Source organism: Echiichthys vipera (assembly GCF_963691815.1).
Source record: "Echiichthys vipera genome assembly, chromosome: 12".
Lineage (NCBI taxonomy): Eukaryota > Metazoa > Chordata > Actinopteri > Perciformes > Trachinidae > Echiichthys > Echiichthys vipera.
Genome location: NC_139837.1, coordinates 24,807,556 through 24,879,644, shown reverse-complemented (window position 1 = coordinate 24,879,644; position 72,089 = coordinate 24,807,556). Strand labels below are relative to the sequence as shown.

Below are 72,089 nucleotides of genomic sequence, written 5' to 3'. Positions count from 1 at the left end.
AAATGTGTTTGAATCAAAAACAAGAAAAGATGAAATATGTAGTGATATACCAGGGGCGGCAGAAGAGAAGGCATGTCCTCCCCGCTCTCCCCTACACTGCTCATGTTGTCCCCGCTCTCCCCTACCTCCCAGTCTGGGTTTAGCTCTGTCAAATCCCAGTCATCCACATCCTGCAAAGCCTCCTGGGTAGAGTCAGAGCCACCGGGCCTCTGCAGGACAAAGTTGTATATATGTACAAAAAATAACAAAATCATAGACATGCTTTTGATAGGGTTATGATCATATGCAGGAATAAGAAAGTTGATCTAAAGTGTCGACTAACCAGTGGGATTGACTGAGCCAGACTTTCCAGCTTCATAGCGAGCATCTCCGTCTTACGCAGCTGAGCGGGGAGAGCCAGGAACTCTTCTGACCCGTACCAGTGCTCCCTGTCTGGGCTGGCTCTCGATGGAACCTGGAAAAAAATCCACATTTCACAGTAAGTTTTCTAACAGAGTAAAATGCACTAAATGGAAACAAATGGAAAATAAAAATAACTAATAAGGCAACTGATATGTTTATATCAAAACGTTCGCTACTTCTCCGACCACTTTGTTTCATTTGGGGATGTGTTTGTTCAACTGCAGCTGCTGCAGCCATCAGGCTCTCACACTTTCTTTAGTTTCTCCACAGGAACAACATTAACATTAATATTCAGAAGTGATCTGAGTGACCATTTATGGATAATTGTGGGCAGAATATGAGGCTCCTCAACGTGCGCACATTTTCAGGTCGGTTGTGATTTCTAAAAGGGAAATTTGAGTGCAGGCCTGTGTGTTTTTTTACTGTAAATCTGATTATTTTTGTCTTCTGTGCACACGGATCCTATGCATAGTTGTATATATAAATGAAGATCCTGATGAGGTCACTTGAAAATGTTTAAATGCACAAGTTTACAGTTCAGTTTGTGAGTTAGCACTCCCCCTTGTTCCACTTTCCCCATCCTACGGACAGACGTCAGCGCCACATAACAAATCTTTTTCAAAACTATGGTAAAATAAAGCCTACAACTAAACACAGATTTAAACAGAGACTATGCAGACTATAACAGTGTTACATACATTTTCATTTAAGTTCCCCAATTGTGTGTCTTATTTGTTATTATTCTTAAATTGTTGTATTTTTTCAGATGCAAAAATCTGCCATTAAAAAATATCAGTCGATCGCTAACCTGGTTCACATTATTTCACACAAAAAAAACTGTTTTAACACAACCTCAACTCTCCAAACTTCCTCTACAAATCAACAAATGCTCACCTTCTGTGCCTGCCGCTTCACAATCCAGACCGCCGTCTTACCGGGATGCGGTCGGGGGTCTGACTCCTCTCCGGACGCCTCCAGATCTGAGGAAAGGAACTGCTCCCTCATGGGGGAAGGCAACGAGGAGTCGGAGTCCCCCTCACTGTGTGCATGTGTCTTCTTCTCCCTCCTCTCCATTTGTTTTGATATTTCATCCTGGGTCACCGAGTCCTGGAGAAGCAGGGGGGCGTCGGCGGTCGACCTGGCCCCAGATGAGCCCCTTGTGTCGGTTAGCGGTCTCTGTCTCCCCTGAGAAAACTGTTTGGAGCTCACATGGTTTCTCTGGAGGTTGCACCCGTTCATGACCTGTTTAGTTAAAGAGAAATTGAGTTGAGGGATGCAGTCAACAAAAAGTGGCTTCAAAGTGTGTTTCCTTTCTAGCTGCACCCAGTTTGTGAATGTCCCATCTATGTGAAAAGATAAAAGTAGAGTAAACAAACCTGTAGACTCTCATAGGACTGTGAAACCTTTTCTGGATAAACCGAGTCCAGCTCCAACCAGAACTTGGAGCGGTCTGGAGGATCCATGAGAGAAGGGGTGCTCCGACTGAGCTCTGCCTGAAACTGGAGCCCAGAGAGCCGGCTAACCTCCCCCTGACCTCCCCTCGATTCCCCCGCCCTGGTTCCTCCGTCTGAGAACAGAGCCGCTCTCTTGGGAAGTGACGGCTGTGTTGGTGACGCTTCGGTGCTGTGGCTCACACCCTGCAGAGGGCGCTTCGCACTTTCATTGAGACTAGGTGTGTTACATTGCATTGTGGGTAGTACAGACGGAGAATGGTTGTGGTTTGTTGAGTCAACGGGCGTAACAGGTTCAGGTAAACTGTTAGGGAGTCGAGAATCTTTGTCCTCGTCTGACCCCTGTTCTGGATCTGGGCCTTTAGCTCGATCGAACTCCTGAGACCTCAGGTCCTCGCTGCCCGGCTCAGTTCCCCGGGCCTCGAGCTCGTCGCTGGGGCTGTAGTCACTCAACTCGAAGGCGGTGATACCACAGTCTAAAGAGAAGTAGTCCTGGCTGCAGCGAATGGTCAGTTGACCGCAGTCGTCCACCTCTGTCAGCGCGTCCAGGCGAGTCTGCAGAGAGAGCATATAATATGTCAAAAATGTTAAAACTCCCCCACAGAGGAGAGTAAAAATACATATAACTTCATTGATATTACATTTTACTAAAGACAAAAAGAAGTGTGGTTGTATAGAAATCAATGAGAAAATGAGCCTAAAGTTATTTCCTCAGTAAACATTTTCCTAATGAGTTTATGTCTCAGTCTCTAGTTTCAAGTCTTCTTCAATTAGTAAATAATGGTCCCATTCAGAGTCAAACAGACCATAAAGCAGGGGACACTTTAGGGTGGGGCTACACAGCCACGTGTCAATCAGGATGGAGGTTTAGTAATGTGTATCCACGGTGCTGCTCTGCCGATTTTATACCGGGTGTCTGTCTCTGATACAATTATTGCATTTTATAAGAGGAACACATATTTTGGTGGGTTCAGTGTCGTGCCTTCATTCCTAAAATGTACCAGACAAAAGAGCAAGTAAGTTTTAGAAAGTTCATGTTGATTTCTGGTATCAACCAAAATTGAAAATAGAGAAGAACAAATAGTTTGAAATGGTTCCTGTGATGTTAAAGATCCAGCACAGACCACTCTGGATGTGTTAAGCAGTTCATGATAACTCTATGAGAAGCTGTTTTGTGTGTTGTTATTACCTGCTGCTGGTCCTGGCTGAAGGCCTGCAGGATGTCTGTCTGGCCAGTGTAGTTTCCGTTGGAGTCCTGCAGGCCCTGCAGTAGACGCTCCTTTAGCACCAGAACTGAGACTCTGAGCTGGTGCCACAGCAGCTGCACTGTCCTGAAACACATCAGCAGCAGCTTTAAACCACCGCTCAGTCCATGTGGATCTTTAAAATCAACTTATCCATTAAATATCTAACCTGTCTTCATCTTCAGCCTCAGAAGCATTCAAAGTTTCACTTTATAATTTGCTGGTCCATAACTATTTTATGGTAGCAGAAAGATTATTGTTTGTTCACCCATTTCTTAACTTTATTAAAAATATTACTGGCATGCAGTGCTTGTTTGTTCCTTCATGCTGTGATAAACCGTTTCAGAGTTTAGTTAAAGCTTTGGAAAGTCTGACTTCTGGACTGATAGACATGTGACTGTAAAATTTTATTAATATAAAAACAATAATTTTTGGAGGAAATAAACAGTAAACTCATGAGAAACTATTTTAACAGAAAAAAACCTTAAAGTATCACAGAAGACTGGAATACAAATATATGATAGCGTGATGAACTACGTTCAAACTTGAAAGTATGTCTCGTCTCTTATTATCTTGTGAGGACTCACCGGATGTCGACGATGATGTTGACGGAGTAGGACAGCAGTTTCAGGGAGAACTCTGTCTCCAACAGCGCGTGAATCTGCTCCACATGGTCCGAGATGTCCTCACAGATGTCCTAAAGTCACACACACACACACACACACGAAGGATTAGCAAATAAAATACAAAATAATGTCTGTGGACAAACACACATATAAAGGCCGGTGTGTATGACAAAGTGAGACAGCAGGAAAAACAAAAGCAGAACTGATGATGTCATGTCTCCAGTTTAAAACGTGAGTCAGTTTCATGAGGGATCAGTTCCAGGTTTATGTGTGAAAACTTGTCAGTCAGGGATCAACACGACTGGTATGACTGAACTAAATTAAGATGTTTAAAACCACACAGACAGAGAGAAGGACTCCAGCAGGGCAGCACTGAGCAAAAATACCAGCAACTACCCACAGACTGTTAAATGAAGGAGGTGAAAAAAGCTGCTTACTCTCAAATGTCCAGCAGGGGGAGACTCCACTTAAAGCTGCTTACTCTCAAATGTCCAGCAGGGGGAGACTCCACTTAAAGCTGCTTACTCTCAAATGTCCAGCAGGGGGAGACTCCACTTAAAGCTGCATTCTCTCTAATGTCCATCAGGGGGAGACTCCACTTAAAGCTGCATTCTCTCTAATGTCCAGCAGGAGGAGACTCCACTTAAAGCTGCATCCTCTCTAATGTCCAGCAGGGAGAGACTCCACTTAAAGCTGCATCCTCTCTAATGTCCAGCAGGGGGAGACTCCACTTAAAGCTGCATTCTCTCTAATGTCCAGCAGGGGGAGACTCCACTTAAAGCTGCATTCTCTCTAATGTCCAGCAGGAGGAGACTCCACTTAAAGCTACTTTCTCTCTAATGTCCAGCAGGGGGAGACTCCATTTAAAACTGCATTCTCTCTAATGTCCAGCAGGAGGAGACTCCACTTAAAGCTACATTCTCTCTAATGTCCAGCAGGGGGAGACTCAACTTAAAGCTGCATTATCTCTAATGTCCAGCTGGGGGAGACTCCACTTAAAGCTGCATTCTCTCTAATATCCAGCAGGAGGAGACTCCACTTAAAGCTGCATTCTCTCTAATGTCCAGCAGGAGGAGACTCCACTTAAAGCTACATTCTCTCTAATGTCCAGCAGGGGGAGACTCCACTTAAAGCTGCATTATCTCTAATATCCAGCAGGAGGAGACTCCACTTAAAGCGGCATTCTCTCTAATGTCCAGCAGGAGGAGACTCCACTTAAAGCTACATTCTCTCTAATGTCCAGCAGGAGGAGACTCCACTTAAAGCTACATTCTCTCTAATGTCCAGCAGGAGGAGACTCCACTTAAAGCTACATTCTCTCTAATGTCCAGTAGGGGGAGACTCCACTTAAAGCTGCATTATCTCTAATGTCCAGCAGTTTTAAAATGTGCTTGCCAAGGGCGCCTCATGGAAGGGCAAGTGCTGCTTATTCACTTTCACCAACCAGAATTATCCTGCTGGCCCTGAGGACTGAACCACCAACCCTCTGGTCATGAGCTTACTTCTCTAACCTTTGTTATGTCATTGGCACTAATTAACTGCACCATATTTAGTATTTAACCCTCCACATGCGGTAAGGCTATAAGTCGGTGTTGCACCACTTCATACTAAATCTGATTCAGGTTTTTCTTTTATTAGGAAAAAGTGAAAAAGTGACATTAATAAGTAAATAGAACAAAATGAAGCATCAGAGCCAGTGAGAATAAGTGCAGTTTGAGCACTGTTACGTTACAAGTAGATATGAAATGAACAGAACTAATCCAGACTAAAATTAGACGACCTTTGAAAAAGCAGGTGACCTGGCTTCGAACCCGCAGAAACTTTACACCCACCTCCAGCCCCTGAGTCACCATAGTCCTCCATGGTGACCTGGCCCCCCAGACAACACAACACCTCCCTCTCTGCTGCGGCCTTGATTAAAACACCACCTGGTATGTGAGAATGTAGGTCACACACGCTGCCAGCTTGGTTCACGCTAGCTTGGCTAACAGCGTGAACCTGCTGAGCACTGTTCCAAAATATCTGTCGCTACTGTACGTGGGGCTGCAGCCTGCATGGAGTCAGATTCACGGATGACTGCAGAGCACACAGGCCGTCTAATGTCACCTGTAAAAATGCAGTGTACAGTATACAAGGGCGGCTGTGTTGGTTCTGTTTGAACACATGAGTGCGACTCTGGTGCGTATTTGTCTGACAGATTTGGCCAGGAGTTTGGGCTGAGAGTGAGCTCTGCTCAGCAGCACACGGGCCAGTTTACAGAATTTATCATAAGTCTGGTGTGAGGCTGTAAACCAGGTGAGCTTTAATTAGGACTCTGCTACCTTTTGTTTTGACATTTGTCTTCCATTTTCTCCCCATGCCGTAATGTAAAGGAACAAAAACACTTTAGACGTCAGATGCATAGAATCAAAGGCTTATCATTACATATTAAAATGTATCGTTCCCTGAATTATAGTCCATGTATCTATAGACGCATCTGATCGTCTTATAAGGAAGAGATGCACATCCCTATAAATAAAGCCAAAATGCTTTTTATTTTCATCTGGCCACTGCATCAGCACATCAGAGTCTACTGATCCTGCCTCCATTTCATTTCAGTGAATAGGTGTGAAAAGAGCACACTTTAAAACGTCAAACAAGCAGGATTGTTATCAGCGGAGCAAACGAGAAGATACGATTCATTCTTAATCTCAGGTTTATCTTTTTCCAAAGCAAAAAACAAACGTTCACAAAAGTTTGTTGGGAGAAAAGAATCGCTCTTAATTGATGGATGTGGTGACTGTGTTTCTGCGTCCCTGAAGCCTACGTTGAGAGTTCGTTCTCGATTATGAAAATCTGGAGTAAATTGTGTGTTTAATACAAGGCTTTCATCTTACAACTGAAACCCACCGCCTCATCAGAAACTTCCCCGCCGGGAGATCCGAGAATGGCCTCAAGAGGAAGAAAAGTTAGATGGAGGAAACACAAACGCACTCAAACACACACACACACACATACACACAAAACCTGTCATTAACTGACACACAAAGTTGTGCACAAATTATTACATATAAACCCCAAAAACACACAGTTAGACACACGCACAATGAGCTTGAGCTCGTAGTCATAACACACTCAGTTTCGTCATCAAAGCGCTGTCATGTCGATCTAAAACAGCGGTGAAAATGTCACCGGTGTCTTTCAGATGCTTCAATAATTCACAAACAGCTTTAATATGCTAATACACACACACGCGCACACACACACACACACACACACACACACCCACACACACACACACACAGAACAGAGGGCTCATCTGATTTAATTAACAGTCTGTCGTTTCCATCTGAAGTCATTTGTTAGAAGATCTTCAGTCCAGTCAGACTACTGGGAGCTAATGAGACCTTGCTGTGTGTGTTTATGTGTGTGTGTGTGTGTGTGTGTGTGTGTGTGTGTGTGTGTGTGTGTGTGTGTGTGTGTGTGTGTGTGTGTGTGTGTGTGTGTGTGTGTGTGTGTGTGTGTGTGTGTGTGTGTGTGTGTGTGTGTGTGTGTGTGTGTGTGTGTTCCTGCATCAGTAGTAGAGGTTGTTAAAGAATATTGTTGCTTCTTTTCAGTTTACCATTTTTAGTTCACCACAAAATGGCAGCAGATGAACAGATTATCATTATAATGAAGTTAGGCCACATTAACCAGCTCTAACTCGGGGAACTCGAGGCGTTCCCAGGCAAGTGTGGAGATATAATCTCTCCACCTGGTCCTGGGTCTTCCCCGAGGCCTCCTCCCAGCTGGACGTGCCTGGAACACCTCCCTAGGGAGGCGCCCAGGGGGCATCCTTACTAGATGCCCGAACCACCTCAACTGGCTCCTTTCAATGCAAAGGAGCAGCGGCTCTACTCCGAGTTCCTCACAGATGGCTGAACTTCTCACCCTATCTCTAAGGGAGACTTCAGCCACCCTTCTGAGAAAACCCATTTTGGGCCGCTTGTACCCGTGACCTCGTTCTTTCGTCATGACCCAGCTTTCATGACCACAGGTGATTGTAGGAACGTAGATCGAGAGCTTTGCCTTCCGGCTCAGCTCTCTTTTCGTCACAACGGTGCGGTAAAGCGACTGCAACACCGCCCCCGCTGCTCCGATTCTCAAGCCAACCTCGCGCTCCATCGTCCCCTCACTCGTTAACAAGATCCCGAGGTACTTGAACTCCTTCACTTGGGTCAAGGACTCATTTCCTACCTTTCTTGATTACTCAAAAAATAAGGTGACTAAAAAATGGCAAACACATTTTCAATTTCGGCAACCAAAAGCTGCAGCAGGTAACACACTGACTGTGGAGAAGTACAAAAAGATGGATAGTTTTGTGTATGACGACTGAGACTACAGTCATGTCTTCTGTGTCTGCAGACACACAGAGAGTAGGAAGAGATGATGAAATATGGTGCAGACCTTTTCTGCAGTGTGTGTCCAGTCCCAGCCTGGTCAGATGCGTACATGAACTGATGAAGCCTCTTGGATGAGAGGTGAAATGTCTTCCTAGACAAATAACCAAGTCCAGTTGCTTTTGACTGAAATTTCTTTCAGTGTGCGTGTGTGTGTGTGTGTGTGTGCGCACGTGTGTGTGTGCGCTTGCGTGCTGTCAATGGTTATTAAAGTGGACGCACAAGCTGTGCTTGGTTGAAACATCTGGTTCTAACAGTTCACACCTGAGTGGCATAAGCTGCTGTTTTTGAATATGCATTTGACAGCCTTGCAGGTGGTTAACAAGGCGACAAACAACCAAAACTGATGTGACAGCTTCAACGCACCGCCACCCCAAAAAAAACAACCTTGAGGGACATTTTAACTTTGAATTTGACAGACAGTTGATTAACTTTGAAGGGCCTTGTTTGCCCAGAGCATGGTTTACAAGAATCTCATATTTAGAATAACACACATCTATAAAACACAGACTACATCTTTCAATCTCACACACATTTCCTCGCACCCCAGTCACGTAGCGAGTCAAGACATGAGCTGTCACTCACAGAGTCCATCCATCCAGCAGGAGTTTCTAATTGCCTAAAACCAATCTGAAGCGAGTCGACTCAGGCTTCAGCTCCAATCCCAGCTCACCCTCATCACCACCGACATCAAGGGGCTTCAGAGGGCCGCGTTCAAACCGCCTGCGACAGCTTCGCCTCATCCGCACCCATTCGATCTAATAACCTTCAACTCCTCCACCGCGGCCCATCAGCGCAGCCTGTTTTTACCTTGGAGATCAAATGCTCTGTGCCCCCCCCCGAGTATTCAAATTAAGCGGCATCAAAGATGACAGAGACCCGCTGCTGCGATACAAAGACTTGTTACAGTAATTTTTTTCAAAGTGGTAGCTTCTGCAGAAAGAACTCCGACTCGGCCTCTTTTTTTGGCTGAGGTTTTACGTTCTGAACTCTGCAGTGGTTTCTCTAAGCAACTTGAACTCCGGAGGGACCAAAGAGCGCCTCACGCTGTGTTCAGACACTCAGATGCAAACGTAGCAGATAATGAAGCTGTAGCTCTGTGTGTGCTGCACTCAGTACGGTGTTTACTCCGCTCCCACTGGGAAGGTTTGGCCTCTTTGCACGCAAGGAAGTTTCAAGAGTAGAGGTTGTTTGTGGTCTTTTTTAAAACCTGGTACATGTTGTTAATAATATTATAATAATAATATATAAATATGTATACAACATTAATGTTAATACAACAATGGCGCCCACCCTGGCAAGACAGATCAGCGTTGCTCATCTTGTTTTTCAAGCTGGAAGAGTTATAACTTAAACGTTGTTTTGTTGAGCACGAAAGGATGCTCAACACCTTTCAGCAAGACCAAACTTTCTATTTTTAGGGTTTAAAACAGATCGTTATGTCTGCAGATTACAATTACTGTCAGAGGAAATATCACGGTTCTCACTATGGAGAGAACTATGGAAGAGAAAACACACACATACATTTAAGGAGCTTTTTAGGTGGATATAGGGCTGAATGTGAGTTCCCTCTGACATTTTTACAGCTCTTCTTCTCAACGCTTCGGGTGAGTGGAGACGAATCTCTCACACAAAACAAAGCAGCGCGCGCACACACACACACACACACACACACACACACAGGTTATGTGACTTACAAGATTGGATTTCACAGGGTGACAATTCATAATCTGCTTAAGAGTCATACACTTTTTTGAGCACTTCCAAGATCTGATAATTATTAAAGTGAACAAGAAAACAAATAGTTTATCATTTTGACATTTAAGGTGGTTTGGTGGATGTGCACTAAGTAGCATAAAAGAAAACAATCCACCTTAAAATTTCCGGTCACTGTCAAAAAGCAGTAAAAGACTGAGTAATAGCAGCACTCGACTACGTTCATGAAGATGAAAATCTCTTTTGATAACAGTGAAAAAAGGTGAAAGTTTACGATGATGTGTAAAACTGAAAACCTCCCACCCACCTCAGGCTACGATTGGGTAGCCTTCTATGCTAAGCTTAGCTAGCTGACTGGCGTCGAGGACAAAAAAATAATAACCATATCATTAAACAAGGGCCTCATAAAAACCACCCTGACAATTTGTTTTCTGCAGCAGCGTTCCCCCAAAATGCTGCTGCCGTTATGGTCACTTTGCCGCAAGCTAGCAGCTGCTCTCTCCCCGAAATCCATCACGGACTCGCCGCTTCCCAGCTCCTGCCCGCTCTTACTTATTTACACTGTTGCAAGATAACTACTGTATTATGTGATGACTTGGTCAACAGCTTTCACATTGGCTATCAAAGTCATAAAGCGTTTGATCCTATGTTTTACAGTTCGCTAATATTAGGCCGATGTTAACTTGTCACAGTTGGAGCCGTGGTTACGTAACCTTCGAAAGGTGGGACAATTTAACAATGTGCGTGCACATGTGTGCATGTGTCATTGGTGCAAAAAATAGCACTACCCCACTGGAGGAGAATTTAAATCAAGTGAACTGTTAAAGTGTCATAAGCAATACTGAGCAGGTTAGAGGTCTCTTACCTTTTCACACTGTTTTCAGATCGACAATTAACATAAAAACATTCACAATTCTGAATCCTCAGGGTCCGAAAATGTTCTTAAAGGATTTTTTATTCTAAAAGTCAAAAAGTTTATAGTTCGCCTGGACTCAAAGTGGTTAGTGGTCTTTCTGCTCAAAGCTGCATACACACACTGCTGCTTCCATGTGGGAAATGGTGACAGACTGACGCGCCAGCAGTGTGTGTGTGTTGGTGTGTGTGTGTGTATGTGGTGACCTGCTTCTTGCGTGGGGGGTGGTTGGTGTTGGGGAGAGGAGGTGTGACAACAGTTGGGAAGGTTATTTTAGGACCAACCTCACCCACCCCACTTAATACAAACACACACTGGAAGCTAAGGACACACAGACAGACACACACACACACACACACACACTTTCCATCTTGCTGTATGAAGCACCGCTTGACATCGCTCTCATGAAGATTTAACGGTCGTCTGATGTCTAAATAAGAGTCAGAATCCCGTTTGCGTAAAAAGGTCAGACCCGAAACATTTCTGTGTCACTTTCAACAGTCAGATGAAAGTGAAGACAGCAGCAGCACGGTTAAAGCTGCACTAATCAAAACACTGCAAAATAAGTGGGTTTCCTCCACAAGGTTCTCGTGAATATGAACACGTGAAGTACGGATGTGCAGATGAACCGTATTTTAAAATAAATAGCAATAAAAAACTCAACCAGAGGGAGAAACTTCCACAACCTTTTTACATAAAAAATACCTGTTTACTGCTATATTAATGTTCAGCTCATGTTTAAACATGCAGACAGAGAGAGTAAATCCTTCCAACACCACTGTTAATCATCTCAATGGTCATGTCTTATGCACAGAAAATGAAAACTTTGGAATAAACTATGACACTATTTTCCCTCCGCGGTGCAAACCATGACCTCTCCTCTTCTTTCTACCCCCTAGTTCGGATCAAACCCACTTTTGAATTCGCCGTTCATTTTGATCTCGACTACACCCCTGTAAAGTTTGGAGACTGTTTGTTGGCACTATCGCAGAGAAAACAACACTGCCGTTGCTGTTATCTCTGGTGATGAACAAGCGTCCTGGTATTCGATGCTGGTCTGGTCTTTTCCGTTAACGCTTGTCTTGTTTGAAGGAACCCGTGACAAACATCGATGCAAAATAAATTCCAGAGATTAAACATTAGGGATCTGATGCTGTTTTATTCTGGTGCAATCATCACAAAAACCTAATTGTCCACCTGAGACGAGAAAGGAGGTTTCAGTGTGGGCGAAGAAACCTGTGAGTAAATGTACCGCCCAGGTGTCAACACATTATTTATTCATTTAAAAACAATAAAGGTTGTGAACATACAAACACAGACACGTTTGTACTTTTACTGTATACTCCTGAGAAAAGCTCATAGACACCAAACATCCCCCGGCTTTTCTCCTAACCTGAACCAAAACAGCAAACAACATCCTTGCACAAAGGGTAAACACAAACTTTCTCTGTCTCTCTCTCTCTCATACACACACAGATGCACGCACGCACACACACACACACACACACACACACACACACACACACACACACACACACACACACACACACACACACACACACACACACACACACACGTCACTGCAATGCAACAGCTGCCAATCGTGACAGTTGTTGGGATGGGGGAAGGACAGAGAGACAGAGAGAGAGACATGAAGGTTATTTCCTGGCCAGAAAGCAGGTTTCACCAATTTTAAAGTGTCAAAGCCTGAAAACAGAGAAATTTAAAATATGACATTGGACAATAAGACAGAACGTCCTAATGCTACACGTAGCTTCTAAAGGGGCCGTCCTAACTCGGTCTCAAAGTCATTCAAATCACATTTTAGCTTCTAACTGGAGGAAGAGTGAAGTTGTTTTTGAGTCTCAGGTCCCAAGTCTTTACATAATTAAATATTCACAAAGTGAATGCCCTGTTATAGTTATTCTGCACTCGGAAACAAAACAAGTCTCATCTACGAGAGAAAAAGCATATAAGTCTTCAGGAATTTGGTTTAGTTGTTCTTTCATTTGAGAAGACATCGACAGGAAAAAGCAACAGGAAACAGAACTAATTTGGTGTAAAACGGTGTTTCCATCCTCAAGAACAAACAAAAATCAGCTGCATTTTATGCAATGAAATGTGCTTATTGAGAGCATAAAATATGTTTTTGTACTTGAGGACGTTTTGTAAAATGTTGCCATTTTCTCTCAGGTTTTCTCATGCAATACTTCAAAGTGCGTGCATAAAAACAAGACTACTTCTCTGAAATAGTATCAGATACAAACGTGAGATAAAAGAGGGAAGTTTTGCGTTCATGCCCAAGTTTCAAGTGTCACGTTTAGAGCTTGATGTCTCACTTTTCCACAGCACTGATCTTAAAGATTCCACACTTCACAGGTTTGGTGTCTAAGCTGATGGCGATGATATTCGACTGAGTTGAAAAGGTCGTCTGAACTTAGTGAACCAGCGACTCTCTTCCTTCTTTCCTTCCCTCCTTCCTTCCCTTCCCTTACATGAATACTTACCCCTCCATATCGAGAGCAGTTCCCAGAATTCCTGGCGGGGCAACGACAGTGACATCAGGGGACAGAAATATCCCCACAGCCGGGAGACAGCAGGCTGCTTCTGCACTGTGCTTAAATAAAGCTCTGTGGGTTTTTAATCAGGGAAACACAGATGCATGTCCACTTAAACTAATGATGTTCTCTCTAGAAAGAGTTTTTTTATTTGAAAATGTATTTTTCTGGAGGCGGACTTTAAGTAAAAGTAGCAAAGGGGCTGTTAAGTCTGTAGTAACACCCTTTCAAAATACCACTTTACCAGTCGAAGCACTCAGTCAAACAAAACCAGACGACAAATATAATCAGACACATTTTTATCAATAGGAAAGCAGTAAAATGATAAATATATTGTTTTTCAAAGTAGAAATACTACTTTTCTATCTAGTGTTTAGTTTTTTTGTGTCCAGAATTGTTTTGATCAGAGACTTTTTCTTTGTTTTTGTTTTTTTTCATAAATCAGGGTTTTTGGATACCCTGGAAAGCTCATTAACTATGCCAGAAAATCCAAAAACACCAATCTCGTTATAGCTCAGTTGGTAGGACGGAGGACTGTAGAGAAAAAAGTAAACAACAAAGATGGCGGATGATGAACAGTGCTTGTTCAAAACAGCTTTGGCCTTGACTCTAAACGACTTGGACTTAGCTTTTTTTAAAGCCTTTCCTTTTCTAGAAAGATGTATTCGCTGTTTTGCTGACCAGAAACAGTGTTGATACGTCACCTTGTTCATTGCACTGATTGGTCGTAGTCGGTCATAGTGCTAACCAGTTGCGTGCAGTGGTATTTTGAACTGCATGCTTTGGTGCCGCCCCCTGAGTTGGGAAGGTCTATTAATCGATCCCAGAACCTACGTCTGGAAAGAGGTGGGTCTGTTCCCAGACTAGTTTTTTCGAGGGAATATCAGTCAAAGTGTTATTTTCTGTGGTTTTGGCTTTTATCTGTTTTTACAAATCAACTTTTGGATTAAGTTGGTGACTGAATAAATAAAAAATACTGCTGCATCCGTGCTGATTGATCAAACGTTTGTGTATGCAGCCTCTCCCTCTCAGAGCAGCACAGGACATTCTCCATGCAGCTGTTACACACCGCCTGCAGCCGGTTGCCAAGAATGGCTGAGAGGCTGGCATACCAACACACACACACACACACACACACACACACACACACACACACACACACACACACACACACACACACACACACACACACAGAAACAGTGGTTGCATCACTATAATCATGTCCAACAGTCGCTCCATAGCAAGGTCAGGTTATAGAAAAATGCCCTGCAGGCAAACGCATTATAAATATGACGGCGAGAGGAAGAGAAGAAGGAGAGGATAAAAGATAAAGGAAAGGGCAAGGAGAGAATATAATTTCAAAACAGGAGTCTGGTGATCTGTCCGCTTCCATCTCCAGCTCTGTCGCCAAGTCTGACGCCCCCGCCGACCCCTAACGCTCGCAATTTAGTGAAATAAAGCTCGGGCCCACATCAACCTGGATTTTACCTGTCGAGGCAGCGACCAATCAGACGCTCAAGTGTGCAGCTATACAAGCCATGACAGGGTGAATCCAGGTCTGAAAGTTTGAAGGAGCTCATTATCTAAACACAGCTGATACTAAAGAGCTTCATGACCAAACACAATCACTTCACAGGTTTTCAAACAAACCGCAGAAACAACTGGAACTATGTTTTAACCTCAGCCGTCTACGGCCCTTTAACAATATCAATCTGCATTTCCAAAAATTTCAGATGGAGATAAGAGGATGGATAGTGATCTCATCTGTGTGTTCAGTACAGAGCTGGAATCAGGATGTGGTTGACCTAGCTTAGCATACAGACTGGAAACAGGGGGAAACAGCTAGCCCAGCTCTGTCCACAGTTTAGCAATACACGTACACAGTCCCAACACCTCTAAAGCTCACTGATTAACGAGCAGTATCGTGCATGATTTGATTGGTCCTGCTGAGCATAGTGACTTACCAGAGTCTTGTTGCCAGGTTTGGTAAAGAAAAACAGACCAAAACACACTAACCCAGGGAATATGCAGGAATCCTGAAGTTAATTTCTCAAAGTATTTTTCCACATCCTCGCCACTTTTGTTATCAGCAACACATCTTAACCTCGCTAAACAGTTGTAGTTTGCAATTAAATCCATACATAATCTTAAATTTCCCCATTTCGGAATCTGTTCCGCACCAGCAGGAGGGCGTTTTCTGTGGCAGATAGTTGTTGTTTGTAATAGTCGTGGGGGGGGGGAATAAATACTTTCATTGATACTTTCCGCAGTCAAACTCTTTGGACCAAGCTTGAATACTAACAAAATGTAATACTTTTAAAGGGCTTTTATTTTCCCAAAATTGATTTATCAACTTTTAATACTTTTTAAGACCCTGAGGACACCCTGTCTGATGTGGCAGCTTGTGCTGCAGCCTGAGACGGTGTTAGATACACTGTTGGAACTTAAACATTTTCATTTCATTATTTGACTGTTGACGGTAGAACATTCCACTATACACCAAAGATGGTCACTTTTCGCAAGTCCAAGTCAATTCTTTGAGGGAAGCAGCCAGTCCTAATCAAGTCTCTTGTGGTTTTAATAAATAATAATATAGATTTGGAGTACAACCGTATTGTATAATTACACAAAGTCCCAAATAATGATAGTTAGTAATCTACTGTAAATGAACGCAGTTTTACCTGGAACTAATTCCAGACACACCTGAAACTTCAGAATCAAAATTAAAGCAGACTGACTTGATAACTTCAGAATCACACTTAAAGCAGACTGACTTGATAACTTCAGAATCAAAATTAAAGCAGACTGACTTGATAACTTCAGAATCAAAATTAAAGCAGACTGACTTGATAACTTCAGAATCAAACTTAAAGCAGACTGACTTGATAACTTCAGAATCAAACTTAAAGCAGACTGACTTGATAACTTCAGAAGCAAACTTAAAGCAGACTGACTTGATAACTTCAGAATCAAACTTAAAGCAGACTGACTTGATAACTTCAGAATCAAACTTAAAGCAGACTGACTTGATAACAGAATCAAACTTAAAGCAGACTGACTTGATAACTTCAGAATCAAACTTAAAGCAGACTGACTTGATAACTTCAGAATCAAACTTAAAGCAGACTGACTTGATAACTTAAAGCAGACTGACTTGATAACTTCAGAATCAAACTTAAAGCAGACTGACTTGATAACTTCAGAATCAAACTTAAAGCAGACTGACTTGATAACTTAAAGCAGACTGACTTGATAACTTCAGAATCAAACTTAAAGCAGACTGACTTGATAACTTAAAGCAGACTGACTTGATAACTTCAGAATCAAACTTAAAGCAGACTGACTTGATAACTTCAGAATCAAACTCAAGCAGACTGAGTGACGGTGTTTCGGTTTAACACTGACCCTGTTAACTGGAGACTTTCGGCTGAGGCCCTCAGCCGAAAGATGATGGAAAAACAGGATTATGTTTTTAGGAGAGATACTCATAGACTGTATAAAGGCTAGGACACCAAAAAGAAACGGCCCAAGCGGAAATCATCACTTTAATTCTAACGCAACCTGCTGGAACCCTCCAACCCTCCTCTTTTGATGTCCTAGCCTCCTTCCATAGCCTCTGCAGAGTCCAGGAAGTGCTGACCAATCAGAGCAGAGGGTGAATGCCGCTGCAGCAGCCATGAGCAGGAGGAGACAACATGTTTTTGAACATGAGATAAAGTAAATATGTTCAAGTAGAAACACAAAATACATGTATGAACCTGAAAAGAGCAGAACAGGTCCCTTTTAATCAAATGAAATGTTTGATCATAGTACTTTAAAAGCCATAAGGGGAAAAAGAAAATAAATACAAGAGAAAAGAAAGATTTTTTTTAAAAGAACATTTTGGGCGTTTGTTGCATAAAAAAAACTAAGTAAATGAAACAAATAGCAAAAGGAGTAGTATTAAGTTTATACTTATTAAATATGATAACTAATAATTAACAATCATGTATTGACTTCCATTTTGAATCAGTTACATAATGTAATGTTTACACCTATTGCCCATTTGATGCATATTCATTTAAATGTTAACATATACATAATAAGTATGCACATATACAGTAATTCCACTTGTGTTTTTCCTACTGTGACGTGCAAAAGGTCCACAGACGTGAACGTTCAGTATTTCTGACAATGAAAAAGTTCCTCCTCTTTGTTGTAATACAGACGTTTCACCACAAGATGGAGCCGTCGACCAGAGAACGAAGTCCTTCAGTGATCATCATCATGGTCATCAGCACCAAGTCAGAGTAAGTCATGCAACTAAAAAACACAGGAGCTAAATGATGAAGATCTGATTTTCCATTCATGGGTTTACCAGACACCAAAAGTACTTTGATCAAACATTTAATTGACTAAAGGAGATTTCAATTCAATTGTATGTACAGTGCCATATCATAACAGAAGTTATCTCAGGACACTTTAGGGTAGGTAAAGACCACAATATGACTTATTTATGATTTATCTAAACCCAACAATGAGCAGCAACAAGTCACACTATCTTTAATAAAAGTAGTAATAATTATTATAGTTCACAGCTCTGTGGAGGACGGCCATCTGTCCTGACCGGTTGGGGAGGAAGAAAAGGAGAGAGAAAGAGAGAAAAGACGGACAGATGGACAAAGAGAGTAAAGACAGACAGACAGTATAATACAGACATAGTATGACAATGATAATAATTATGGTGGTAAATTCGATCAATGATATGAGTATCTGTTCTAGTCTTTTTAGGTTCATCCATGTATTATCTGTTTCTACTAGAACATATTTACTTGCTTTAATGTTCACTTGTTTGTCTCCTCCTGCTCATGGCTGCTGCAGCTGTATTCACCCTCTGTCTGAGACGCAGCATACTGTCTCTTTAAAGTCCAGTTCAGACCAAAGATTCACAACGAGACAAAACCATTTTAAAAAGTTGCGGGTGGAAGTTGCAGAGGTGTGAACTGACCCGTCTGGTCTGGACTCAAACCGGCTGACGTCGTCTCCAGACTGAGCTGGTCAAACCTCCAGCAGCTGGTTTTAGAACTGAACACACGTCACCTGTTTCAACAGCCAATCGAGTCAAGTCACTTACAGACTGTCAGCTGATGAAAAGGCCCTGATGGACGGAGGGAGAGAAAGAGAGAGAGAAGGAGGGAGAGTGTAGAGCGAGAAATACAATAAATAAGGAGAGGGAGCGTGGTAATCCAGAACAAAGCAGTGACTCAGGGAAATAAAAGGCTATTTTCTCTGTTTCATCTCTATAGAAATGCAGCTGTAGCAAGTATCTCACTGTCTCTGTCTTCATTTGTATTTAGTAATGCTACAAATGATATCCAGCTACGAAAAAAATAAGTTAGAACAGAAGTACAGAGTTGTTGCTATTTAGAGGATACATCGTCTCACCTCGTCCCTCTGGTTTGAACTGGCAGGTTCAGAATGTTGCAGCCCTGCATGTCACAAGCAGCAGCAAGTTTTTTAATGAATACATTTAGAAGAAAACCTAAATGGATTAGCTCTTCTCATTGTTCTCGATGAAAATGTCAGAAGGTGGTGAATCTGTTTGTAAAGATTATTGTATTAAAATAACTGATGCAGGCTACACGGTGGTGTAGTGGTTAGCACTGTCGCCTCACAGCAAGAAGGTTCCAGGTTCGCATTTCTCCGGGTTCTCCGGTTTCCTTCCACAATCCAAAGACATGCACATGTTAGGTTAATTGATGAGTCTGAAATTGCCCGTAGGTGTGAATGGTTGTCTGTCTCTGTTCGTCTTTATGTGCCCTGCGATACACTGGCGTCCTGTCCTGGGTGGACCCCGCCTCACGCCCGATGTCAGCTGGGATCGGCTCCAGCACCCCCCGCGACCCCGACCCGGGATAAGCGGTTGAAGATGAATGAATGAATGATAACTGATGCATTCAATGTTCATCACTGTAAAAGTGGAGCTCCTTTTAATGACTTTATAGATTTCAATTAGGGCTGGGTGATCAAAATAAAATAAAATCCCTGATTGTATTATACCAGATCTGATTTCCAAATTGAATTGATTTTTTTTTTCAATCTACTAAAGAAAAAACATTTTTTTCAGACAGAACAAAAAACAAACAACAATTTCTCTACAAGGAATAAAGTGCAAAACCTTCACAGTTTCACCAGACTTAATTTGTAAAAATGTAATTCATAAAGCGTTGCTCTATTCTCTTAAGAAACACAAAGAAATGAATAAACCCAAGTTCAATTTTTCATTCTTTAACATTGTCCATTAAAATGGATTCATCTCAGCCCTACTTTATATACAACTGTTTAACCTATAACATTACACCCTAATCTATTAGTTGATTATATTTGGGGTTATTAATCCGACAAAATACTAAAGGTGTCAAAATAAATGTAGTAGAGTAAATAGTACAATATTTTTTCACCCCTTGTCTGTATTCAAAATGGACTGAAATGACGGTTTGTTTGTATTTCCTGTTGCTGCTCCCTGATTGATCCAAACTGAAGTGTTAGAGCTGCGACGCCGACACGGAATGACAGAGGCGTCAGAACACAGGCGGCGGCGGCAGCGTGGACACAGACAGGAGGCGTTCACATCTGCTTGTGTCTCTGCCTTCCAGCTCCATTTGCGCCTGTCCCGTCTCTGTTGTCGTCTTACTGTCGTCTTACTGTCCTCTTTTGTATCTGCGGACGCTGCTCTGACCACATCTCAAAAAAGGGATGACAAGCAAAAGGTCTGATTGTTGTCATGACAACACTGGCATTAAAAGACTGAGTGATTGAAGTCTCATGCCTTTTAAATGATCCAATTTAATATCAGGGTTGAAAAGATAAAGAAGACTTAATGCAACTTTTACACCAGAATTTGTTCTAATTAAACTGAGAATGTATCCTTAAAGAAGCGAGAACCCGGGTGAAAACTGGGTCATAAAAATACTTATTTCAGGATAAAGAAGAATTAATTTCATTATTTGTATGTTTGTGTGACTTTCCTCTCCGTTTTCTTGTCTTTTTCTAGAAGTTGCAGCTGATTCTGTCGTGTTCTCGCCACCAGAGGGTGCAGCCAGGTGATCTGCTACTTAAAGCAGGGGTGTCCGGTCCTGGAGAGCCTCTGTCCTGTATGTTTTATGTTTCTCTCTGCTCCAACACACCTGATTCTAATGATGTGCTCATTATTAAGCAGCTGAAGCTCATCACAGGTTTGAAAATCTTTAGATTCAGGTGTGTTGGAGCAGGGAGAAACTCAAAACATGGAGGACAGTGGCCCTCCAAGAGCAGGGTTGGGCATCCCTGACTTAAAGAGTGACTTGAAAATGGTTTTTTTGCTGAGCAAGTGGACTCCAGGACTGCAGCAGAACACTGCAGCTCAAAGACACCAGAGAATATTCTCTGTTAAATACATTTCAAACAACGTGGAACTGGATCAGACACACAAAGACACTCACACAGTTCGACAACAAAGCACACTACAAAGATGTAATCTCTCTCTCTCTCTCTGTCTCTCTCTCTCTCACACACACACACACACACACACACACGCACACAGTGTGACTGTGAGTGCCTGCTACTGGAAGCATGACTGCTGTGGCCATGATTTATTCACACAGGGAAGAAAGCTAAAAACAGAAGGGGAAGAAGGGCAAATGAGGAGAGGAGAGGAAAGAAGCGGAAAGGAGAGGAGAGGAAACAAGAGGAGAGGAGAGGAGAAAAAACAAGAGGAGAGGAGAGGAGAGGAAACAAGAAGAGAAGACAGGAGAGGAAACAAGAGGAGAGGAGAGGAAACAAGATCAGAGGAGACCCATGACTGGGAAAGGGGTCTAAATTCTAAATCTAAAAGACAAATGAAGTGAAATGATGTCTTGTGCAAACCGAAGTTTTGAATAATGATAAATGCATTTATGAATTTGCTGCAGCATAAAGAAGATAAACATCTGTATCTTTACATTATTCTGCCCCGTCCATCAACCATGAACCTTTGTGTTCTTCTCTTATATAAAATCCTCAAAAAAGTGAAGTCTGATGATGAAGAAGAATCAAACGTCGACTGCTCACTTGACTCGAGTTACATAAATAAACCAACGGTCAACTGCGTGACTTGTGGAAGCCAGTCGTTACATAACAACACCAGAGAGAGAGCGAGAGAGAGAGAGAGAGAGAGTGGGGGGGGGGTGTTCATCGACTGATGTTGAGATGCATCAGTACATGTCTGCATGCACGTTAGCTCTACTGACCCTGGACACAAAGAGTCGAGAAGGGGCCTTTCCTTTGGCTCAGAACTCTCCTCCAGACCATATTAAGTCCACAAAAGTCTTACAGAGAGTTGAGTTGTGTCTGCTGACGCTGCTGACCAAATGTTTAGCCGCATCTTTTTGTGTTTTTTGCATCTGTTTTTCGTCGTTTCATCATCTCTTTGTGGTGTTTTTATCGGTTTTTAGTCGTTTCATCATCTTTTTGTGGTGTTTTCATCTGTATTCAGTTGATTCATCATCTCTTTGTGGTGTTTTTATCTGTTTTTAGTCGTTTCGTCATCTTTTTGTGGTGTTTTCATCTGTTTTTAGTCGTTTCGTCATCCTTTTGTGGTGTTTTCATCTGTTTTTCGTTGTTTCATCATCCTTTGTGGTGTTTTTATCTGTTTTTAGTCGTTTCGTCATCTTTTTGTGGTGTTTTCATCTGTTTTTCGTTGTTTCATCATCCTTTGTGGTGTTTTTATCTGTTTTTAGTCGTTTCGTCATCTTTTTGTGGTGTTTTTATCTGTAGTCAGTCGTTTCATCAGCTTCTGGTGGTGTTTTCATCTGTTTTTCATTGTATCATCATCCTTTGTGGTGTTTTTATCTGTTTTTAGTCGTTTCGTCATCTTTTTGTGGTGTTTTCATCTGTTTTTCGTCGTTTCGTCATCCTTTTGTGGAGTTTTCATCTGTTTTTCGTTGTTTCATCATCCTTTGTGGTGTTTTTATCTGTTTTAGTCATTTCGTCATCTTTTTGTGGTGTTTTTATCTGTAGTCAGTCGTTTCATCAGCTTTTGGTGGTGTTTTCCTCTGTATTCAGTCGTTTCATCATCCTTTTGTGGTGTTTTCATCTGTTTTTAGTCGTTTCAACATCTTTTTGTGGTGTTTTATCGTTTTTTAGTCGTTTCATCATCCTTTTGTGGTGTTTTTATCTGTTTTTAGTCGTTTCAACATCTTTTGGTGGTGTTTTATCGTTTTTTAGTTGTTTCATCATCCTTTTGTGATGGTTTCATCTGTTTTTAGTCGTTTCAACATCTATTGGTGGTGTTTTCATCTGTTTTCAGTCATTTTGTCATCTTTTGGTGGTGTTTTCATCTGTTTTTAGTTGTTTTGTCATCTTTTGGTGGTGTTTTCATCTGTTTAGTCGTTTCGTCATATTTTTGTGATTTTTGCCTTCATTTTGTAGTCATTTTGTCATCTTTTTGTGGTGTTTTGCATCTTATTATAGTCATTTCGTCATATTTTTGGGATGTTTTGCATTTATTTTAAGTCATTTCGTCATCTTTTTGTGGTGGTGTCATCTGTTTTTAGTTGTTTCGTCATCTTTTTATGGTGTTTTGCACATCCTTGTTGTTTGTTTTGTAAAGTTGTTTTCTATCTCTGCGATTGCTTTGCATCTGTTTTTAGTCATCTTCTGGTTGTTTGTAGTCATTATGTTTATGTTTTGGAATTTGTGTCAATCACGTAGCATCTGTTCGTGCTCATTTTTCTTCTCTGTAGTAATTTTGGGTTGTTTTTTGTTGTTTTGTGTGTGTGTGTGTGTTCGTGGCCATTTAGCATCTATTTGTGATTGATTTGTGTTTTTTCAGTGTGTGCCCAGTAGGCCCGTTCAGTAATGCATCTATGACTATCAAGGCAACAAAAGCACAAAGGATACACGGCATTACACACAGGCGTTGTTATGCTTAACGTGCTTTACCAGCATCACAGGAAGATGCTCATTTACAGTTTTGCATCAAAAGAAACAAAAGTTGAAACAAAAGAAAGTGTTCCCAATAGAAGAAGAAGTGTCTACCTTGAGCTGCACCAGGTGGACGTCCACGTGTCTGTTGTCGCTGTCTTGTCCCACAGAATGTGTGAGCTGTGTGACTCTGTCGCTGGTCGCTCTCAGCCACGTCTCTATTTCCGGCAAGTGGAGGACGACCTTCCAGTCGGCTCCGGTGTGGAGGGGCGGAGGTTTCTTTGACCTGAAACATGAGATTGACCACTATTTTATATTCATAACAGGACAAACGGCTACACGTGAGACCAAGAGGGAAGTGACAAACTGACAGAAACCTGAATGCAGCTACAGTACAGACAAGTTTAGCCTCTTTAAGCTAACTGTTTCAGTTTTCTGCAGCTGTTTTCATCAAAAAATTATCGAGAAGTTCCGGAAAAATAAAAAATGAAGACAAAAGATAATGTGTCAACATTAACACATCATGGCTCAATTGTTTACCTTTGGGAGGGGTCTCGCCCCAGGTGAGGATCTCCCCTAGCGAGAGTGCCTTGGCTTGGGCCCGGGCTAGGCGACGAGGCCCCGTCCTGGGACTTACGCTCCAGGTCCAGGAAGTGAGAAGTGGCGGTGACAGCAGCAGGGGAGGAGGGGGTGTCAGGGTCCAGGGTCGGGGTGACTGTGGTGACCATCGGGGACAGGGGCTCAGGGGCCACAGGTGAAGGAGCTGATATGCTCATGGTGTGTGTGTGTGTGTGTGAGAGAGAGAGACAGAGGGAGAGAGACAGAGAAAGAGAGGGGTACAGGATTCCTAATGTGGGTGGACGAGCCTCATTGGAGTAAACTGGAGAGAGAGAGAGAGAGAGAGAGAAAGAGAGAGAGAGAGACAGAGAGAGTAAAGACAAGAAGTTAGTGTGTTTCATTGACATTTTAGTTTGGCACATGGCGGGTAAATGTACCAGAACAGACATGTCATTAAAAGCTGCTTCGCTAATGCCCCTGTGCCGCGAGGTGGCTGTCGTTCGCGCGTGCGTGTGTGTGTGTGTGTGTGTGTGTGTGTGTGTGTGTGTGTGAGTGTGTGTGTGTGTGTGTGTGTGTGTGTGTGTGAGTGAAGCTGTGTCTCACGCACAAACAACAGGTCTACTGCTAGGGAGCGTTAGCAAACAGGTCTCTATACCGTATATATATACAGTATATGCATATATATACATATATTTCTACAAGGAGTCAGTCAACCCTCCAAACGAAAGCATGCCACCGAAGAAAAGAAGAATGAAGAAGCAGAAGGACATGGAAAAGGAACATTCTTTGAGACTTGGATTTTTAGAGATAAGTGTTTTAAGAGACTGGCTGCAGTAGGGTTTTGCGATGAGCTGTTCCGTGTGTCGCCGGTATGCTAAAGGCATCAACGGCATCACTCTGCCGGTAAGTGAACAGGTTAATTTCGGACCCTGGGTTAGGAAGTAACAAAACTAACAAATAGACGCAGTGGTAGACCAGAAACTCCTGTGTTTCCGTAGAGGTAGAATGACTGTTTTTGTCAAAGGAGTCTGTTGGCTTTGATAAGAGCTTCAGTATATTGTATATCTTCACATTTTTCTAACTGAACCACGTGTCAAACCAACCTCCATAGTTCTTTCAGTGGATGATGTTAATTGAAGCAGAACCTTTGTATGTAATGTAACTATATCACCAGTCAGACACTGTTCGCTGGTATTAACCATATCAGGATGGATCCGGTCTGCCACAGTTTCAGGTCTTTTCGTGGTGCTTTTACTGGGGTGATCACCACCAAATTGCAAGTAGAAAAAAATTTACACACTTGTAAGAATCTACAAGTGAAATTTCATATTTGTTCATAGGCTTTTACATGTCAAATTAGTAAACAAAAGTGACTTTGACGAGCGAAAGCATTAGGAATGTTACCTGAGCGGCTCCGGTGGTGGTTTACATTAAAGATGGAAATGAAGAAGTCTTTACGGAATATTTTGGAGCTGTTAAAGCACGTCATTTTATTTTAAAGGACTGAAGTTTGGTCCTGGACAACATTGATGTTAATGTTGACAACCAGCAGCTCCCAGTGTTTACAGCGAGGAGATCAGGGTGTCCGACTAGGGCCGAGAGGAGCCCACGGCTAATTCAACAGTGTTAGCGTCCTTTTGACAACTCGTGTAATGACAAAGATAAGTCAGGCCGTTAAAATAATATATGGTTTGAAAGATAAGACATTAGACTTTAGTTTAACACCATTAAACTCTAAACATTAAACCATCATTTATATTTGGAGATTAAACAGAAGGTTTGATAGAATTTAACCAAAAACTGTCCGACTGGTGACACAGGTAGGAAGGAATAATAACGAATAATTGTTGGGAACCAATCATGCCAAGCCCCCTCTGGGTTTCCTTTGCAAGTCATTTTTTACTTAATGTCTCTTTAATGTATTCCTCTTGTTGTTGTTTTTTTTAACATGTTCTAAAAATGAATCAAATACCCAATGAAGGTCGAAAAGAACAAATTGTTGTATTATGAAAGATTTCTAACTGTAAGCTAACAAAAACAACAGTGTGACAGTATAGTCCTTAAAGTGACGCTGGAAATATCGGAATCAAGACCTCATACGAACAAGTCAATAAACAACTAATGTAAAACCTCTGTGCAGCATTTCTGTTCATAAACCCTCCTGGCCAGTGAGAAGCCAGCAGGAGTGAGTGATGAGCCAATTACAGAGCGAGATTACTGTCTGACCTTTTCAGTCCAACATGTGACTTCCAACTGTGGAAAAAACACAAACACACACATATAAATGTCTCTGCAACCTTCATATGCAGCAGCTGTTCAGTGTCGCGCCCACACAGATAAGGAGAGGGGATGAGTCACACAAACAGAAAAGAGAAACAGGAAGTAAACTAAGTAGAAAAAACAGTTGAGTGTGCACTTTCATTGGATTCAGCTTCAACGATCTTCTACTTTGCCCTCAGCAATGATTTAATCAGAGACAAAAATTAATGAGTAATCAGTCTTTGACGTCTCATTCTGCCTCTGATTCAGCCATGTATGTGTTCTTCACACTGACACCTGCCTCTCCTTCACCCAGTCATCGATTTGTATTTCATTTGAAGGGTCCCTAAATCCGCGGATGCAAAAATGCTGGCACAAGCAGATCTCCAACCGTTACTGACTACTGCTATTTTAGTTTATTCAAATCAGGCAGCACAAAGCAAGATGTTGGTATTTTGGTGGAAATTGTGCTGCCATGTTTTGGGGTTTCCGGTGCAGCGTCCATTTGCTGCCATTCTGATGATTTTGTCAGCAAGAGAAAACAAAATACTTGGAGCAAATGCACGGAATTAACCCAATGAAACTTACTTCATACTACTCCATGATCAGAATCACCTTTAAATCAGCAAAATAACATAAATGTCATGTGTAATGTGCAGTAACCAACAGCTCAACCGCTGACTAACTTCAACAGAAACTTTGTGTCCTTCAGAAAACTCCTTTTTTTCTTTTTTTTCATCTGGTCAGTCTAGGCCAGGGATCGGAAACCCACGGCTCCGGAGCCGCATGCGGCTCTTTGATCCCTCTGATGCAGCTCAGCTTTTGAAAATAATTAATGAGTATTTAATTAAAATGTATTTTATTTTAGTTTGTTAATTTTCAAAATCTAATTCTATGAAGATTATGGCGATCTTGTAACATCTAAAATATTTTAATATTTTAATATTTTATATATTTTTTAAATTTGTCGCTCTTAATACTTGTCACAGCGGTTTCTTGAACTTTTTAACCCCAGGTTACTCCAACTATGAAGAATTCAAAGAAAAGGTCAATGCTACGTGGGCAGATTCATTTCCTTTCACTGCTGACGAGACTGGTTTACCACTGTGCTTAATTTGTAATGAGAAACTAGCTAACAACAAAAAGTCAAATGTCGCAAGACATTTCCAGAATAAACACGCAGCCTTTGCTCAAAAATATCCGGATGGAGTTGGGAGAAAAAAAGCTGTTTCTGAGCTGACACAGAATGTCTGATCTGAGCAAAAATCACTTTAAGAAGTGGATGAAGTCAGCAAATTCAAGTGCATTTGCTAGTTTTGTTGCCGCTTATGAAATAGTGAGGTACGGGAAGCCGTTCACAGATGAAGAATATATAAAATAATCTTTCATTAAGATTTCAGAACATCTATTTACTTTAAAAACAAGAGTGAAATTGTTCAGAAAATCAGGGATATGGGATTCATTTCCCAGCAGTACTAAACCAATCCATTTTTTTCATGCCTAACCCTAACTGTCACCTTTTGCAGGCTAAAAACGTTGTTTTGTGGCAAAAATATATTTTAATAATAATAATTTTTAAAAATAATTTCTATTTTGTGCGTTGTTGCCTGTTCGACCCTGCGGTCAGTCTACGTGTTTGTTGGTACGAATTTCTGTGCATAACTTTACATAAGAGTTGCTACGAACGTGCTCATGAGAACTCGTTGTCTCAGTTTTGCCAACATGAGCGGATTTACAATCATGCCATTTTCAGTCTAAACACACAGGACAAGAAGACGAAAAAGAAGAACAGAAAAACTGGGACCGGGACGGCAAAGGCCGACCTTTATCAAGTTTGCAGAGTGATAAAGGAGGAAATCCTTCGTCTTCAAGGGAACACGAAGAGCACGACACAAACTGCCACCATCTGGAAAGATCGGGAAACGCTCTTACGCTATGAACACCAGACTGGGTGATAGAAAGAAAGTACAGAGTACAATTGCAGTTTAAGTTCGGCCATCTTGCAGGGAGCGTGATGCTGAATGTAGAAGAACTCGTGAAACTCAATATAGTAAGCTGATGCGTATAAATAAATCTCCAATGTCCCAATACTTCAGGAAAAATGTATGTAGAATGGTAACATGGCATAAATGTTAAACTACTTGATTTGAATTTATGGCTTGGACATAAAGTTGAGTTAGCAGTTTATGCAACTCATGCCTTTGGCTCATTATGGTGACACTAAAAACAGATAAGTAATCATAATCATAACTGAGCAGTAGAGCAACAAACACAGTGGTGACATGGATGGAAAACAAAATGATTGTTAAAAATTTACGGCAAGTTAAGATGACAGAATTATGGGTGCAGGTGGAACATATGAAAGATTGTAGAGTGTAGTGTATGTTATTAGTCTGCAGTTGTAAACTCTTGCAATGAAACACACCCCAGCTCTATAACAGTTCATGGTTCAGCATTTATGACTCGGCAATGAAGTGTTACCAGAATTGCACGAGACAGATAAGGAAACACAATCCTTCCTCCTTTTAAAAAGGACGCCCAAACATACAAAAACAGGGAGAAAGAGGAGCTACAGAAGGGAAAGGTGGAGGTACTGGGAACACCGGGACTCCTCAATGCATTTCTGACTTTCCCATGTAGAGAGAAAATGGCTTCTCGGCCAGAAGAGAATCTCCGCTGTCCGGTCTGCCATGACATCTTTAAAGATCCTGTTCTCCTGTCATGCAGCCACACTTTCTGTAAAGCCTGTTGGCAGCGGTGGTGGAAAGAGAAATCAACTCACCAGTGCCCAGTCTGTAAGACTACATGTTCATTATACGATCCGCCACGAAACTTGGTAGCGAAGAACCTGGGTGACATCTTTTCAGTGGGCAGGGATCGGAGGCGGTTTGAAGCTCTCTGCAGTCTGCATTTGGAGGACCTTAAACTCTTCTGTCTGGACCATCAGCAGCCAGTTTGTGTCATCTGTCTGTACTCAGGTTCACACACCAACCACAGCTTCAGGCCCATTGATGAAGCTGCGCTGGATTACAAAGAGGGACTTCGGGTAGTCCTGAAGCCCTTGCAGGAGAAACTGGAGCTCTTCAAAGACATTAAAGAAAACTTCGATCAGACCGCTAAAGACATTGAAGTTCAGGCTCAAGACACAGAGAGGCAGATTAAGGACGAGTTCTTGATGCTTCAGAGGTTTCTCCAAAAGGAACAGCAGGCGAGACTTGTTGCAGTGAGTGAGGAAAAAAAGCAGAAGAGTCAGATGATGAAGAGGAAGATCGACGCTCTGAGCAGAGAGATCGCGGCTCTTTCCGAAACAGTCGAAGCCACAGAGAAGCTGCTGCGAGCTCAAGATCTCCCATTCCTGCAGAACTACAAGACGGCGGCTGAAAATGTCAACAGCTTCCAGTTAAATGATCCACAGCCGATCCCAGGAGGAGGTCTGATTGACACGGCCAAACACCTTAACAATCTGCCCATTGTCGTCTTGGACAGTATCAAGAAAATGATCCCGACTTCAGAGGACCCAAAAACAAATTCTGAACTGAAGCAGTACTGTCCTACAATTCCAGAGAGATCTGCAGAGAGATCTGGAGCTGTGCACACGGGGCCGTTTAGGGTCGCAGCAGCAGTGAGGAGTGAGACTCGAGGACTCAACCTTTCAGGTTACAAGCCAATCTTCCCATCAAGCACCCACATATGATTACGACGACGACAACTATCTGTACCGTTAGATGTACTCTTCCTTGAGTGTCCATTCTTTGTTTCTCTAAAATAATTCACTCTGGACTCTGATGTTAAACATCAGCTCTGCTTAAAAGTTCAGAGCTTTTGTTTGTACAATCACTTGTCAGTTTATTAGGCATATCCTGTATATCTTTTATTGAGTGTTTCTTCCCAGAGGAATATCATATTCATTCTGCTCTGGTTTTGTGGCCAGTTTTGAGATTCAGACTTTAGATATTTTTGGTGGTGAGGAAACTAAACATTTCTGTTTTTTTATGACCAAATTCGTTCATTCATTCTTTATTTATACTCAAGAGATCGTTGAAGGGCAGCCCTCGTTTACAACAACATTGAGTTACAAAGACAAAGAAAACAACACAGAAAAGAAGCAACACCATCTTAAGAACATAGAAAGGCACTAAAACTTTTCAAAACAGTAAGACAACTTGATAAACAGAACCGGACAACCAGGATGCAAAAGTAATACAACTATGTAAAGCAATTACAAGTAGAAGTTTGGCAGTCCAAAATCAGATTTCTAAAATGTCCAAAAGGCACAAGTGGGCGGATTTTTTAACAAATACCTGCAGAATTACTAACGTTCCCATCAGCCTCCTTTACTTTGTATTTTTTGCAAAGAAGAAGATGTTAGCATGCTAACAGGGTAAAACATCAATATGGCAGCATTGTCATTGTGAGCATGTAGGCGTGTCGATAAAGCCCTGATGTGCAGCCTCACGCAGCCTCGAGCATGGCTGCAGACAAACAACATGTCTTCATCTGGCAAAATACAAACACAAAGAAAAGGACAAAATATAAGAGTACCTCTGCATCTGTCTGGGCGTTCAAAGACATAATAATCCCACGTTTTAAAAGCAGAAGGTTTAAACGTGTGGTCGGATGACAAAAAACTCTTTTTTTTTCTCTCTGCGTGGACACAAAACCTCTCTCTTCTTCAATTGTCTCCCAGTCAATAGTTTTCTCACACTTTCTCTCCCTCTCTCCACTTATTTCCCCTCTGTCTGTCTCTCTTTTCTCAGACATGGCAGACACAGCATGGCGCACACACACACACACACACACACACACACACACACATACACACTGCCCATGTGTGTGCTGCCCTTCATCTCAGCTGTAGCTTTAAATCCTTTTAAAAATACCACCCGACGCAGCGAACAAATAAAATGTTTTATTCATATCCTCTTTTCTCTGAATAAAATATGCCTCCACTTCAGTCTGTCAGTAGCTTTCAGCAACAAAACATAACAGAGAGAAATAATAATAATAATGATGTAAAAAAAACAAATTGTTAAAATAAATGCTGCAGCCTCAAATCAGTAATGTTTATTAAATATATATTTGGCACAGGAACCTGTTTTTTTTATCTAAGTCATAAAATGTGCTGCAAATATACAAGATGAACAGACACTAGATAGAAAAATAAGTACTTATAAATGTCTTTAATTCTCTAGTTTTAGTCATTACAAAAAAATCACTAAACAAGTAAAGAAGTAATAATTATTTACTTTTAGTAAAAAAAAACATAACTTTTACTGAAAAGTAAGAAATTAATTGTTGTTATTGTTTTTCAGTAATGATAACCATAAAGAGTTTATTGTTTACATATTTGTTCACACACTTAATCAAAATTATTATTCATTTTCTAACAAAATGAACTAATTTTTAACTAATAATTAACTATAATAAATAATTACCACACAAGTAATACATTCTTTATTTTAAAGGATTTTTAAGAATTTCATACGTAACTTTTACTGTAAATAATGAATTCATTGTTTTTCAATTTTTTTTTAAAATGAATTACGGATGTAAAGTCATGATGCCAACATAAAGGCCTGTAACTACTTTTGATGGACCATTTATCGTCACATAAATATTAGCTATAAACAATATTATTATTCATTTTTTAACTAAATTCACTAATTGTTAAAATATTACCTGGAATGTGATAAATTCTTTAAAATAAATCTGTTTGTTTGTATGTATGTATGACTGAACGGTTCATCTAATTGATAAAGTGTCATTTTTGAAGGGTTCTGCTCTCGTGAATCAAATGAAAAACTTTAATAAAGTCAGAATCTGGTTTTGTTTCCAATGTGTTGTTTTTGTGCATAGAAACATAACATAAATATAGAATATAAAATACAGTTAAATATTGTATGTAGCTGTTTAAAAGCAGGAATGTGTAACAAAATATATTCAAGAATATGCAATGTACAGGGAATCCATATTTTATTCTGTACGTGTTTGCAGTCCACTGTTATTGTTCTCCAGAAGAAAAAAAAGATTTAGCATGCATAAAAAAAAAAATAAACTGATTCAACAAGCTTCAACTTTCAGAGTGTTCTCACACACAACAGCAGCAGCAGCATGTTTGCATGAATGTCTCTCTTCCTCTGATTGACTATGAAGTTCAATGACAACAGCAACAAAACTGGCTGAAATAAAACACAATACACGCACACACACACACACACACACAATGACCCAGTAACCAGCAGCAGTCAGTGTTGCAGTGCGGGCTGACTCAGGCTCTTTATTGATCAGCATCAGCAGTGAAGCACATAAACGATGTCAGTTGAGCTACAGAACCAAAGAGCAGTCGGCGATAAACTCAAAACTGCCTGAGAGCATGGACGACGGTGACCCGGATCACAGGAGTGAGAATGAGGCTGGAACTTCAGGAGTGAAGTGTGTGAACACGATGTCGACAAGTAAGACGATAAAAATTTAGGAAATCAAGAGACTTTCCACACCGACTTCACATCACCACACTTGAACGTTGTGGACAAAATCTTCAATCCATTTCATATCTGAATATACTGTATATACATATATATCATGACAGGGATCCAAGGCAAGTTAAATTCAAGACTTTTTAAGACTTTTTTTAATGCCACCTGGAAGCATTTTCACAAGATGACTATTATTATTTGTAGATGAATGAAATCAATGCCTTTTAAGCCTTACTCAAGAACCCTGCATGTTATAGCATGTTTTCTGCTTATTCCATACATAAAAAAGTCCATATGAAAAATTTGATACACTCTTGTGTGAATTAAATACCTGATGAAAATTTACTTTTATCAAAATAACTTCAGTGCAAAATGAACATAATGTGCAAGGATCAGACTGTAAAGCGAAAATACTGCCGTTAGAAACAATAAAGAAACATAGTAGAAACAACAGTAAGGTTGTCCAAAGTACCGATACTTCACCACCACGTTTCCAATGCTCTAAAGCGTGGTGGTATAATAATATTTTCTCCACACGGGCAGGTTTAGCAGATTTTTCTCTTTGTTAAACCTGGAAAACTAAATAGGAAGGAAAGCTGTACAAATATCAAATTTTCTCTTATTTCATCGACTGTACACTGTGTTCAGACTCAGATGATAAAACCGCTGCGTTGATGCTGAAAACGACTTTTTATTCCACTGAGAAAATTGATCCATTAGGGGAATTGATAATGGTGTTGGTATCAATCAAATCGTATCAATTCCCTTACCTAATAGCTACATTTGAAGGTATGGAAGTGTCAAGTTTTATTTACTTTCTCACTTTATTCACTATTTTCAGATTATTGTTTTTTTGCTCACCATCTCACAGAAATAAACTAGAAACGTTGCTCCTTTTTCTTTCCCTGAACAGTATACTGTATGTACGGCGTGTCAGGATGAGGTCACCGGGTGGAAACAAACAGTGGCATTGTCAGCATCACCGTGACTTCATCGGTCACATGACCACAGAGATGGAGAGGGGAGGGGGTGATGGAAGGGGTGCAGGGAGGAGGAGGAGAACAGGACCAGAGATGATGATGCCGATGATCATCGTGGTTACTGAGAACTATGACAGCGGCTACGATGATCTCAATAACTGTTATCGATCGTGAGTCCTAATGCTCCAGAGTCATTACTGTAATGTAGTTTTACGTCACTGTGAGTCACGCATTATTGAATAAACCATGTCTTCATTCCCATTTATATAAAAACATTCTCATTGGTTTCATATTTCCTTATGTCACGGCTACTTTTCAATTTATTACTGTTCAAACTAAAAGTGCTCTATCAGAAAAAAAAGCTACCATATTTTTCGGATTATTAGTCGCAGTTTTTTTCATAGTTTGCCCGGGGGTGCGACTTATACTCTGGAGCGACTTATGTGTGAAATTATTAACACATTACCGTAAAATATCAAACAATAGCACGGGCCATTATTTATCTCAGTCACGTAAGAGACTAGGCGTATATCAGCAATCGTCACACACACACGTCAACCAATCAAAATTCGGCGAGGGCGGGTCATGGCAGAAGTGCATTGTGAAAAAAAAGATGCTACCTCCTACTTGGAGTTGGCTGAGTTGTTCAGAAGTGACACCGAGGAAGAAGAGTTCATTGGATTTAGTGATTAGGAGTGACAGATTGTTTGGTAAACGTAAAGCATATTCTATATGTTATAGTTATTTGAATGACTCTTACCGTAATATGTTACGTTAACATACCAGGCACGTTCTCAGTTCGTTGTTTATGCGTCATATAATGTACACTTAATCAGCCTGTTGTCCTCTATTCTATTTTTAGTTTAAATTGCCTTTCAAGATGAAATGTTGTTTCTTGGTGTTGGATTTTATCAAATAAATTTCCCCAAAAAATGCGACTTATACTCAAGTGCGACTTATATATGTTTTTTTCCTTCTTTATTTCGCATTTTCGGCTGGTGAGACTTATACTCCGGAGCGACTTTTAATCCGAAAAATACGGTACTTATTTCCAACTCAACTAAGAATGGAAGAGAGAGTACCAACTGAACACAATGTCCAGCTTTTTTTAGAGTAAAATTCTTTTTCTTCTGTTTTTTTACGTTTTTATCTCATTTTCATGGATCTTTGCAACTTAAATGAAAGAACGAATAAGAAAACATGGAGCTTTCTATTATTATTATTATTTGTTTGTTTTTTACTGTATATACATGTTGTGTGTATTTGGATTATGTATACGTCACAGCACTTTGAAAACTGCTGTTATTAAAGGTCCTATGCAAATAAAGATATTATTATTATTATTATTATTATAAATATTCAATCTAGGGATACAGATGTATCATCAAAACAATATATAATGTCTTTCGTAAATATTGATGTAGTTTAGACGAAGTGTCACATTCTGATCCTTAAGTTAAAATACTTTTCACTTGCCAAGAATTTTATTCAAACACCAAAAAAGGCTTTACCATATTGTTATTTCATATAGATTATTTATTTATTGAATAACCAGAGAGAAATGCTAGATCATGATATATATCATTATCGAGATATGCACCTTCATGGTACCTAAACTTGACTCTTGAAGCCTTTATCATCACATTTGGGGAATGTTTCACTTCAAATATTAAAAGATTTTTGCTTCACATGAGTCATTGTGTGGATGAAATACCAGATTACATTGAAAATGAAGAATTTGAAGTATGTTCAAATTCAAGCAATAGCAAAATACAACGGTTGAAATTCAGCATTTCCCTAATTTTCAAGACTTTGTAGGAAGCTTGTAATGAGTATGAAATTCCACAGTACTATTTATAGTTACATATCGCTCCTTTCTAGGAAATTCTAGGACCATATGGAAAATACAATAGTTAGACAGATCTGTTGTATTATTGCGAAGGGAAGGACAAGCTTTGGGGGAATGTTGCTCAATAAATCTACTTTAACTAAAAAAGTTCCCCTCATTTTTCAAATTCTGTTTTTTCCTTGAACTGATTAGTACCAAAAATTATAAAACTAAACAGCTTTCAAAGTTGTGGACTGGATTGATCATTATTAAACATATCTGTATCACTGTCAGTGGCAATAGGAGTTGAAAAGGCATTGGTTTGACACTGACTCCTGTCCTCCCCTTCACAATAATACAACAGATCTGTGTGTTCACGGCTTAATTAGACAGTAAATGGGTCATTTTCCTGCAGAGATGCCAACAGGGACGCATGCTGGACACGTGACACACACATTTACAGTGTATACACGCTTGTGTGTCTCACAGTGAGCAGAGACTAAGACAGAGTGAATCTGGAGTGAATTCCGGTGGATGCGGTCGCCCGTTGTCCAGCATCAGTCATAGCAATCATGGCTGCACATGATTGGACGCTTTCACCCGTGAGCTTCCTGCCCCCAGATTTCAAAATAAAACAACATGGTGACTGGTTTGGAAACTTTCTCGGATATTAAAAAAACTGCTTTTCCATTTATTCATGTATTTCTTTAGAGCATGTTGAATTCATCAACAAAAACAGAGAAGTGTTGAAGAAACAACATCATTATTTTGATTAGTGAACTGCCTCAATATACACATGCAAAAAGGAGTAGGGAGAAGTGTAAACTTATTTAATTTTATAAATAATATATTAAGAATATCATTTAAAAAATTGTTTTATTTACTCCTTTATATAATTATAGAGTTTGAAATACTAGTCACTTATCACACCCATAGTTAATTTACAGTAAAATACAGTATTATTTACACACCTACTGTATATACATAAAACCTTAAATGCAGTTGCTGACTCTGTCTCTGTCACTTTTATAAAAATGATAGTCAGTTTAAAAGGTTCTCGTAAGGGTAAACCCCTGGTTTACATAAAGTGGTCTGGGGCTTCATTACAAAAACTTCCCGAGTCTGAAAGCTAGACTCTCTCTATTTTATCTCGGTTTAAGATGATATTGATCCCGGAATATGAATTTAGTCATTAGAGAAGTTTCCTAAGTTAGGACCCTGTTCTCAATTAAAAAATAGCTGCCGTAAATCGCAGCACCACTGTTGTTAAGTCTGTATAACAATGACAAGCTTGGTACCAAGGAGAACCTCGGTCGACTTCCCCTGTTCCTCTTAGTTATTGTTCACAAAACGGTAGCCAACGAGAATCCTGAGTTAGGACTCTCTAAACTTCTGTCTTCACGGTTCAGTCTACCACAAACACACACAAACATACAGGACTTTAATCTGGTGTGAGCTCATCTGAGCGTTTCTTTTTAACAATGCTCAGCTTCAGAGCATGCACGCGTTACAAAAATCATCTTGTCTAACATCCTCTGACGTCTAATCCTCTGATCTCATGATTCCAAGCTCGCCGGCTGTTTGTGAATCAGCAGTCTGCAGTCTGACAAGAGACGGTTTAACACGGGCTCTGATTCATCCGTCTTTTGTGAGATTAAAGCCCAGATTAAAGTCACACTGGCAGAGTTTTTTTTTATGCAACACAGCAGCTGTTTCATCAGCTGAAATCACAGTAGTGAGGCTGAGAAAGTCGAGATGCTGCAGATTGGTTTTTTCGAGTGTATCCCGTCCTCCTGTGATGATGCCCCCAGCCACACCCACAGCACATGGCTCACCCGCAGACAGGGTTCAGAGACAACTGAGCTCTCAGCCGACACAACGTTATGAATCATTTACAGCAAACCGAACGATGTGAGATTACTGTTAAAGTCAGAGGGTGAGTGAGTCGCCGCTGTGGCGCTGGGGCTTAAAATAAAAAAGGGGACAGGTCGATGAGGAGAAAGAAAATACAGCCATGAGACACACTGCAGTCACAGAGGAATAACAGGGCGTATGTGAGTGTGAATGTGTGTGTGTGTCCCAGGGGTTCTCCGGCCCAGCCCCAGTATGAATAATGTATCACAGGGGAGGAAGATGTGTTGGAGGATCCTCTGTTCCCTGTCGTTAATCTTTCCCTCTCTGTCTCTCTCTGTGTTACGTTTCTGATGCAGAAGATGTGGCGAGAGCAGCAGTGGTAAAAAAATAAATAAATAATGCGAGCAAAACTTGATTCAAACCAGCCAGGACATCGAATACCGACACCCCAACCCCCCCTATACTTCCGGCACCCTTGCTCGAACAACACACATCTTTAAACTGGGCTTTTGATCTCAACTACACACCTGTAATGTTTCATGAGTCAGTGCGTTTACCGATTAACCCGATTATATTCGGGTTAAGGAAACACAGTGGTTTCTCAAACGGCATGTAAAAACCGGAGTTCTCATATCCCGGTTAACAGACCTATATTACTCCTTTAGTAACAAGAGTATTTGTGCATGATAAACACCTTAACCGGGGTAAGATTCCCCTTCTTCACACTCATGTATAAAGGGAGAACTGCAATAACCCAGTTATTCACTTGACCAGGGTAAGACCATACCCCTGTTACTGCTGTGCATGTAAACGCACTGAATCACAGTGACAAACATACAGATTATAAACCTGGCAAAATACTGAAAACATCCCCTGTTGTAGGTGTCCAATCTGACTCATTAGTAACTGATTGGGAAGGGCAGGCTCTTTCGAAACATACCTGGCAGATGATTGGATGAACCATCTGTCTCGAGAGAAAAGCTTTCAGAGTTGTTCTCTTCCTCCGGTGAATAATCAAACCAATGCTATCGCAGCATCTAAGCTAACCTCTTTAGGAGCCACCATTTGTTGTTTTGAACGAGCGGTCGAAACTCAACTGCCAGTAGCTCCTCACAGGATGCTGACTGGCTGTCGGACAAACACATTAATGCTAGTAAAAAGATTGGCCTGAGAGAGGAACACCTGTAGACACAACTGCAACTCCTCTGCATGTTTTCAGGGTTCAAGGAAATCATTTTTATTTCAATGCAGTTCATATTCTCAGAAAAGACGCTAGCTGTGCTTGTTTGCCATTGTTTTTGAAAGCACGATAAGTAATTTCATCATATGTTCTTTGCTAAATTCATATAAATGTAAACATGCTTCAGAGGGATTTTAGTTTAAATATGAAGCATTGGGAATATCACACAATAACATCACTTATTCATTTATAATATTTCATTGGGGGAAAGGAAGCCTATTTTTAACTATTTGCTAATGTGTTTTACCATTTATTTTTTCCTCTCTCTATTTACACTTTGAGACTTGGATATTTAAATAGCCCTGCTTATATCACGTATAACATTTTTAATTTAGAAGAAAAATAACAGACATGAGAATTCAGGTTTAGATTACTGTCTGACGTAATAGCTTCCTACAAGGCTTTTACATGTACTGATTAATTCATCAATAATGATTTATTATAACAAAATGTGTGGATATCATAGCTGACACAAAGAGGCTCCAAATAGTTTATGTATAATTACCAACATTATATCCATTTCTCTGCAGTGGTTTGCATGCACATAACACTACATTATATTACATTACCGCACTTCACTTTCCCGTCTGGATTCCCACTGGGAGCTGACAAAACCATTAGTGTGTGGAGGCCCCCACAGTAATTATAGGTAATATTGCGGCACAGTATTTCCTTACAGAGTTCTCATTCTCATACACGTTTTGTATAGTGACAGTTGGTTTGACGCCCTTTGATTCTGCTTGACCGTGAAGCTGCAGGGCGACTTTATTTACAACCTGAAGTTCACAGCATTCTCATCAATTGGGTTTGTACCAAAGACGAAATATGACTTTCTATTTAACATTGACGGAAAAAGCAGCGGTTAAGTTTAGACGACGAAAGGTAACGGTTAAGTTAAGATGACAATTAAGTTTAGACAACAAAAGGTGACGGTAGGTGGAGCAGTGGTTAGAGCAGTCGCCCCATGTGCTGAGGGTTTGACTCTGACCTGCTGCCCTTTGCTGCATGTCTCCCTATCTCTCTGTCGCCCAATTTCCATATGAATAAAGGCTTGAAAACTTCCAAAAAAAGAATCTTAAAAAAAAGAAAAGGTGACGCTTAAGTTTAGGCGACTAACATGAACACCGGTCCTCCAGGTCAAAGTCCTGTATTTTTGGTCCCATCCACCTCCCCGACCCCCTCCCTATGTGGATTTAAGTGCTCTGATACTACGTCACCTGATTTCCTTTTTTGCTCCAGATATTATTGGAGAAACAAACATGCAGCTGCAGGTTTAACTTTTTTATTTCTGACAGAGAATTCCCTGTGATCTTCGTGCAATCTTTTCAAACAACAAGGTTTCTTTTATTTCCCAGAATGCCTATTCACTTGCAATCACCAGCTGACACAGGGTGAGTGATAGTGAGTATTTCCTTACTGGAAAGCCAATCTGCCTCATTGGTGTGATCAATAAATAGGTGTGTTTTTAATTGTATTAATAAAATAAAATAAAAATGTAATTTATTCAACCCACAGTTTAGTTTTGTGTTGACTCGGTTGCTTGTATGAGGTTGTGGTTTCTTTACTGAGCGACATTCAGAAACAGAAAGGCAGATCTGAGTGTTCACAGCCACACCCCGAGGTCTGAGCAGATGTTATTGATACTGAGAGAGGGGGATGAATGGAAGGCTGAAACAAGGGAGGCTGCCAGGACAGAGAAGAAAATAGCAGAAAGGAGAGGAGAGGAGAGGAAGGAAGGTAGGTAAAGTGGGTAAGAGAGGAGGATAAGAAATATAGATGACAAGAAAGGAGACTTAGAAGAGAAATGAGGATGTAAGGTGAGAAGGGAGGATGTTAGGATGTGAGAGGAAAAGGAGACAGTGAGTAGAGGAGAGTCAAGTGCAGGAGATCGAGGATTAACATAAAGATGGAGTCCAGTTGAAGGAAAGGAGAGAGAGAGAGAGAGAGAGAGAGAGAGAGAGAGAGAGAGAGAGAGAGAGAGAGAGAGAGAGAGAGAGAGAGAAAGAAAGAACAATTTGATTTCTCCTTTCTGCCACAGTAACGGTAGATTATGTCCACTAACACAACCAGGACATTTACACATAAGACACAGCACGTTTACCAGATATGCCTGAAACACAGATAACGAAACAGGCCATCAACACACTAAGACGATGACAACACTGGCTAACTTTGAGCTAAGCTAACAACAAGCAAGATAAATGCCCGGCAATAACAAGAATGGACAACATCAAGCTAAAGAAAGTATTCTGAAAGCTTACGACTATTGCACGACACACTGAACCACTGGTCAGTAGATGATGCTGCAAATCCTGCAGGAACGCCAACGTCTCGGGTTCTTCTACCAAAACAAACATGGATGACAACCGGCAACTTGATCTGTTCATATGCAGCGATAATTGTGTATCAATAAGTGTATCATTTAACCATTAAGACCTCAGCCCGCCTAGAAAAAAGGCTTACCATCCCAGTACCCACAACCCCCCATAATTCACGTGTTTAGTTTGGGGTTACTGCGGTCTGTTCTCCAGAGAGGAGCTGGATGACCCTGAACCCCTGAACCTCATCATGGGCTACTCATTCCAACCTTTATGTTCGCTTTAAACATGGGGGATGGTTGGTGACACACACACAGACACACACACACACACACACACACACACACACACACACACACTCATACACAAACACACAGCTGACTGAGTCCCCAGCACTATTGTGTGACGGGGAAGGAAGGAGGGACCCTCTGGCCTCTTGTTGAATCTCTCAGCGTTCACACAGAGACCTTTATTAACATGTAGCATTGGGTTTGAATGTTGTGAATATATGTACATAAATAACATCATGTATTACATATCTATCTTCTCAACAGTCGTAAAATCAAAATAAATGTTTTCACCCCTTGTGTCTCCTGTCTTAAATCTCTGTACAGCACTTTGAGCTGCATTTTGTTATAGACGCTGTCATATAAATAAGGTTTATTAGTCTATTGTTGTTATGAAAGTAGGATTTTTAGAGTAGTTTGACTAAACAGTTGAGAACTTATCATTCTGTCTACAAAAAATAAATATACTTCAGACTGTAAAAACAGCTGCTATGCAAAAACTGAAAAATCTCATCTCATCTCATCTTCAGCCTCTTATCCGGGGTCGGGTCGCGGGGGCAGCAGCTTTAGCAGGGACCCCAAACTTCCCTTTCCCGGGCCACATTAACCAGCTCTAACTGGGGGATCCCAAGGCATTCCCGGACCAGTGTGGAGATATAATCTCTCTACCTAGTCCTGGGTCTTCCCCGAGGCCTCCTCCCAGCTGGACGTGCATGGAACACCTCCCAAGGGAGGCGCCCAGGGGGCATCCTTACTAGATGCCCGAACAACCTCAACTGGTTCCTTTCAACGCAAAGGAGCAGCGGCTCTACTCCGAGTTCCTCACGGATGGCTGAACTTCTCACCCTATCTCTAAGGGAGACTCCAGCCCCCCTCCTGAGAAAAAACATTTCGGCCGCTTGTACCTGCAACCTCGTTCTTTCGGTCATTACCCAGCTTTCATGACCATAGGTGAGGGGAGGAACCGCCCCCGCTGATCCGATTCTCCGGCCAAACTCACGCTCCATCGTCCCCTCACTCATGAACATGATCCTGAGATACTTGAACTCCTTCACTTGGGGTAAGGACTCATTCCCTACCTGGAGTAAGCATCCACCGGTTTCCTGCTGAGAGCCATGGCCTCAGATTTAGAGGTGCCGATCCTCATCCCAGCCGTTTCACACTCGGCTGCAAACCGATCCAGTGAGTGCTGAAGGTCACTGGCGGACGATGCCATCAGGACCACATCATCTGCAAAAAGCAGAGACGAGACCCTCAGCCCACCAAACTGCAACCCCTCCCCACCACAACTACGCCTCAATATCCTGACCCAGCGGGAACGAATCCGACTTACTGCCGAGGATCCGGACACAGCTCTCGCTGTGAATGTACAGAGATTGGATGGCCCTCAGAAGTGACCCCCTCACCCCATACTCCCGCAGCATCTCCCACAGTATCTCCTGGGGGACCCGGTCATATGCCTTCTCCAGATTAAAAAACTGAAACATCTGACAGAAAAAAAATTAAATCATCAATAATTACCGTCATAAACACTTCCAGATGTGTTTACCAAGTGCTTTACAAATGAACTTGACCTTCAGTGAACACAAGTAGCCCCTGGCTAATTACAGACGATCCTGAGGGATAGTCTCTCCTGCTGTACTGGGAGATCTGCACAAGTCTCACTCATTAACTCATCTCTAAGATATGAAACTGCAGACAGAGGACCAGGGAATAACTGATGGAGGTCACAGATTAAGGTCAGGGGCCAATGGCTGGAGGGTGGCTAAAGGTACGTCAGCAAGAAAGCCATATTCTTTACAAAGTAAATAGCTGGAAATGCAAGAAAGTAAAATAGTACATAAAAATATGCAAATGAAATGCAAATCTAACGGGATGAGCGGCGTCTTTTAGTTGTCTGCAGGAGAAGGAGTTTGAGCATTAGGGCTTCTAACTACTTCTAACCAAGTAATGCACCAGACTGTTGAGTGAATCTCCTGCATTACTGCCAATCAATCTGTCAGCAGGAGACGGTTTCATTAACTGCAATAACATCCGGTCAAACTGCATTCATATCAGTTTCTACATCAAACTGGGGGAGGCCGTCTCATCAGAGCGGACAGAAACTGTCTGACCACAATGATACCACACCAATCCTTGAAACGATGACGTACAAACAACTGAGACTGAAGCCAAGACGGTTCGTTTGGCTCCCGACTGCAGGCGGTCCTTGGTTTTGGCTTGACAAACTTAGAATATGGACAGCATGAGCTCCAGTCAGGTTACCAGCTTTCTCCCTCTCCTTTCTTTGTATCAGTGTGGATTTAATCCCATGAACCATCTGTAACAGGAGAAGCCGACACCCACTTTAACCTTCCCCGCCTTTCCTCTGACATCCATGCTTCTGTGCTCCTCTGCAGCCCAGTTTAACAGCCCCAGGCATGCCCACATCAGATCCTGTGGAGCAGAAGATGACCGCTCATACTGTACTGAAACAACTTCCTGCTCTGAGGATGTCAACATATTTACCTTTAAAGCCCCATCTTCTCCTTTCTTACGTCTTTATTTGCCCCTCAACATCTTTCTTTTCTTCCTGCATCCTTCCTTCCTTATATCATTCTTCCTCATGTCCTTCTTTCCTTACTTACATCCTTCCTTATGTCATTCTTTCTCTGTGTCCTTTTTTCCTTCACTACATCATTCTTTCCTTACCTACGTCCTTCCTTATATTATTCTTTCTCCATGTCCTTCCCTTCCTACATCCTTCCCTCCTTATATTATTCTTTCTCCATGTCCTTCTTTCCTTCCCTACATCCTTCCCTCCTTATATTATTCTTTCTCCATGTCCTTCCCTTCCTACATCCTTCCCTCCTTATATTATTCTTTCTCCATGTCCTTCCCTTCCTACATCCTTCCCTCCTTATATTATTCTTTCTCCATGTCCTTCCCTTCCTACATCCTTCCCTCCTTATATTATTCTTTCTCCATGTCCTTCTTTCCTTCCCTACATCATTCCCTCATTATATTATTCTTTCTCCATGTCCTTCTTTCCTTCCCTACATCATTCCGTCCTTATATTATTCTTTCTCCATGTCCTTCTTTCCTTCCCTACATCATTCCCTCCTTATATTATTCTTTCTCCATGTCCTTTCCTTCCCAAGATCCTTCCCTCCTTATATTATTCTTTCTCCATGTCCTTTTCTTCCCTACATCCTTCCCTCCTTATATTATTCTTTCTCCATGTCCTTTTCTTCCCTACATCCTTCCCTCCTTATATTATTCTTTCTCCATGTCCTTTCCTTCCCTACATCCTTCCCTCCTTATATTATTCTTTCTCCATGTCCTTTCCTTCCCTACATCCTTCCTTATATCATTCTTTCTCTTTGTCCTTTTTTCCTTTACTGCATCCTCCTTTCCATCCCTAAATCCTCCCTTCCTTGTATCATTATTTCTCTGTCTTTCTTTCCCCCACTACGTCCTTATTTCCTTTTCTATGTCCTTCTTTTCTTCACTACATCCTTCTTTCCTTTTCTATGTCCTTGTTTCCTTCCCTACATCCTTATTTTCTTTCCTACATTCTTCCTTTCCATATATCATTCTTTCTCAATGTCCTTTTTTCCTTCACTACATCCTCCTTTCCTTTCCTACATCCTCCCTTCCTTATATAATTCTTTCTTTATGTCCTTCTTTCCTTCACTACATCCTTCTTTCCTTTTATATGTCCTTCTTTCCTTTTCTATGTCCTTCTTTCTTTCACTACTTTCTTCTTTCATTCCCTACACCCTCCCTCCTTATATCATTCTTTCTTAATGTCCTTCTTTCCTTCACTACATCCTTCTTTCCTTTTCGATGTCCTCGTTTCCTTCCCTATATCCTTCTTTCCTTTCCTACAGTCTTCCTTTACTTCATCATTCTTTCTCTATGTCCTTCTTTCCTTCACTACATCCTTCTTTCCTTCCCTACATCCTCCCTTTCTTATATCATTCTTTCTTTATGTCCTTCTTTTCTTCCCTACATCCTTCTTTCTCTTTCCTACATTATTCTTTTCCTTATATCATTCTTTGTCTATGTCCTTCTTTCCTTCCCTACACCCTTCTTTCCTTTCCTACATTCTTCCTTTCCATATATCATTCTTTCTCAATGTCCTTCTTTCCTTCACTACATCCTCCTTTCCTTTCCCACATCCTCCCTTCCTTATATCATTCTTTCTTTATGTCCTTCTTTCCTTCACTACATCCTTCTTTCCTTTTCTATGTCCTTCTTTCTTTCACTACTTCCTTCTTTCCTTCCCTACATCCTCCCTCCTTATGTCATTCTTTCTTCATGTCCTTTCCTTCACTACATCCTTCTTTCCTTTTCGATGTCCTCCTTTCCTTCCCTATATCCTTCTTTCCTTTCCTACATTCTTCCTTTACTTCATCATTCTTTCTCTATGTCCTTCTTTCCTTCACTACATCCTTCTTTCCTTCTCTACATCCTCCCTTCCTTATATCATTATTTCTTTATGTCCTTCTTTCCTTTACTACATCCTTCTTTCCTTTTCTATGTCCTTCTTTCCTTCACTACATCCTTCTGTCATTTTCCACATTCTTCCTTTACTTATATCATTCTTTCTCTATGTCCTTGTACCTTCCCTACATCCTTCTTTCCTTTTTCATGTCCTTCTTTCCTTCACTACATCCTCCTTTCCTTTCCTACATCCTCCCTTCCTTATATCATTCTTTCTTCATGTCCTTCTTTCCTTCACTACCTCCTTCTTTCCTTTTCTATGTCCTCCTTTACTTCCCTATATCCTTCTTTCCTTTCCTACAGTCTTCCTTTACTTTATCATTCTTTCTCTATGTTCTTCTTTCCTTCACTACACCCTTCTTTCCTTCCCTACATCCTCCCTTCCTTATATCATTCTTTCTTTATGTCCTTCTTTCCTTTACTACATCCTTCTTTCCTTTTTTATGTCCTTCTTTCCTTCACTACATCCTTCTTTCATTTTTGATGTCATTCTTTCCTTCACTACATCCTTCTTTCCTTTTCTATGTCCTTTTTTCCTTCCCTACATCCTTCTTTCCTAACCTTCATCCTTATATTATTCTTTCTCTATGTCCTTCTTTCCTTCACTACATCCTCCTTTCCTTCCCTACATCCTCCCTCCTTATATTATTATTTCTGTATGTCCTTATTTCCTTCACTACATCCCTCTTTTCTAACCTACATCCTTCTATCTTTATATTATTCTTTCTCTATGTCCTTCTTTCCTTCACTACATCTTTCTTTCCTAACCTACATCCTCCCTCCTTATATTATTATTTCTGTATGTCCTTATTTCCTTCACTACATCCTTCTTTTCTAACCTACATCCTTCTATCTTTATATTATTCTTTCTCTATGTCCTTCTTTCCTTCACTACATCCTTCTTTCCTAACCTACATCCTTTCTTCTTTCTCTATGGCCTTCCTCCCTTCCTTCTTTTCTACCCTACATCCTTCCTCCTTCGTCCTACATTCCTTCCCTTTCTTTTTCTATGACCTTCTTTCTTTCCCTTTGTTCGTCATTCCCTCACGACAGCTTCTTTCTTTCTCAACGCCCTCCCTTCTCTACATATGTCCTTCTTTCTTGAAGGTCCTTCCCTCTTTACCTATGTCCATCTTTCCCTCCAGACATCCTTCTTTCCATCCCTACATCCTTTTGTTCATGTTACAACTTCCTATTCTGCATAATCAACATTAAAATTGTCAACATATTTACCTTTAATACCCCATCTTCTCCTTTCTTATGTCTTCCTTTGCCTTCCAACATCTTTCTTACCTTCCCTATGTCCTTTCTTACTTCATTACATCCGTTTTTCTTTCTCCATGTCCTTCTTTCCCTATTTAGACCAATCTTTACTTCCCTACGTCCTTCCTTCCTTTCTTCTCTATATAGTTTTTTTACTTTCTTTGTCCATCTTTCCCTCCCCACATCTTTTTCCTTCCCTGTGTCTTTCTTTCCTACGCTAAATCCTTCTTTCCTTCCCTATGACCTTCTCCTCTTCCCTACATCCTCTCTTCCTTACATCATTCTTTCCTCTAGGTCCTTTTCTTCACTACATCCTTCTTTCCCTCCCTACATCCTCTCTTCCTAACATCATTCTCTCTCTGTCCTTCCTTCCTTCACTACATCCTTCATTCCTACCCTACATCCGTTCTCTATATCCGTCCTTCTTACCCTATGTAGTTTTTGCTCAGTCCTTCTTTCCGTCAGTGTCTTTATTTCTCTCCCTACATCCTTTCTTTCAATGTCTGTTTTTCCTTCCCTAAATCCTTCCTTCCTTATATCATTCTTTCTCTATGTCCTTCTTTACTTCCCTACATCCTTCTTTCCTTCCCTACATCCTTCCTTCCTTATATCATTCTTTCTCTATGCCCTTCTTTCCTTCCACACTCTTTCCTTCCCTGCATCCTTCTTTACTTTTCTATGACCTTCTTTTCTTCCCTACATCCTTCGTTCCTTCCCTACATCCTTTTCTTCTCTATGTCCTTCTTTCCCTTCTTTCCTTCCCTTTGTCTGTCTTTCCCTCCAGACACCCTTCTTGTTTTCCCTACATCCTTCTTTCTCTATTTCCTTCCGTGTTTCCTTCTCTGCATCCTTCTTTCACTCCCTCCTGGAACCAGTTTTTTGGCCAGTGGAAGGGAACAAACTGGGCGAAAGGTTTGTGCAACGTTCTCTCAGAAAAACTTTTGAGACAGAGACATTTGTTAGGTTGGCTCTGTACACAAAACCTGCCCCACCCAGCTTTAGATCAGCAACAACACATAAATGTGTCTATTGTGGCTCTATGTGGTCATGCTGACTTTTCACTTTCTTCCTCAGTAGGACTCATTCAAAACTCCTACAGACTTCCAAATAAACACCAACAATTTGTGAATTATTTCAAACTTTTGTGTCTGACCGAAAGTAAACGCAGAAAGTACCCTCCCACTCCTGAGGAAAAGTTGGTTTCTGAGGGAGTAGGTGGAAATAGGGATGAAATAGGTTTTGGAATAGATTTGAAAAAAAATACTCTGAACTAAGAACTTATAGTGCTCCTTAGGAGAACTCTTAAAGCTAAGATGAAATGTTTTGTGAATACGGCTTCAGAAATATAATTTAAGGCTAAACTCCCTTTGTTTCCTCAAGATTCTGTACTTTAAGAAATGACAATGCTTGAAAATACTAACTTATGACACTGGAAGAAGAGAGAATGAAGTTGTGAACGATGTGTAAACTTCAGCAAATGAGAGTGTGCCAAGTCACTTAGCAAAGCAACTTATTTAATTAGTGAGGCGACTGTCCATGCCGTCATCCGATGACTAGACTAAAGGAAACTAAATGGATTATTAAGAGACAAGATGCATACGGATCTTGGCTCACAACGATCTTACTGAGCATGTCATGATTTCACTTCATGATAGTTAAACAGAGCAATACATGTGTCGATGAGTTTTTACAAGTAGGGAAGATGAACAGGTGGGGACACAACCTGAGGAATCCCTGTTATTAGGAACATTTCAATTTCAGTTTTACTTCCAAATAAAGGGGTTCAATCTGTATAAAGTGTTGGTTTGTCTCCTGCTCGAGTTTCTTGCCCCCTCTTAAGTGAGATCAGCAACGACAGGAAATGAGTACAATTCACTTCGCCTGAAGTCCTCATGGCATCATCCAACAGCCATGCCCCACACGTCTTCGTTTTATGCTGCAGCAGACCTTCACACATCTGAACAACACACCTTTTTCACTGCAGATATTTTGATTTGGCACAGCAGGAAATCCAAAGGTGAAACTAATTTATTTAATGATTGCTCCGTGACCTAGTGTCCTAGTGATCCATGCCAGGGAGCCAGGATGCACAATACCAGGGCAACATTGGAAAAATGTCTGGTGTGGTGTAGTAAGGTGTATGATTCAGGGGTGTGTGTAGGTAAGAAAGTAGGCAACCATGTTTGTTCACACAGTTACTTCTATCATTTTGACTGTACAATCAAGTGCATGAAAACCTTTGATTGAACTGTCAACAATAACTGCATCTTATCCATCACTATTCCGTAACATGTCAACACTTTTACTTTTATGACACATCATACAAATTACTTTGCTCCAGGAGAAATACTCACTGGTAAACAACACGTTAGAACGTAGGATTCCCGTCATGCTCGAGGGTTTTTAACCCAGTCAAAGAGACTTCAAACAGCCCAGTATGAAGCAGGACAGCAGACTGGGAACAGAGACGAGAGAGGTGTTGGCCTCTTTCTGTATGCAGCAGGCAGAGCGAGCTCTTCTGCAGAGCAGGCCTCCATAACAAAAGCTCAGAGAGAGAGAGAGACACACTGGGAGTCACCTCCCTCTGCTTCTGTCTCTCTTTATCTTGTTCTCTCTTTCCTTGCATCAATCTGGTAGCATTACCATCAGACAGCCCATTAAATCTGCATTCCACAAAGGATTAGTCTCAACACACACACTCATGAAGACACACACTTTCCTCTTTCCTATATACAAAACAGGAGGTAGATGACACACAACAGCTTCAGTAGTACGTACCACATCTCTTCTCCCTCTTCTTTAGTCCATCTCGTTCCCTTCTTCTCTTCCTGAGTGACGGATGGAGGATGCAGAGAGAGAGAGGGAGAGGGAATGAGGAAGGGAGGTGCCTTTGATGTTGTTGCAATCCCACTGCAGAGAGAGAGAGAGGGAGAGATGGTGCTAACAGCGAGGAAGCTAAAGCTAAAGTAGCCACCAGCTCAGTATGGGACGGTGGGATGGACGGATGGGAGGGATGATGATGCGGCACCTTTCAGTATGGAAGCAGAGATAGAGAGAGAAAGAGAGAGAGAGAGAGAGAGAGAGAGAGAGAGAGAGAGAGAGAGAGAGAGAGAGAGAGAGAGAGAGAGAGAGACACACACACACAGAGAGAGGGGTGCCCTGTTACCTTGGAAACTGAGATGATGTGATGGGGAAGGTGGAGCTGAGCTCTGATTGGCTGACAGGGTGTGGTGCTCCCCTTCCTGAGGGAGGAGGAGGGAGAGGGATGACAGAGCAAAGGCTGGGATGTGAGAAGCAGCTGCTCTCTCTCTCTCTCTCTCTCTCTCTCTCTCTCTCTCTCTCTCTCTCTCTCTCTCTCTCTCTCTCTCTCTCTCTCTTTCTAAACCGGAGGAGAAAGTGCTGCACAGGGACGACAGGAAGCCATTGTCCCGCCTGCTGGCCATTGGAGAAAGTGCAGAAGAAGAAGATAATCTGCAGGAGGGACAAGAGAGGACAGTGTTCAGAAGATAATAAGGTCTCTGTATTTATCAATGCACTCTATTTTACCAAGAGTTTCCTTATCATTTACCAAACAATATTTGATATGCAACTTCAAACTTTGGTTCCTGGAAAGAATCATGTGAATTGCAAGCTGATATCCATTTAAAATGATGCAATTATGGACACTCACAAAGCTGCCTAAAATTACTGTAATTTTAAAGCAGGCTGGATGAAAAATCACTTTACTCCAACCTTTGAATTTGACACTTTAAACTGCATCACAAATGTAATTTAAACACTTCAAATATAAACATTTGATTGTGCATATTCCAAATGAAACAAACACATAAATAAATACGTGTGTACAAAAACATAAATAACTGATGATGATGATGAACAGTCCAACATAGGGTTGGGTACCTGAACACATCAAAAGTGATCACTGTCTGTGGGACTGCTCTGTGTCCTATTATAACCAATCCAGTCTTTTTTCCACTTGCCAAAAAGTGATTACATTCCTACCTTGTCAGTCAAAGGTTATTCATGCTTCAAAATTACTTGATTCTATTTATGCAGATTATAGCCCACCCAGTACTTTTTTTTACCAGTTGAAATACATTGAAACGGCCAATACATTTGGTAAAAAAGTGCCAAAACGTTTGTTGTCGCAGACCATCACTTTTTGCACTGTCCTATGGTATCTTCAGTCTTTACATTACTATAAAAAACTATTTTGAATAGATTATAGGGGCACACATTTTGCAAAAAATCAGGGGACGTCCTATATATTGAATCAAAACTCACCCTGTTAACTTGAATTTGTAAAGAAAATTCTCCATGAATTGAACTACTAAGGGGGTCGCACTCAACAACATCCGACCTATGGAAGTAAATCTGTGCCATCGGATTTTAAAAATTAAAAAGCCATTGGTTTTCTAGCACTGAATATTTATACATTGAGATGATGTATCTGGATGTTTTGACTCTGAATTGAATTTTTTATTTTTCAACATTAAAAATGTTCAGATGCAAAATACAATGTATAAAATTCAATGTTAAAAAAATTCAATGTTAAAAACTTCACCATGCCAAAATTAGCTGCAAAATTGAATGTATAAATTTCCGTTTTCACAGCCGGTGGACCAAGGAAATGCACGATTTCAACGCATAAATATTCAGTGCTCGTAATTTAATGGCTTTTTAATTTCAAAATCCGATGACAGATTTACTTCCACACAAACCTATATCATTACAAACTCACACAACTGCTGCTGCGTGATCTAAGTCTCATTTATCATTTATTTAACAACACTTACTCAGTCTTTTTACACTGTAGTAGTACTACTTTCACTGAAGTAAAAGATGTACATCATCCGTCTCTGCTCACACATGAGAAACTTGGGTGAGTTTTCTTCACATTTTCCTCCAATAATAAAAAAAAAAACCTTCTAACCACACAGGAGTTCACACTTGAATGTGAAAACTAGATCATCAGAACTAATAAATAACAGGAAACTCTTCAGTGAACTCAAACACCACAAAGGAGGTGTTGTTTGGATCACCGTAGCAACATGCGGAGAGGGGTTACAAACAAGTGTGGTAGGTTATTTTGCTCAGATACATCAGAGATAATTGCTCTGTTAATTGACAGCCAGATGGACTAATTGACCAATTGACCTGTGATAACAGATTCACAGCTTTGGATCAATTTCAAAATAAAAGCAGATATTGGAAAATGAGCCATGGAGCAATTCAATCTGATTTGATATGAATACAAGAGCAGCATCTTGCAGCCTTATGAAGGACTAATTCAAGTCAGGCAACACAGAGACCATGATGTCAGTGAAGTGAGACAAAGCAACATTTAGAAGGAATCCAACAGGATTGGAGAGCTTCCTGCAGAGATTCACATCAAATGATTCTCTTTGAGTTTCAGACCAAACTAGATATTTTAAGACTAAAACTGTACTGCATATTTTTCACTCTTTACTGATGTTTTATAGACTCAACGCTGAATGAAAAAAAATTCAAAATTAAATTAATCAAGTGAAAACGTTGAGGCTGAAGCTGAGTTTTTATTTTGTGTTTCTCTCTTAAAGTGAAAAAGTGCCTTTTTTTAACCTGTGTAGGATTATTTCTTTTATATATGCATGTCTCTGCTCAGTGTCTTCATATGGTTCACAGAGCCTACCATGCTTTGGCTCTGTCATTGTCATTGCTACACCTTTATCTGTAAAAGCAATTCTTCTAGGCTACTTTTACACGTGAGTATTTTCAGAAAGGGACAATATGCTGTCTCCGTTTTCTAAACGTCATGCACACCTGTTGGTTTTCAGAAAAGGTTTTGTTTACACTAGCCTGTGTATATATGCCGTCAAGAGCATGCCAAACCTGTAGTTGTCAGTGTAGAGAGAGGCTCAAGCCCACGTTAGCCAATCAGAATCCTGGAAATAGCAACAAATCACTTCCTCTCTCTCTTCTGCTGCTGGACATATCACAGCAGCTGTATTTGAGAATGCAAACAGAAGAAAACCGGTTGCACCATCAAAAATGCGACTGCTACTTTGAATCCATCCATGATCACCACAGTCAAATAAAATGGAAAAATAGGTTGCACCTGTGACACATACAAACTTCTGTTTACATGCAAAGTTTTTTAGAAAGAATCATTTTCAGAGGGAAATTCTCTGTTTGCATGTAAACGAAGGGCACAGACACAGGGAAATGTCTCTGTTGGATGTGTAAAAGGGGCCTTGGTTAGGGCCCATACCAACTATGTCTCTTTTTCAGGAAGAAAAGTACCAGACGACACTCTTTTTTTTGGACTTTGTTCATGCTTTCTTTTCAAAAACCCCTTACAGAAACTGGAAAAAGGGCATTTGTGTATTCTGCACCGTTTTTATATGGAATATGTTGCAGGAGGTCGTGAAACTCAATAAATGTATCAGATAAATAAAAGATTTGGAGGCAGTTTCATTGATATGTTGGTTTTGAAATTGACCTGGTTATGTAGCTGAATCTTTTGTGAGTTCCCTTAGCTTGGTTTTTGCTTCCTATGTAATCTCAATGGGACGCTCCTGGTTAAATAAAGTTTAAATACATAAAATCAGCAACAAACATAATGCAACTGTAATTCAGTTTTCTCTGAATGACTCTGCTGATTTTAACACATCGAGCGGAAGTAGTAAGAAGCCTTATTAGAAGACTGCATTAATATTGGAGTCAATATATCAGCCTGCCCTGGTTGTGGTGATAACAGAAACCACAGTCATATCTGTAATCTGTCACCTGCTTCTTATCCGTTTCACAGAAATGCAGTTCAGAAAAGTGCAAATATAATCTTTAAAACTAGAGACAACCTACATTACACAACTTCTGGACCTCCATTTTTGACTGGCTCTCAAAAGCCTACTCCAGAGACATTAAATTATTGAAAATGAATCCAAATATCTCCAGTGGGCATCTGGCTTGATAAAAAACTCTCTTTTAAATCTCATAATGATAAACTTGTTTGCAAATTACGTGCAAAAATTGGATTTTTATACAGAAATATAACCAGCTTCCCAATACGTAGAAAGAGGGTTACTGAAGCAGTGTTGTTTTCAGTGCCAGACTATGGGGATGTAGTTTATAAGCACGTGTCTGCTTTATCCTAAAACCCCTTGACTCAGTTTATCATTCAGCTTTAAAACTCATCACTGTACCCTGTATGAAAAGGTTGGTTGGGCTTCTCTTTTGATGAGACGTGAGAAACACTGTTTTTTATCTATTTGTTAAAGCTCTCATTATGAAACACCCACCCTACATGTCAGCTGTGCTTGACTGGAACAAAAGAACCTATTGTGTCCAGTCCAGTGAGCTGCTCCTCCTAAAGGTTTCCCGAGCTCACTCCAGCCGAGGAATGACTGCCATATAATGCCCCTAACTCATGGAATGTTCTTCAGAGCAACTTAAAATATTTGGTTCATTTAAATCTATGATTTGACACACAAATAACACACGCACACACACAAACACACACACACACACCGTACTGCAAGCGGGGTTTCGTCGTCGTAGGTTGTCTTCGCCGCTGTAAATGAGGCAAACCTCAGTGTCGCTCAAGCTGAAATAAAGGTCATAGATTGATTGATTTCATTGATTCAACCCCACCATGACCTGGCCATCTTTGGATGCTCTAAAGGGACTCTGGAGCTGCCGTATATAGTCTGCTCTGCACCTTGTCATGGTGGTTGCTAAAAAAAACTTATTCTCTTGACCTGGAAGTCCACTACCCCACCTTGCTTTGGGCATTTGATTAAAGAGATGCTGCATGTTATACAGATGTAAAGTCTGCGTTTGCATTAACCCAATATGCAATAAAGGTTTGAGAGAATTTGGAGACCTTTCTTGGCACAGTGACATATTATTCTGCTTCCATTAAGACGCTGGAATTCTTGGTGGGAAGGGGGAATTTGACACCCTCTACTCAAGTCACTTTAATCTATGATGATTCTGCCTGTTTTTTTTCTTGTCAAAAAACAATTCAAGATCTAGTGTAAAAAAGCAACAACTAAATACGACCAATCAGATGATTTTCCAGCAGAGCTTCCCCTCTTCCTGTACAGAGAAATGCACTGAGCACAGCACATCACATTATCAGAGCAGATAGGGAGACAGACAGACGAGCAGAGAGATGGTCCATCTGGACATGGGTCACCTGGATATGGGTCACCTGGATATGGGTCACCTGTTGGTGCTGTTGCTGTGGAGCTCAGGTAGGACTCAGGACTTAAATATTTATATTGACACACACCAACATCAAAGCTTTTATTCTGCGATTTCAATAAATTGTTAATTTATTCAACATCCAATCTATGTATTCAAGATCAAACTTTATTTATCCAGAGGGAAGTTACTATCTATCCATCCGTATATAGATATATTTATTTATCTATATATACAGTGGAGGTCAAAATTAGAGAACAAATTATAAATACTTGATTTATTCTGAAATACTGTTTTTTTAACTGTTCAGAATTTGGAAGAATATCCTCTGTGGCTCTACCGCTGCTGTGCTAGCATGTTTTGTTTTTTAAATAACCAAGGCACTTCAACCAAAACCTTTATTTTGTGAAAAAAAGTGATCAAAATTAGAGAACCGTAACCACTGTGTCAGAAGAGAAGATTTCAACAATGTTTTCTCTGGAAAACCCTTGGTAACAAAGTAATGTGTAACCCACTCCAGTTAGTGAACTGTGGAAGAGAGTGAGTCAGAATGGACCCAGATCAAACCAGAGCAGTGTGAGAAACTAGTGATGTCCTGTGGGAGTAGATGTGCTGAAGTCATTCAAAGCTGTGGCCTCTACCCTATAGAAGAAAACATTGTTGAAATCTTCTCTTCTGACACAGTGGTTACTGTTCTCTAATGTCAATCACTGTTTGTTTTTTCACAAAATAAAGGTTTTGGTTAAAGTGCCTTGGTTATTTAAAAATAACACACATCCTAGAAAAGACACAGTAGATATTCTATCAAATTATGAACGATAAAAAACAACAGTATTTCACAATTAATCTTAATTAAGTATTAATTATTTGTTTTCTAATTTTGATCTCCAGTGTATATCCCCATCTCTTTATATAACTAGTAGGGCTAGGGGGAGTGAAAGGGGGGATGTTGAGAGAGAGAGAAGGAAGAAGAGGGAAAGAAAGAGAAATCAGACAGAGAGGAAAAATGATCCACCAACACAAAAAAAAACTTAAACTAAACATTGGGGCGGCCTGTGGCACAGTGGTTAGAGCAGCCGCCCCATGTAAAGAGGCTGAAGGCCACGAGGACCTTTGACCCGACCTGTGACCCTTTGCTGCATGTCTCCCCCTCTCTCTCTCTCAACCCATTTCCTGTCAGTCCTATCTAATAAAAGCCTTGAAAACTGCCAAAAAAAAGTCTTAAAAAAAAAAGAAATTATAGTACAGTTTTCACATGTTCGTCTCACCTGGTAAGAGGGTGTTTGTCTGTGAGCGAATCATGCTGCTTTATACTGATGTTTATCTTCCCATTTTCTCCTCAGGACTCCACGCTGAACACAACTCAACAGGTACACACAGAAAGAAAAGGGAAATAAAGAATCATTAAAGCAGATTCAGCAGTCAAGTTAAGTTTCCTAATTTAACTCACATATTTGACTTCTCATTCTCTTGCTTCTGCTCAGAGTCTGTCAGGTTGGTGGGAGGAGACAGTCGCTGTTCAGGAGCACTGGAGCTGAAGATTCGGGGAGAATGGAGACCAGCGAGTTATACTATCTGGTCCTTGAGGGAAGCAGCTGCTGTATGTAGAGAGCTGGACTGCGGCTCTTGTGTTTCTATCAGAGAGGGAAAAGAGTCTTCAGAGAAACCTGTGTGGCGGACCAGCTCTGAATGTGTTCAGACTGGATCTGCTCTGACAAACTGTGCAGATTCATGGTTGGATTCTTCCACTACGGATATCACCTGTTCAGGTAAGCCCATCAGTGACATGTATGATGATAATGTACCCAGACTGACACATGCACACTGTCTCCAGCAGCCATGAAAGAGGGGATTTTCAGATATTTGTTGCCAGCTGGTTTATTGGTGCATTAAGCTGGACTGTAACTGGTGTTTATCTCTCTTAAATCACCTAAAAACAACTCTGATCAACTACCATAAAATCACAGACATTTACACATCAGACTGTTAGGTTACAACGTGATAGATGCGCGGATCGGCTCAGACAGCATCCAAATCCATGTGTACTCTTACATTATAAAAATGCCACCGAGCAAAATAATTTATTTTCTCCGCTTTCGAGACCTGCGCCCTGCATGGACATTTCACCCCCCCTCGCCCGGATCCTGCTGCATAAATGTCACAGACAGTTTGAATCACTTTATTGTTGTTTCATGGCATCTTTTTAAATTTGTGTCAGGTGTCTTTTGTCTATTTGATCTTCTATCAACTCTCCAGGATCTATCAGACTGGTGAATGGGATGAGTCTGTGTTCAGGTAGACTGGAGGTGAAGTTTAACCAGTCGTGGTCCTCAGTGTGTGAAGCTGACTTTGACCTGCAGGATGCAGAGGTGGTCTGCAGGGAGCTCGGCTGTGGGGCTCCTTCAGTCCTTCAGGGGGCGCTCTATGGAGAAGTGGAGGCTCCAATGTGGACCAAAGAGTTCCAGTGTGGAGGCAACGAGTCTGCTCTCCTGGACTGTAGCAGCTCATGCTCAGAGAGAAACACCTGCTCACCTGGAAAAGCTGTTGGACTCACCTGCTCGGGTAGAAGAGGAGATGCAGCTTTCATTTGGTTCATTTCTGTTCTAATAAAACTTTATTCTTTACTGATGACTCTCTTCTTTCTGTTCAGAGCCTGTCAGGTTGGTTGGAGGACACAGTCGCTGTGCAGGAATACTGGAGCTGAAACAGGGAGGCTGGAGAGAAGTGGAGAGCCATGACTGGACCCTGAAAGCAGCAGCTGCTGCATGTAGAGAGCTGAACTGTGGCTCTGCTGTTTCGGTGCGACCAAGAAAAGAGGCCTCAGTCAGACCTGTGTGGACGATCCCCTCCAAGTGTGTTCAGTCGGAATTTGCTCTAAGGGAGTGTGCTACATCAAGTTTGGGTTATATCATCCTGGAGCTCACCTGCTCAGGTAAGCCCATCAGTGGCATTATCTATGACAACAGTAATGTACGAAGGTTTACACAAACATGCACCAATTAGAATGGCTCCTGACTGTCTATAGCAGCCTAGAGCACATTCGGATTCGTTTTTTTTACAGAAGCCCTGAAACGCAAGGTGAAAATAAAACCTTTTTAGTGCATTTTTGGACAAAAACAAAGTATATCTCGTATCTACTAGATACTATCTTGTATGATAGATACTAGATACTCCTTGTACTTAGGAGATCAACTAGGTTTTGGCCAACAGCAGTATATAGTATATTTAAATAATTTCCCCATGTGAAGTGTTAAAGTATTTCTGATTCTGATATCTCATACGTAAGAGATATATTTTTAGGCTTAATTGAGCTTATTGAGGAAGAGAAAGCTTAACTGAGTCCAGTGTGTCACTTTATAACACCACAGCATCACTTTATTTAGTTGTATTGTAACACACTACACTTTACTGTGGTTTACTGTAACTAACTTCAGTAAGGAAGGCTGCTACACTTCACTGTACTTTACTGTAACTTACTTCAGTAAGGAAGGCTGCTACACTTCACTGTACTTTACTGTAACTAACCTACTTCAGTAAGAGAGGCTGCTACACTTCACTTTACTGTAACTAACTCACTTCAGTAAGTAATGATGCTACACTTCACTGTACTTTACTGTAACTAACATACTTCAGTAAGGAAGGCTGCTGCACTTCACTGTACTTTACTGTAACTAACATACTTCAGTAAGGAAGGCTGCTGCACTTCACTGTACTTTACTGTAACTAACATACTTCAGTAAGAAAGGCTGCTACACTTCACTGTACTTTACTGTAACTAACATACTTCAGTAAGAAAGGCTGCTACACTTCACTGTACTTTACTGTAACTTAGTTCTAACCCTGTTTCAATTATCGCTCCTTATCACTTATTTAGTTTGTACTTATTTTATTTCAATATGCTGCTAAACTGCACAGTGCGTATTGTTCTATATTGTATATACCTACGCTTAACCACAATGTCTGTTGCACTCTGTCACACTTAGTTATTGTCTGATTTATTTGATGTGTTAGCTTTATTTTATTTGATTATGTGAGCTTATTGTCACTCTGATCCTTTCCCATCTTTGTACTGAAACTGTTGCACAATAATTTCCCTCGGGATAAATACAGCTTCTTGAATCTTGAAGTTTCCATCACTGAATTGCTATTTCGTAGCATATCTTTTATCAGGTGTTTTTTTTTTTTATCTCTGTCTATTTTATCTTCTATCATCTCTCCAGACTCTATCAGACTGGTGAATGGGATGAGTCTGTGTTCAGGTAGACTGGAGGTGAAGTCTAACCAGTCGTGGTCCTCAGTGTGTGAAGCTGACTTTGACCTGCAGGATGCAGAGGTGGTCTGCAGGGAGCTCGGCTGTGGTGCTCCTTCAATCCTCCAGGGGGCACTCTATGGAGAAACAGAGGCTTCAATGTGGACCAAAGAGTTCCAGTGTGGAGGCCATGAGTCTGCTCTTCTGGACTGTAGCAGCACAGGGTCAGGGAGAAACACCTGCTCACCTGGAAAAGCTGTTGGACTCACCTGCTCAGGTAGGAGAGGAGCTGCAGTTTAAATTTCTGTTCTAATAGAAGTTTGTTCTTTTACTGATGATTCTCTTGTTTCTCTTCAGAACCTATCAGGTTGGTGGGAGGAGACAGTGGCTGTGCCGGAAGACTGGAGCTAAAACAGGGAGACTGGAGACCAGTGGCTGATTCTTACTCCTCCTGGACCCTGAAGGAAGCAGCTGCTGTATGTAGAGAGCTGAACTGTGGCTCTGCTGTTTCTGTAGGACAGAGAAAATCCAAAGCCAGATATCTGTGGACGATCCCCTCTGAGTGTGTTCTGTCTGAACCTGCTCTAAGGGAGTGTGCAAGATCAGGCTCCTCTTTATCCATCCTGGACCTTAAATGCTCAGGTAAACTCATTAGTGACATCATTTATGACATAATAAGTGACAGTAATGTACCCAGGATGGCGAAAATGCATCAGCGAGAATGGAAGCAGACTGTCTCCAGCAGTCATGAGTCTGATGAGTTGCTGTCTCAGAAAATCACCAAGATATTCATTGGAGATCAAAATTAGAGAATAAATTATTAATACTTGATTTATTCTGAAATACTGATATTTTTTAGTGTCCAGAATTTTATAGAAAGTCCACTGTGTCTATACCACTGCTGTAGTAGCATGTTTTTTTAAATAACCAAGACACTTCAACAAAAACTTTTATTTTGTGAAAGATCAGTGAGCAAAATTAGAGAACAGTTACCACTGGTTTTCACCAAAAGGTTCTTTGGTTGCCCTCATAACAGGCATCAATGACTCATTGACTTAAAGTTTGAGCAGTTCAGCTTAGTCGGTGGCTCGTCAGCATCTCCACGCCCACTTGGTATCCTTTACCCTGGGAAAATCCTTAAAAAGGATTGTCCAGACCCAATCCCTCTTGGATTGTAAGGGTTATTTTCTAAACAGATGTAAAGGAATTTTTGTTGCAATTGTGCAGAGACCAGTTTGAATCACTGTATTGTTTCATGACACCTTTTTAAATCTCTGTCTGATGTATTTTATCTCTCTCTATTTAATCTTCTATCATCTCTCCAGACTCTGTCAAGCTGGTGAATGGGACTAGTCTGTGTTCAGGTAGACTGGAGGTAAAGTCTAACCAGTCGTGGTCCTCAGTGTGTGAAGCTGACTTTGACCTGCAGGATGCAAAGGTGGTCTGTAGAGAGCTTGGCTGTGGAGCTCCTTCAGTCCTCCAGGGGGCACTCTATGGAGAAGTGGAGGCTCCAATGTGGACCAAAGAGTTCCAGTGTGAAGGCCATGAGTCTGCTCTCCTGGACTGTAGCACCACAGGCTCAGAGAGAAACACCTGCTCACCTGGAAAAGCTGTTGGACTCACCTGCTCGGGTAGAAGAGGAGATGCAGCTTTGATGTGGTTCATTTCTGTTCTAATAAAACTTTATTCTTTACTGATGATTCTCTTTTTTCTCTTCAGAGCCTGTCAGGTTGGTGGGAGGAGACAGTCGCTGTGCAGGAAAATTGGAGTTGAAATATCAGGGAGACTGGAGACTTGTGGAGAGCTCTGACTGGAGCCTGGAGGCAGCAGTTGTTGCCTGTGGAGAGCTGAACTGTGGCTCTGCTGTTTATGTAGGAGAGAGAGAGGAGTCCTCCAAAAGATCTGTGTGGCAGATCAGCTCTGTCTGTTCTGAGTCTGGATCTGCTCTGAGGGAGTGTACAAAATCACATTCCTCTTCCTTCATCCTGGATCTCACCTGCTCAGGTAAGCCCATCTGTGACATCATCTATGACAGTGATGTACCTATGTTGACACACACATGCCAGTGAGAGTAGCAGCTGACTGTCTCCATCAGCCATGACAGAATCTGATGAGCTGCTCTCTTAGTAAATCGGGTGCTCACTGCACCAAAATATACTTTATGAAACATACATGTCTGCTGCGTCAGGAGTCCCACAAGTAAGTTCTTTGGTTGCCACCATAACTGGCACCCATAACCTACTGGCCACAACTTTGTGTAGCTCAGCTCAGCCGGGAGCTTGTAAGTATCTCCACACCCATGTGGTGTCCCTCACCCTAGGAAACTCTTTAAAAAGAAGAGAGTCCTGCCCGTATCCTTTAGATTATAGGGATCATTCTTTTAAAAGATTTTTATTCTGGATTATCAGTAGATGTAGATGTTATCTCTCTATTTAATCTTCTATCATCTCTCCAGACTCTATCAGACTGGTGAATGGGATGAGTCTGTGTTCAGGTAGACTGGAGGTGAAGTCTAATCAGTCGTGGTCCTCAGTGTGTGAAGCTGACTTTGACCTGCAGGATGCAGAGGTGGTCTGCAGGGAGCTCGGCTGTGGTGCTCCTTCAATCCTCCAGGGGGCACTCTATGGAGAAGTGGAGGCTCCAATGTGGACCAAAGAGTTCCAGTGTGGAGGCAACGAGTCTGCTCTCCTGGACTGTTGCAGCACAGGCTCAAAGAGAAACACCTGCTCACCTGGAAAAGCTGTTGGACTCACCTGCTCTGGTAGAAGAGGAGCTGCAGCTTTCATTTGGTTCATTTCTGTTCTAATAAAACTTTATTCTTTACTGATGACTCTCTTCTTTCTGTTCAGAGCCTGTCAGGTTGGTGGGAGGAGACAGTCGCTGTTCAGGAATACTGGAGGTGAAACATCATGGACAGTGGAGACCAGTGAGACACCATGACTGGACCCTGAAGGCAGCAGCTGTTGTCTGTGAAGAACTGAACTGTGGCTCTGCTGTTTCTGTAGGAGAGACAAAAAAGTTCTCAGACAGATCTGTGTTGGGGATACACCCTCACTGTGTTCAGTCAAAATCTGCTATGAAAGAGTGTGTAACATTAGATTTCTCCTTCATGGATTTTAGCTGCCAAGGTGAGCCCCTCAGTGCTATCCTCTATGATACTATTGTACCCATGTTGATACACAGATGCAGCAGCTAGAATGGCAATAGAGTCTCCAGCAGCCATGATGGAGTCTGATGAGCTGCTGCCTCACTAAATCAGATATATATCTGTTTATATGAAACATACATGTTCAGGGGTTCCCTGGGACAACTACCAACCATCCGGAAAGGACTCCTTCAGCTTGACCACTTTTTTAGCCACTGGTTTCCACCCACATGTTCTCCGGTTGCAATCAAAACAAGGACCAATGTAGGTCATTGTTGCCTGGCTACGACTTTGAGCAGCTCAAAAATGAATAACAGTTGTTAATGTGGATTAAATGTAAATGTGATTAGTGCTGCGCAAAAGGATTTTTTTTGAATTATTTGATTAATTTAACGCTGAACTAATTGATTTAAAAGATTCATTGTATTACCTGCTAAATATAACGGTTCATTTACCCAAAATAAATATAACAGAACATGTCTCAATATTTCACTACTCAGGTTCCCCTCCCTCCATCTTGAATCTCACCTGCTCAGGTAAGCTCATCTATGACATCTATCTTGTATCATAGCAACGTTTCCAGTTCGTCCCTTCCTCTGTCACAATGAAACTAGGGGCGCACTCACACTTGGCCCAGATGATCTGTGCCTTGCTTTATCGCGATTGTCCCCCTCCCTCTTCCCTCTGCAGCCCAGGCTCACTTGCACTCAGATTACTTTAAATTATCTCGATTGATTCTTTCATATAGACGTCATTACCCTTCGGAGATTTATTTTTTTCTGACTGTTTTTGAATATTTTCATCTGACCAAATCTTATTAGACCACAGCAAACCGTTTGGCGGCATCTTTTTAAATGTCAGTCGTGGGGAACAGTCTATTGATCCTGATGTCTATTTACTGTCTATAAAGTAAATAGACAGTAAAGAGACATCAGGATCGCTGTCAATGTTCATGTGCATCCGTGATTTATAAAAGCCCACCTCTCAACCAGGCCGCGGTCAAGCAAACTAGACTTTAGCCTTCATTCCTGCTAGGGCACGGTACGAATGGACGGTGTGAGTGCGCCTTAACTTGTTTCCATTGGACTGAACTGAGACGGCAACCAGGACAATGGCATCCTAAAGTGTAGAGAAGTGCATTTGTTTCTGCACCAAGACTACACTTTCCCTATAATGTAATTAAACTGGCACATAGGCTTGGCTGGCATGTCAACATGCAGAGGCAAGCGTATTGTATCATTTCTACTTTAATCTTCTATCATCTCTCCAGACTCTGTCAGGCTGGTGTATGGGACTGGTCTATGTTCAGGTAGACTGGAGGTGAAGTCTAACCAGTGGTGGTCCTCAGTGTGTGAAGCTGACTTTGACCTGCAGGATGCAGAGGTGGTCTGTAGAGAGCTTGGCTGTGGTGCTCCTTCAGTCCTCCAGGGGGCACTCTATGGAGAAACAGAGGCTTCAATGTGGACCAAAGAGTTCCAGTGTGCAGGTAACGAGTCTGCTCTGCTGGACTGTAGCAGCTCAGGCTCAGAGAGAAACACCTGCTCACCTGGAAAAGCTGTTGGACTCATCTGCTCAGGTAGAAGAGGAGCTGCAGCTTTCATTTGGTTCATTTCTGTTCTAATAAAACTTTATTCTTTACTGATGATTCTCTTCTTTCTGTTCAGAGCCTGTCAGATTGGTGGAAGAAAACAGTCGCTGTGCAGGAACACTGGAGGTGAAATATCAGGGAGACTGGAGGGCTGTGGGGGACTCTGACTGGAGCCTGGAGACAGCAGCTGCTGTCTGTGGAGAGCTGAACTGTGGCTCTGCTGTTTCTGTACGGCAGAGAAAAGAGTCCTCAGACAGATCTGTGTGCTGGATAATGCCTTACTATATTAAGTCTGGAGCTGCCCTGAGGGAGTGTTTAACATCATGGTCCTCTTCTGCCATGGATGATTTAACCTGCACGGGTAAGCCCGTCTGTGACACTGTGGATGACAGTAATGTACCCACCTTTGCACCAGTTAGAATGGCAGCAGACTGTATTCAGGATTGTCATGACATGCCTCCAACATAATAAAACAGTTAATTTACCTAAAATAAATTATCTTAATATTTCACCACTCAGAGTCCTCTCCCTACATCGTGGATCTCACCTGCTCAGGTAAGCTTTAATGTGACGTAATCATATGACAGTAATGCTTCCAGCATGCCCCTTCCTCTGTCACAGTTGTTTACATTGGACTGAACTGTGATGGGCTTGTTTCTGCTGCCAAACTTCACTTCCACTAAATCACACCTTTTCATTACAGCACCTAATTATCTGCTTTAAATTTAAATCTACACTAGTTCTGCTCAAGCACTCATACCTCTCTCCTTTTAGCAACTTGCCAAACTCTTGCCTTAATCCCACAGTTTACACATAATTCAGTTCTGTTGCTACTTTAGCTCAGCAGTAAGTGACGGCCTCTCTCTCTCTCTCATTGAAAAAAAAAAATTTGAATTCAGAGTAGAACATCTTAGTTCGGATGTTATGTCAGTTAAAGCTGCAGTCGGCAAGTCTGGCAGATCAATATGAGAGAAAAATTTTGAATATTTACAGCTCTCACACCCCTCCCCCACTGTCACCGAGCTCCCTCCCATCGAGCTTGTGCTCATCAGTGCTTTCAGTGTATTAAACGAGTAAAGTACTTGCTACAGTATTGTCTATACTCAAATAATGAGTATGTCAAAGCTATTTATATTTGTAGAGAAAAAACATGCTAATGGAACAGTCGTTAAGCTAGCCTGGCAAGACAAAGCTAACAAACCTGACCAACAAGTGCTAACATTAGCTATCCAAACCAACCCATTTAGACAAGCTTACAGCTTACTTACATAACACTCAAAAATAAAGCCAATAGTTAATAAGGCACAGTTACCTGTTGAGAAGAAATGTAGCAAGCTCTGCATCAAGCTTGAAGCCTTTTTGAAATCCCTTAGATCACACCACCTTTCAAATGCGGGCCTGATGTTGATTCTGGTTTCATCACAGGCACGGTCGCTTTCTTTCTTTTTTTCCCCTTCTTTCCAACAGGTGTTTTCTTTTCCTTGGTTGTTTTGGACCTCCTAGCTTCGTTTGTTAACTGAGGAATTGGAAGCTTGTTAATGGATTTTGTCTCAGCCATCACGCTTCAGCAGCTCCGAGATCCTCCCAGTGGCACTGGTGTGTCCATGTAATATTGTAACATGCACGAGGGGGGGGTCTGTGGTGTGTGCACGAACTGTGATTGACAGTCAGCCCTCACACAGTGTACCACACGAACCAGGCGCAATGGATTTTTGCAAAACAAATAACAGGCTCTAGGTGGACAATAGGCGTGTTTGGATCACCGGTGATCAGCTGATCAGTGTTACAGCGGCACGTTCTTCCTCAAGACAAATACAGAATAGTTGTAGTTTGATTTAAGGTGGCCGGTGTGATTCACAACGTCAACGTATCTACAAGTAACATGAAAGAAAACACTCCATCTTAAAAATTGGAGGCACTGTAAAAGTGTTTGTTGACAGACAGGCTGTCACCTCGCTGGAGTACAGTGTGTGTGTAAATGGGGGAGAGAGAGAAAAAAAGAGAGAGGTAGGGAAGCATGCAGCAAAGGACCACAGGTCGGAAATTCAATCCAGAACCGTGCACAGATCATTTTCTGTGCTGCCTTCTTCTACACCACTGGATAAAAGTGTCTACAGCAACCGGGTATATCTCAGGGGAGTAAAGAGGCCCTGCTCGCGGACAGGGCCATTTTCTACTCAGTCAAGGGGCCTCCTGAGCGACTCACATGCAAATTAGGGGCGTCTTTAGCGAGACAGACCTGCCTCATTTAGGGTAGTCGACCATAGTGGAAGCCTATAGAAGCGCATTTCTTTCTAAAACAGGTTGATTTATGTTGTTCTATCGGAGCATAGTGGTGGTTTCAGTGAATATGACCAAAAAAAATCTTTCCGACTGCAGCTTTAAATTTGCTTTAATATCAGCATAGGAAAAAACATTTATCAGTCATCCCTTCAAGCTTTGATGTATAATCGATCACTATTTGACACAAGCCTACCTCAAAGCCCAGGAAACATGTTCAACCCTGAACACCGTAGCCCAAAAGTGCCCACCGTTTCCGGATTAGACATGCCCTGTCTCTGTGTTTATAGACCTCCTGCTTCAGCCCAATATCTCTGTGTCCTCCTCCACGCACGGGGTCTACGAGGCACAGCAGCAGGGGGCTCGGGTGTTCAGGGGCTCCACCTTCACCATCAGCTGCTGCATCCAGCCACAGTACCCAGGAGGCTCCTTCCGGCTCACCTTCACCTCCTCCGGCTCCGCACACAACTACACCCGGCCAGCTGTCAACCACTCTGCCCACTTCCTGTTCCCTACTGCAGAGTCCGCCCACCAAGGAACATACAGCTGTGTATATCACCTCTACGTTTTCTCTCATGACTTCTCCTCTGAGAGCGGCCTGCTCTCTCTCACTGTCTCAGGTGAGCTGACTGTTGAATGCAAGTTATGAAGAGATGACTGGTCCAAAACTGAGTGAAAATGATCAGCTGATGACAGCGTCCATGTATTTTGTAGTTGTCGTTGTTGTTTCTGGAATTACACTGTGACGCCTATCATCAATTATGTCATATGCTGCATGCCATCACCAGTGCATACCTCCAGGTTGGGTTTAATGGAAGCTGTCCCTGTGTTCGATCAGATCCGGCACCTTTTATCATCCGAGTAGTCATCCTGCCGCTGACTCTGCTGTTGCTGAATGCTGCCCTTTACTTCTTCTGTCAGGTACTGACACACGACCCCTGACCAAAATCAAGCGCTCAGTCTCTTGTGTTTCAATGAACTGAAGAGAGATGTGATGCTGTCATGTCTTTCCAGGCCAGCAGGGGCAAGAAGCTGGGCAGACGGGAGAACATTGAGCTAGATTATTATGACGACGTGGATGTTCCCGCAGCGGAAGGAGGGCCAGCTGAAGAGGAGAGAGCTCAGGGAGAAGAGTAGCGCGTCCATGGAGCTCATTTATATTTGCATGTAACATAAACAAGAAGCCTGGTTTTATCATATCACATACACATACTTCTGACTTCGTGTCTGTGTCAGCTCCAAGCTAATTGGTTCCTGCTGAAGTAATGAATCTTTAAAGAAGCAAATATAAAGCTTCATCTGAAAACTAGACTTGAAAGCAGGTTTACTGGAGTCTGGGCAGCAGGACACTAAATAATTATTATAATTCTAAGTATTATTATTATTATTATTATTGTTATTTAGCTTGTATAACACTTAAGGATTTTGTTTATTTCAGAAGATTTTTGATTATTTTGTACGGAAAAAATGTACTTTTATCACTAAAGGATTTTTACAGGAAATACTCACAACTAAGCAAAAAATCTGAATATAAATATGAGCACATGTGTAGCAGGAGCATTGAGAGATAAAGATCAATGCATAAATACACATTTGAGGATTATTCTACATATACTGGAACTTTTAAATGACAGAGAGAAATGAAGTACTAGTTTAGCAAAGTAAAAGCTAAACCCGAGCGTAGTCAGAAGGAGAACTATACACTCACCTGTGCAGATCTGTGTTCAAATATGTGCCAAATTTTCTGTTTTAATGTCTCTGATGAATGTTGCTGTTGGAGAGAGATGAAATTATTCAGATCATTGTTATAAATGTATCACCATTATTACGCATTACGCAAATAAAACCCCTTCAATAAACGATGAAACTCTGAATGAGCTGATTTTAAATGACTGAACAATTTGTTGCATCTCTTTCTTATTTGGGACCTTTTTTTTGCTTTGGAGGAAACATATGAGGAGAGGACTTACACATGTACAACTTAAAAGAGGGAGTTCTGACTTTGTGGAATCAGGTCGCTTTAAAGCTTGAATACCTAATGCAGGGAAACTTTAAATCCCTGGATTAAAGAAACCCAAAGTCTGCAGACCTGAACGAAACCTGCAGGACAAAACAAAGTTATTAAGAGTTAAGCAGAGATTACACTGAAGCTGCTAAAAACGTAATGTTTCTCAGCTTAACTTTGTTATCGGCACAATTCATTCGTTCCCAGGCCAGTGTGTAGATATAATCTCTCCACCTAGTCCCTAGTCCTGGGTCTTCCCCGAGGCCTCCTCCCAGCTGGACGTGCCTGGAACACCTCCCTAGGGAGGCGCCCAGGGGGCATCCTTACTAGATGCCCGAACCACCTCAACTGGCTCCTTTCAATGCTAAGGAGCAGCGGCTCTACTCCGAGTTCCTCACGGATGGCTGAACTTCTCACCCTCTCTCTGAGGGAGACTCCAGCCGCCCTCCTGAGAAAACCCATTTCAGCCGCTTGTACCCGCGACCTCGTTCTTTCGGTCATGACCTAGCTTTCATGACCACAGGTGAGGGTAGGAACGAAGATTGAGCGGTAGATCGAGAGCTTTGCCTTCCGGCTCAGCTCTCTTTTCGTCACAACGGTGCGGTAGAGTGACTGCAACACCGCCCCCACTACTCCGATTCTCCAGCCAAACTCACGCTCCATCGTCCCCTCACTCGTGAACATGATCCCGAGATACTTGAACTCCTTCACTTGGGGAAAGGACTCATTCCCTACCTGGAGTAAGCATCCACGGTTTCCTGCTGAGAGCCATGGCCTCAGATTTAGAGGTGCTGATCCTCATCCCAGCCGTTTCACACTCGGCTGCGAACCGATCCAGTGAGTGCTGAAGGTCACTGACCGACGATGCCATCAGGACCACATCATCTGCGAAAAGCAGAGACGAGATCCTCAGCCCACCGAACTGCAACCCCTCCCCACCATGACTACGCCTCGATATTCTGTCCATGAAAATCAAACAGGATTGGTGACAAAGCGCACCCCTGGTGGAGGCCAACCCCCACAGGGAACAAATCCGACTTACTGCCGAGGATCCGGACACAGCTCTCGCTTTGGGTGTCCAGAGATTGGATGGCCCACAGAAGTGACCCCCTCACCCCATACTCCCGCAGCACCTCCCACAGTATCTCCCGGGGGACCCGGTCATATGCCTTCCTCAGATCCACAAAACACATGTAGACTGGATGAGCATACCCCCAGGCCCCCTCCAGGATCCTTGCGAGAATGAAGAGCTAGTCCGTTGTTCCACGTCCAGGACGGAATCCGCATTGTTCCTCTTCAATCTGAGGTTCGACTATAGGACGAACCTCCTTTCCAGCACCTTTGAGTAGACTTTACCAGGGAGGCTGAGTAGTGTGATACCCCTGTAATTGGCACACACCCTCTGGTCCCCCTTTTTAAAAAGAGGAACCACCACCCTGGTCTGCCATTCCCTTGGCACTGTACCAGACTTCCACGCAATGTTGAAGAGGCGTGTCAACCAAGACAGCCACTCCAAACCCAAAGCTTTCAGCATTTCTGGACGAATCTCATCAACCCCTGGGGCTTTGCCACTGTGGAGTTGTTTGACTACCTTAGTGACCTCCGCCAGGGATATTAACAATGATTCCCCATCAGCCTCCAGCTCTGCCTCTACAAAAGAGGGCGTGTTAGTCGGATTAAGGAGTTCCTCAAAGTGCTCCTTCCACCGGCCGATTACCTCATCAGCTGAGGTCACCAGCGTCCCGTCCTTACTGTAAACAGCTTGGACGGTTCCCCGTTTCCCCCTCCTGAGATGTCGAATGGTTTTCCAGAAGCACCTTGGTGCCGCCCGAAAGTCCTTCTCCATGGCTTCTCCGAACTCCTCCCACACCCGTTGCTTTGCCTCTGACACAGCAGAGGCTGCAGCCCTTCTGGCCTGTCGGTACCTTGCAACTGCCTCCGGAGTCTTCTGGTATAGCATATCCCGGAAGGCCTACTTCTTCAGTCGGACAGCTTCCCTGACCACCGGTGTCCACCACGGCGTTCGAGGGTTACCGCCCCTTGAGGCACCTAAGACCTTGAGGCCACAGCTCACCGCTGCAGCTTCAGCAATGGAAGCTTTGAACATTGCCCACTCCGGTTCAATGCCCCCAACCTCCACAGGGATGCCAGAAAAGCTCAGCCGGAGGTGTGAGTTGAAGATCTCTCGGACAGGGGCCTCCTCCAGACGTTCCCAGTTCACCCGCACTACTCGTTTGGGTTTACCTGGTCTGTCCAGAATCTTCCCCCATCCTCTGATCCAACTCATCACCAGATCAGTTGACAGCTCTGCCCCTCTCTTCACCCGAGTGTGCAAAACATACGGCCTCAGATCAGATGATACGATCAGAAAATCGATCATCGACCTTTGGCCTAGGGTGCTCTGGTACCACGTACACTTATGAGCATCCTTATGTTCGAACATGGTGTTAGTTATAGATAATCCGTGACTAGCACAGAAGTCTAAGTCTAACTGACGACCACTCGGATTTAGATCAGGGAGGTAGTTCCTCCCAATCACGCCTCTCCAGGTGTATCCCTCGTTGCCCATGACGGCGTTGAACTCTCCAAGCAGAACTATGGAGTCCCCTAATAGAGCCCCATGCATGACTCCATTCAGGGTCTCCAAAATGGCTGAATACTCTGAACTGCTATTCGGTGCATATGCACAAACAACAGTCAGAGTTTTCCCCCCTACCACCCGCAGGCGTAAGGAGGTGACCCTCTCCACCACAATAAGGTGATGGTTCCCGGAGAGGTGATTAATATATATGATTGATTAATATCTTATAAATTATAAATAAATATGCTGAATAATTTTTTATATTTTTATAAAGTAAGGATATGTGGTGATTAATATATTTTAATTATAAATAAATATGCTGAATAATTGTAATATTTTTATAAAGTAAGGATATGTGGTGATTAATATATTATAAATTATAAATAAATATGCTGAATAATTGTAATATTTTTATAAAGTAAGGATATGTGGTGATTAATATATTATAAATTATAAATAAATATGCTGAATAATTTTAATATTTTTATAAAGTAAGGATATGTGGTGATTAATATATTATAAATTATAGATAAATATGCTGAATCATTTTAATATTTTTATAAAGTAAGGATAGGTGGTGATTAATATATTATTAATTATAGATAAATATGCTGAATAATTTTAATATTTTTATAAAGTAAGGATAGGTGGTGATTAATACATAAATGTTTATATTAATGATTAATGATACTATAAATACATAAATGCTACTAATTATGGAAAAGGGAGAGATTACAAAAGTTATACTTCCTCCCACTCCTTTTACAATATATGCATCGAATTTCTGTTGTTTTTTTCTTTGCATGCGTTTTTCTATTTTGTAGGTTTTATTTTTTGTCTGCATGCAATCATTTGGCTTTTATTAAAATAATTTGTATTATTTTGTTTTCTGTTTTAAATGTTCTTCAACAATCCGAAATAAACATTTAAATAAAACATATACTGAAATGGAAAACTCGTGAGGTTTTTTTAGAAAGGCATGAAGGGGGAAAAAGGGGGGAGCAAGAAAATCGTAAAGCTAACGGTAGCTAGGTAAAGCTAACTTGCCTAAATCAGTTGAAAAACCCTTTAGCTGTAGCTAGCCTGCGACCTGTATGAAAAACGCTGGTTAATTATTAAGGAAGTATTAGGTAAAGTATTTTTAACAACTCCTGCGACTACATTTATAAGAAAACCCTGTTGTCTGATGCAATGAATTAGCTAACGGCACGCAGTGCCTGTCATCGTGAGATGCTTCTTATCCTGCTTAAATAA

General features: G+C 41.5%; 3 protein-coding genes across 3 annotated transcripts in view; 2 read left to right on the top strand and 1 right to left on the bottom strand.

Moving 5' to 3' along the window:
* The window catches only part of akap6 (A kinase (PRKA) anchor protein 6), a gene marked incomplete at its 5' end in the record, with an annotated part of 211,246 nt that extends 187,269 nt beyond the window's left edge, over positions 1-23,977 (bottom strand). Inside the window, 8 exons of the mRNA XM_083924631.1 lie at positions 51-209; positions 323-454; positions 1,297-1,644; positions 1,779-2,408; positions 3,043-3,184; positions 3,685-3,794; positions 23,364-23,535; positions 23,790-23,977. Coding sequence (XP_083780757.1) covers positions 51-209; positions 323-454; positions 1,297-1,644; positions 1,779-2,408; positions 3,043-3,184; positions 3,685-3,794; positions 23,364-23,535; positions 23,790-23,977 — 1,881 coding nt within the window. The remainder of the gene's footprint in view (positions 1-50; positions 210-322; positions 455-1,296; positions 1,645-1,778; positions 2,409-3,042; positions 3,185-3,684; positions 3,795-23,363; positions 23,536-23,789) is intronic.
* A 4,736-nt stretch (positions 23,978-28,713) lies between these two features.
* Positions 28,714-29,760, top strand: LOC310954941 (E3 ubiquitin-protein ligase TRIM35-like; the record flags this gene model as incomplete). Its single annotated transcript, XM_083924630.1, has 1 exon — positions 28,714-29,760. The coding sequence occupies one exon, from the start codon at positions 28,714-28,716 to the stop codon at positions 29,758-29,760; it is 1,047 nt and encodes a 348-aa protein (XP_083780756.1).
* A 25,210-nt stretch (positions 29,761-54,970) lies between these two features.
* LOC310954940 (scavenger receptor cysteine-rich type 1 protein M130-like) lies at positions 54,971-67,386 on the top strand (the record flags this gene model as incomplete). The annotated part of the gene is made up of 17 exons (XM_083924629.1): positions 54,971-55,037; positions 56,331-56,357; positions 57,244-57,549; positions 57,638-57,919; positions 59,208-59,513; positions 59,594-59,878; positions 60,562-60,867; positions 60,956-61,240; positions 61,692-61,997; positions 62,086-62,162; positions 62,301-62,364; positions 63,652-63,957; positions 64,046-64,330; positions 64,489-64,524; positions 66,540-66,869; positions 67,088-67,170; positions 67,264-67,386. 17 exons carry the CDS (start codon positions 54,971-54,973, stop codon positions 67,384-67,386), a joined length of 3,474 nt encoding a protein of 1,157 aa, XP_083780755.1.
* Positions 67,387-72,089: the final 4,703 nt, after the last annotated feature.